This window comes from Photinus pyralis, unplaced genomic scaffold (genome assembly GCF_008802855.1).
Source record: "Photinus pyralis isolate 1611_PpyrPB1 unplaced genomic scaffold, Ppyr1.3 Ppyr1.4_LG4, whole genome shotgun sequence".
Lineage (NCBI taxonomy): Eukaryota > Metazoa > Arthropoda > Insecta > Coleoptera > Lampyridae > Photinus > Photinus pyralis.
In genome coordinates, this window is record NW_022170511.1 from 19,490,752 (window position 1) to 19,562,840 (window position 72,089).

The window sequence follows — 72,089 nt, forward strand, 5'->3', positions numbered from 1 at the left end:
GTTCTTTGTTCTTAATGACTTTAGGAATTGAAATAACGCCTGGATGTCTCGAGTTGGTGCCAGATTTAATGATTTTTATTAGAGTAATCAAGTTAAGACGCAAGCAACGATGAATGATGTCATTTAGTCCCTTATTATCTTATATCTTACGTGTGCAGTTTGTAATTTGCGTGGGAAAACCAAAAAACTGTTCGAGATTGGTAGTAAAGAAAACATTAACCAATACAAATTTTAGATATCGCCATTTTTAAAGTAATTCGATATTTGTGGGAGTGAAAAATTTACTCAGTAATTAAAGAGGGGATCTCTCAGCGCACCAGGAAAGGTCGAAAGTTACTTTAGTTAAAAGGGGAATTTACATTTTCGGTGTGAAAAATTTGAATTAGTTTCCGAACGATAGTTTCGAACAATAAGGACAGTTGGAGAAAAGCAAAATTGTCGTGTAGCGTTTTCCGTCGAATTATTAACCGGAGAAGTTGCGTTTTAATTACTATTATGCGATAAACCGAAGAAGAAGCTTAAAATACTGCAAATCTGCAAATTGGCAAAACTAATTACAAGAAAGGCTGCCTTCGAATATGAAAGTAAATGTGCTGACCGAATCGCGTTAAAGAAAAACTGCATCGGATTAGTAACGTCGCAAATAAATCGTGGAAAACTTTAATTAGACAGTACTTAAAAATCACTGTATAAAGGACGAGATATAAAAATAAAGGTTTTGGGTAAATGCGATGTAATTTTACACAAAGAACACTGCAATGCATCTATCTTAACCCCATAAGTATTATTAGCTATAACAGCTATAATTCAAAAACGGTTGAATATGGGAATATGCTCTCACGAACATTTTCATAATAAATTTAGTCTTATAATATTAGTTTAAGTAATGAGTAATGACAATAACGACTCAAATCGTTTATGTCAAATTTTAACAATTCTATTGTCTGATAGCGTTCCGGCATTCGTCCCGAACAGGAATCAGGAGTTAAGATTTTCTGAAGTTTAGGAGGTCTTTCTCATCGACCTCTTCCAACTTCTGGAGTCTCGCTCAAAAGAAGTTAGTGCGGAGGCATGGTGTTACCTCTGGTTTTTTTGGATTAGCGATTTCGTAAGACACTGGAGGCACGAGTCTTATGATGGTATAGGGACAATCACCCTTCGTTGCTTCACGGCGCCGCTCGACAAATGACTTTGCACTAACACTAATAATCACCTCTATAGTCCATTTGGCATTACTATTCCGATGTGTAATTAACCCCCCTAATTGCAGCGTTAACTTTTTTTTTACCTCGCGCCGTCGATTAAACATAAACAATTCTCTAAAACAAAATGCAACGCGTTCTTGTTGACGTGCTGAATAAGAATGAACAGAATAAAGTACCGCAACGGTTAAGCGATTCTAGGTCGTATCGCTTACGTCAAAGAATGTTAATTGAGGTGAATTTCGCTCGCATCCAGTTTTTGTTTACAGTAATGTTGTTTACGCCTACTTGATGATGCCAATTAAACTGCAGTTCTAAAAACTGGATGCAAGCGAAATTCACCTCAATTACTGTTAATGTGCATTATTGGTCGCGACCGCGCATTGTCTAATAACCATTTGACGCATTTACTTCACAGAAGTCCACGGAAGAAGGCTATTTGACACGTATGACAGTTTGATCCGACATATCCTGGGTTACCGCAACCATAACAAATTAAGAGGTTTACTAGCGTCAAGTGAGAAATAGTAAGGAGGCACAACTATAATGTAAAATTGCTATACATATTTCCCATCTCACTCGCCGAAACTTTCCGCACCCCACCGTTCAGAGTAGGAGGGGTGTGACACTACAACTGTGGAATTTGAAAATCAATTACTTTATACGAAATCGCCGAAGTAGGTACTGAAACATCTCGGTGCCTTTAACAAATGGCTTATCTATATGTCGGTGCCTCTTTATATTCCTTACTCAACGGTACCGAGTAGTGATATATGGTTAATGAGCAGAGATAGATGCCAACTGCTTACTTATACATATTCGCTAGGTTTATTTTGTTTTGAGGCAAGTTCGCGACACTCTTCTTTCAAATACCCGATATTCTAACAGAACGTGCACCTGATGTTGGTTTGAGGCTCTTTGGGGCGCGGAAGGAATTGCATTACCAGCAGCAACTAACCTGATATTTTGTAGCAATTGTTAAAACTGTCCATCTGTTAGTGTAAGTGAGTGGGTCATTGTTATTTTACTACGAAGTCAATTACTGCTATTCTAGTTCGCCGTAATTGCAAGTACTGTTCACTGTTCGAATGCGATAAGAATATAATAAGCAGAGTCATACTTATACAGGTTGAAATAGTGATATTATATCCCGGAAATAGTATGCACAGAAATCCAACCGTAGTAAAGCTCTATTCCGTGTATTGCGACCTAATATAGCAATGGCGATGACGTCACGTTGATTATATTTTCCGAGATTCGTTATGCAATTAGCTATTATTACACTTACCTACACTTGACAAAAACGGTCACGAACTTGATCGCCAATATAAAATTAGTTTCTTTATTCACAGTTAAAATATACCTACCTAACTAATGACAATAACGGGTCAAATCGCTTAATAAAATTAACAACACTATCGTCTCTATGACGACCGCGTTACAGTCTTTTACAATTTATTTTGTAAATAATTTGATGCATCTCTTTTCGGTTTGCCTTGAGTTTTAAAACAAAATACGCGCGATCGTGATTTTCGACAAACAACTTCATAAGACTCCACTAGCGGAAGGGTGATACACAGCCGAGACTTTTCGCTTTTTCCTTATATGGCGGTATTGCCTCATAATTTAAGGAGCAGTTCACACATCCCTATCTATTTTACACAGTAGACAGCGCTAATTTGTTGTGCAAGACAAAACAAGAAATCGTCGAACGAGACAAGAATTTTTTTGCATAAAATAACTAAGTAAGTCATCCACGCAACGTATTTTGGTATATTTTCTACGAAACTGCCCAAATATCAAAGATATCAAAGCGCCATCAAGTCGGCCACCGGCGATAAGGAATGATAGCAGATGCGACGCATTGTTTCCATAAAATATCTATGATACGCTGATTCGAGAATTATCTAGAAGGTGTTTGTTTGCTATAAAAGATAATTGTATTGTACTTAACTTCCGTTCCAACATAGATGCCGAAGTGATGAATAGTGTAAATCATAATATTAAAAGACGGCCGTTATAGATTCATAGGTACGTTTCCAAAATAAAGTAGTGTCCAAAACACGTTGATCTTTGAACAAAGCTGGGAAGCATTTAAGGTGTTTAATAAACGCACTCGTACGTCAGGTATTGATAAATCACCTTGTAGGTAAATGTAAATGAACGAGTAGGTACGTATTAATACATTGTACCTAAAGGAAACAAAACGCTGCAAATGAAACATTTACTATTCACAAAGACAATGCTATTTGTTTGGAATAAAGTGAACAAATATATACAGTGAAATAAATCCTCCTATATCTAGGTACTTCATGTATAGGTGTAAATTAGTGACGTGCAAAATAAAAATCAACCAACTTAATTTTGCATCCGGGGCAATTCTAAGCAATAAACCTAAATTTAATGAAAATCTTTCAGCGTAAATACGCTATAAATTCGAAGACGTAGGACCAACACGACTCCTAAGACGAGAAAATGAGTGTTAGTAAAGGCCCGGACTTTCCAGATAACTCCCGTTAGCAAGGGGGCGATGCTGATAATGAGCTTCTGACGAGCTTTCCCACCCTCGCTACGCAGTTATAACTCCAAAATATGGGGATACGAAGAATTATTATATACCCCTTAGCGAGCGCGGGGAACTTTGGGGTTTTCAACTCTGTTTGTAACGAGGGTAGTATAATTGCTAATGGAACACGCAGAGATTTTTCTTGAGAAAATATTCCTTCCTGTAGTGTATGCATTGCGGTGTTTTTTTTTTATTAAAGCGTCCTTTTTCTACAATGTGAATAATTTGTGGATATTATGCTCGTTAAGCGATTCCAAGTACCGCACGCAAAGCTCGGATTGAAGGAATATTAACGCACGCTAGATACTCGCATTGGACGACTGTAAAGTAAGTAAACACGCAAACAAGCTCAACATTATTCACTCTTCTTTTGTTCACAGAACAACACCGCGCCATTTTGTAATATGGCGGAAGCTTTCAGTACCGTGCTAACTACTGCATACGTCATGTATTACCCAGCTTTTATTGTTTTGTTTCCTCCCAATTATCTATCCGCACAAGTTAGTATTCAGTGTAAATTCTTGCCATTCAGAATACACACTTCATAATCAAGAGGTTTATCTGACACTTACCTTAATTACCTACCTATTATCAAGAAAAGTAGCTATAGGCATGAGGATGGTCGGATACATCTTACTTGCTCTCTAAATGTATCCTTACGTAGGTATCTCATCCGCATTTGTGTATTTGTGTAAAATGCACGTGCAGTAAACATTTCCCTTGAATTAAATTTTAATATGTCAATAATTTCCCGCTCGAAGAGCTTTGTAGGTATAACAATAGTTATTTACCTAACAAGTTCGGTAAGTTAATTTTCCCGCATGAGCACTTTGTTTGCAGCACGACCGTAGGGAGTGCTGCATTTAGTGCGAATGCGGGAAAATTCTTTCCGAAAGAGTTAGGTACAATATTTTTTGTAACGAATTGCGTAAAAAAAGGTCAAAATTAATAAAGTTTTGTAAATTAGCTTTTTTTTAATCATGAGTTGGTAACACAATCATATGTTTGGTTGGTAACATAATTTTGTAACTACCCACTTTTAATAATGCACTGGTCACATTTAAAACTTCCACATCTTTGGTTAATACATATTTTGCCTTTGCAATGAGTGCTACTACTGGTCACGGCATTGCATCGTTTGCACTGAATATCTTGAGTTGCGTAAATACACTCGTTACATTTAAAATCCTTGGAAGCTTTGTGTGTGTTAATATGTGCTTTCTTAAACTGCATATGCGAATAGTTGCAGAATATCACATTTTAAGACGTTTTAACTATAAATTTTACTTTTTCTTGAGTTCTGAAAAATAATTTGATTGCGTTATAAGTTCTTGTTTATATATTTACGTAAAACTTACTGTACGTCTGTTTCCGATTAATCGCACTAAATACCCTCAACCAACGGTTTAATTGATTTTACAGCAGATGACAGTTAACCATGACATGACGTTCGTTGACTTCAATAAGTACTACCAACCGAAGAACGCGCATAACCCCTTCTCTCCAGCGGAAACTAAAAAACACCGCGATGCGGGAAAGTCGTTTTCCCGTGCATCGAGGATGCTTGGAAACATTATCTTTCCATTCAATGAGTACAAAAATGATTATACGTTGCTGAAAAATTGTTGTCTTTAAAAACACTGACGACTGTTACCTGTACATTACTTACTTCGATTCTTTTTTATATTTTTTATAAGTGAAACCCATACGGAACGATTGATTAGGTCGATAAAAGGTCGTAGCGAGTTACGCAATTAACCCGACGGCAAATGATATGCGCATTCCGAATTTATTTTTTAAGTTGGATGGCTAAAAGAGATAATATTCGTCCGTTTGTTAGTATTGCTGAGGGTACATTGCGAGTCAGAACTCAGAACGCATCTCGGAAAATTAAGAAAGGCTGGGTGGGTGTTCCCATTTTACATTACAACATTAGCCCCTGTGTGTGAAAATAGAACAAAAGGGCCAAACATTACCTATTTACGTAGATACCTTGTTTAGTGCCGTGTGCCTCACCGCTGAAAGTTTGTTCACGAACAAAACCGGTAGCAGAAATTGTAGTTTAGCATTAGTTCCTCGTCTGTGTCTTTACAGAAAACAATTCGTCTAAACCTTGCTGAATCTTTATAGATATCTATTCTGCTAAATTCACGCACTTTTGTAGAGATAAATCTGCGAATTCATTTAATGCTGCGTTAAGTGTAATAAAAAGACTATTTGATAACGAGATACCTACCGGCTAAGTACAAGTAGTAGATGTTCTACCATAATTAGAATGAATCAATAAAGTCTCAAGTCTTATTAATACGATTGGGGAATCTGTTAACACCTTTAGTTTGTACTTTGGTTTGTAATAAAGGGACACCTGAGCTCGGTGAGACAGTCTCCAAAATGTTTTTCGGGTCCGTTAGCTTGACCCCCCCCCCCTCCTCCACTTAGAGATTTGATTGTCATATTCTTATAAATTAATGCGCTCGTTATATGCGCCACACGCGCCACCGATTATATAACTTTTGTGCCATTATCATTTCTTAAAAATCCGAAAATACATTTGCGAGGGGCCAAGTATCCGCCCCCCCCCCCTCACTACTTATTATGCCGCTGGTATCTATGCCACCTCACCTGATACATCTGGTTGTGCGCTCAATTACGCCACTTAAATTAAAGCTTGCGCCATCACGGTTAAGCCATGCCAATTTTAAAAAAGTGGGGGGGAGGGGGCAATTTAACGTTTTTAAAAGTTACTTTTCATGTTTCTATACTAAATTGGACTCCTAGGTATGCGTTAAAATGCGCCGATATAAGATATCTTTACGCCATTCTTGTTTTTTGGTTATTCTTAAATATATTTGGGAGGGGCCAAGTGAACGTAGCCCCCCATAAAGCATTTTGCAATCGATATCTGGGCCACTCGATACATCTAGTTATGCGCTCAATTGTGCCACTTAAGTTTTTCGCTAATATATATAAATAATAAATAAATATATAGGTAAATATATATAAATAATAAATACTCTATTATACTTGTTATGGCTGGCTGGCCGGCTGTCCGGTTGAGATCTCAGCAACTACAATAGCTAGACACTTCAAATTTTCCTAAAAGCTTTCTGCTATAGTGTAGATGTGCAGGCTCTAGTCTATTTTGAGTTAAATTACTTGTGAGATCGATAATTGAAGAAAATAAATTTCGATATGGTTTTCGGAGGTGCTATAATTTTACCGTTAGATAGCGCTACCAGTATAAAAACTTAATTATTTACTTTGTGGTTTGTTTTACAAAATATTCAATTGAAATTAAATAAAATTAATTATTTAACTCAGCCAAAATTACTCGTGGGATCGATCATTTTAAACTTCGCTAATAAAATACTGAGCAATATTACCAAAAATGCGGTTTAATCATGCATAATGCTGATTTACAACTTGTTTATTTGTATCTGTTCAAATAACATCAGAAAAAAATGAAAACAAAATCGCAAAATCTCGGTATATCTTCGGAAGTAATCGGAATTGTTCTGGTTTTCTTTAAGGCATGATAATAACTCTTTGATTGAACCTCTATTCTCTAATTTGACCATCGTTGTATCTTCTATGGTTTCGGAGATCCCCGTGATCATCCTTATCTTGGACCCAGTGTACTTATACTGGACTGGACCTACACTGTAAAGGGATCCTAAAAGACCATAATGGCGCAAACGTTTCTGTTTACGGTGCATTTTAGCGGATGATGAAAGGTATAAGAGTAAGGTAGTGTAAAAAAACGTGTTAAAAAACGTAACTATTGAGAACGTCAAGTTAGCCCCTCCCCCACTTTGATGGCTTAACCGGGACTATGCGCCAGCTTTAATTCAAGTGATGCCATTAAGCGCATAACCAGAAAAAAATACTTGGGGGGGGGGGCTATGTATATAGAAAAAAGTAACTTTTAAAAACGTTTAGTTGGTTCCCCCACTTTTTGAAAATTTGTCATGGCTTAATCGTGATGGCGCTAGCTTTAATTCGCAAATGAGCGCATAACCAGATGTAGGTATCAGGTGATATAGATTATAGATACCAGCGACAATATACGTAATGGGGGAGGGGGGACTGCGTATACTTGTCCCCTCCCAAACATATTTTCGGGTTGCTAAATAACTATAATGGCGAGTTATTATTGGTGGCGCATGTGAGAGCACAACGAGCGCATTACTTTATAATACTACGAAAAATACGATAATAAAATTTTCTATTTACACAGGTTAAGGCTAGTTTACACGCTACGATAAATCGTAACGATGTGATTGTCAAATTTATTGTTCATATAAATTGAAAAAGTGAGTACTGTTTACACGTAGCAATTCTTTGTTCCAATTTTCATTGTCGACATAGGCATATGAGAATAAGATTGCGATATGTACAGTATGGAGGAAGTCCTGTTCACAAATTAAACAGGAAAAAAGATAATTCGTTGGGAGTTATCACGCCGGTGGAGAGTTGTCGCAGGTCGCAGTAGCAAGACGTCGCGTTGGCGAGTCAGTCAGTGGCGAATTGTCGCATACCGCACTATTGTTTAATGAAGGTGAGACAATTACACCCCACAACAACGTTACCAGGGTTGTTAAAGTTGAGGCGCCCAACCGGGATTGTTTACTGGGGGGTCTCTTATCAAATTTGGAAGGGAAACCGGTGGAAACACCTCTAATAACTTCAGGTTTTATGACGTCACAAGTTCGCAATTATGTAGGTAGTATCGCTGATTCGCAAAAACACTTCTATCTTCTTGTCTGATTTTAAATATTTTTGGCTCATTGAGAAGCTATGAAAGTTCCCCTTAACTATTCAAAAAAATTGCCGATTCGATCGAGCGACATATCGGACGTTGCAATTTATCACAAAGCACACGTTACAGAAGGTTTTGTCGAATTTCGACTAGCCTTATTACTTTGCAAAAACCCTGGCAAAAACCGAAGAGAAAATTTGTCAAAAGTCGTCGCTTTTAATAACCATCTCTTTATGAAAAATGCATGCTTTTTGCTGTACGAGCATTTCTTTGTTTTTCAAATTAATAATTTACCTAGGTAAAAGTACCTCCTCGAACGGTTGACATGGCGATCGAAAGAGGAAGCATAGGGATATCGTATGTTATAAAAAATTCAAAAACGTCAACACAAAACGACACCAAAATGGAAAACTAGTTGTCAGGTAAACTCCTGACTTGACTTTCCGACTACTTTTAATAGGGTCATTGCAATTATCTTTGGTCATGGTATACCTAACATTTAGAAAATGCCCTCTAGCGCCTTTATTTTGAACCCAACTCAAAAAGTGTTGATTTTATAGATCTCATCAAGACACATCTTTTTTGTAATTAACATTTTTCACTCTGATGCTTACTTTTAGAGAAAAATGCAAATTTAGAAAAATAAAACAAATAGTTTAACTTTTCAATTCAAAACTTCTCAAAAACAAAGGAACTCTAAAAAAATTGTAATGAACTTTTTTGTAGAGTTTTTAAGCCATTTTGACCAGTGTATGCGAAAACAATTTTAAAAAATTTTTTCAAGCCGTGATGACTATTTTAAATTTTTGACACCCTCAACAACCATAAAGATGGTTACGGATCAAAACCAAAATAGGACGTTTTCGATTCCCCCTACCACCCTATATGCACCCCAAATTACGTCCAAACTGGGCGTGAAATAGGCACTTGCCAGTGAAATGCTTCGACCTTTTTGTTACTAACCGATTACTTTAAAGACCACCTATATATATACAGGGTGTCCATTATGTATGGAATATAGTATATATCTCGGTAGATATTGTTGAGCATTTTAGTTCCCATAATAAGGCAGCATTCCATTGTTTTTTAGAAAACAAATGAATATCGAAAAACAATTGAATTCATTAAGGCTCATTTGATAGATTGTTTTCTCTTTTCAATAACGTACCACGTTAGCACTCGTGTAGAAAAAATTAATTTTTATTTCAAGCTTTTTAGGTTATGCCACATTTTGAACATTCATTGCGATGAAAGCCATTTTACTGCTAATTTCGTTTTGTCTTCAAGGTCTAATAAGAAATGTTTGTTTTTCGTTACTCATTTGTTTTCTGAAACAAAAACAACTTAATGCTGCCTTATTATAAAATGTTAAACAACTTTCATATAGAAAAGTACATTCGATATTTACCGAGGTATATACTATATTTCATACATAATGGACACCCTGTATGCTTATGATCCCGACACTAGTCATAAGCGCGTTAAATCAAAATCGATATAAAAAAGCCTTTTTTCTTCAAACGTCATATAATATTGACATTACGTAGCCCAGCACTCTGAGTTAAAGTTTGACTTTTTAGAACAATCGAACAAGCGGCAGTCAGCGCCGTTTTTAAGTTTTTCGGGGCCCTGGGCCATTCGTTCGTGGAGGCCCTCCTTACCCCTCAATAAAAATATTTTTAAACAAAAACAGATATTTTACAGATTTATTTATTTTACAAGTTATGCAGGTTAGACAGGTTTTTTTTCGGACCTTTAGTAACGCAAAATTTTCGATGACATTGTTAAAATCAATTTCTCTGGAGAAATCATTTTCAATACTCATCAGGGATAAATGTTTTAATCTCATCTGACTCATACTGTTCCTCAGTTGATTTTTAATTTTTTAATTAGCTGGACAAGAAAATCCTGAACGCGATCTCTATATTAGTAAACGTCTCATCAAGATTGTTATTTTTCAAAAGTTTGTACATATCGTAGACAGGTATGTGATCACCAACCACTTTTTCCTGCACTAGATAATGCTTAAAATGCTCACATTCCACTATCAGTTCTGTTTCGTTGATATCATTTGCAATGGGCAAAACCTCAGTGTAATACCCACTTTAAGCTTTTTATCACTTATTAGGACTTTTTAACTTTCTAAATGGTAACCTTATACAGGGTGGTGACTTGCGTAACGCATCATAGGGATTTCAATGTAAAATTCATAACATGCAATTATTGACTCCCCAAATTATTTTAGAGCAAAAATGTATTATATTAGGTTTTTTCGAGGGTTTTTTGTAGAAAAAATTTTTTTACGTCAATCAACCGTATTAGTTTTCAATTTTTTACCTAATAAGTAAAGACGGAAAATTGGAGAAATAAAACCTCCATCTTTTTCAATAATCTGTGCTGCCATAGAATTTTATAATACAAAAACTACGCCAATATCCGTCATTCCATGGAATGTCTGCTATAAAACAAATCAAATTCTATCAAAAAGTACTATATTTAGAACACCGAATTCAACATAAAAAAAGACCAAATTACTAAAAACGGTTTCCTAATATAACAATTTACAATAAATGTTCGAATAATTCACCATTAACTGCAAGACAGTAACCAAGTCGTTATACAATCCATTTCGAACTGCTGCTAATTAATAATGGATATCTTTTTGTTTTAGAAAATTCCATGGCATCGCAGATTATTGAAAAAGATGCGGGTTTTATTTTTCCAATTTCCCGTCTTTATGTGAAAAATTTTGAAAACTAATACGGTTGATGGGTGTAAAAAAATTTTGTCTACAAACAACTTTAATACATTTTTGCTCTAAAATAATTTGGGGAGCCAATAATCGCATGTTATGAATTTTACATTGAAATCCCTGTGATGCGTTACGCAAGTCACCACCCTGTATACACGATCTGCAGGATTTTAGAATTTCCGGTATCCCTTACTCTATATGCATTAATTTTGTTTAAATCTGCATTTACTTTAAGGCCGCAGATTTTGCACTAAATTTGTTTCATTCACACAAACTTTTGGGGGCCCCTCGGGACTTCGGGGCCCTGGGCCCGGGCCCAGGTGGCCCATGCCTAAAAACGGCACTGGCGGCAGTGAAGTACATATTTTAGTGCGTAGGCATTAAACCGCTTCAGTGCCAGTGTCACATTGTTTTGCTTTGACAATTTGATGTTATTTACATTAGGTTCTTCGTTCACCTAGCAAGTGCGATGATCTTTCCTTCTGATTTTAACAGAAATAAAAATATAGTCGATCAAAGAAGCTATATATTTATTTAAATAATAGTTAATGTTGAAAGTGCAGTTAGTCATATTACCATTATTGAAATTAAACCCTGAGCTCGTTCCTGCAGCATCCAAGTTCTGAACAGTCAAGTTTTGTTTGGCTCGTCTTATTTCTAATGAATGAATGAAGTATTTTCAAAAACTGGATTGGTTTCTGCTTCAAATGAAGGAGTAGTTGAAGTCATTCCATCTGATAAACCTGGATTTTCTAAAGTTGTCGAAAGTATTTTTTGTGCAATTTCATTTTTATTTGAAATCGAAAAACTCGTCCACAATTAAAACGTCAAAACTAATAATGGCCAACTACTATAGCAATTGTTATAGTCACCACGGCCGACGCGCTCACGGCTACCTATAACGATCGGGTTAATATTTCTTCCGATTTGAAAACCATTATTTGGGCGTTATCCTCACGTTTGAAGAAAAAATAGCATATATTATGCGGAGCTAAAGTAACTTCTTATGGCTCGTCAGTATTTTGCTGGCCTCGCTTCGCTCGGCCATCAAACACTGGCTCGCCATTAAAAGTATCACTTTAGCTCCTCATAATATAACATACTATTTCTTCAACAATGTTTATAAAATATTTACTAATTTCGTTTTTTTGCTAAAATCGACGTTAAACTACGGGATTAAGTAAATTCAAAAGTTTAGCGTAGATTGGAAGTCTCTAAGTGACCTTTTAGGTGTATCAAACAGAAACATTGACTATAAAAATGGCATTGATTTTGAACAGATCATTGGTGGCAGTTTGACGCAAATAATCAATCGTGTCGTGCTTACATAGGTGATGTTCCCAAAAAAAAACTATATCCTTTAAAAATTCAAAACAACTTTCGCTCCGAAGACAAAATTGTCAAAATTTACAAAATTTGACCTTAAGACCTTAAGGGGTGGGTGTTTGCAAATTGCATAGTTTCGCCACTGAACATAATGGCAACGTATTTTCCATACGTTGATCAGCACTTCCTAAAAGGCCATAGCTTTGTGCCTGTGTTTTTGTTTATTAAAAGCATATATGGTTAAAATTTGAAAGGAATATCTCCATAAATAAGAAAGTTGATATTTCGCAACCTGCGCATGCGCGCATGAATCGTCAAAATTACGCTTGGTTCAGATAGCAGAGCTATAACCTACCGAATTCAAAAAGTTAACGTCTCGGATAGACGCACGGACAGAGAAAGTGGATGCAATAGTTTCCAAATGCGCTAATAATCTAGATAATATACCTATAAACTAGTAAAGAGAATGATTTATACCTCTAGCCTATGTCAATGCATGCACTCACTCCCACCTTGTGTTATTTAAACACTGATCTTTTGCAACATTTTTCGTTACTGAATATTAACAACTTTAAAAAGTCATTATGCAAACACAAATAACGAGAGCGTATTTTCCTCCTAATAATATTAATGCTAGGACCGGGAAAAAATGCCGGTAGGCACGAGATCCCTCTTTCAAATGAGCCGCCTATCGCCGAAGTCTATACAAATTAATGAAAAATAGTGGAGCGTGGGGAGCGTATTTTGAAAGCTTCGTTTAATTTTTTTTAATTCATTTCTTTTTAATTTTTTTTTTGCAGCCTTATATCTTAAAAAGTAATTATCTGATTCCAAAAGTGCAATAGGGTTTTCTAGTCGGTTTTGTTTCAGAATGACCCCCCCCCCCCCATTGTCCGTGGGCGCGAATTTCGTATCATCCTGTATTGTGAAATTTTGTCAAACCTTTAATAATAATAGTCAAACATATGATATCATTAAAAATACATTGAGATCATTTTAATACAAAAATTTGTTCTAAGTAAGTTAAATATATCTTGACTTTTAGTTTGACGCCATTTTTAGGTACCTAAGTATGCACCCTTTTGAAACTTTTATATTAAACCTTTTCTACAGCTTTAGAGATATTATTTTTACAAATTGATGATTTTCAGTTTTTTTAAACGACTGGTCGGGCCTTAATTTTAAAATTTGTTAAAAAAATCAGGTCGAATCTCTATCTTTAATACCTAATAGGTACCATTGAATTTATAAATTCAATGGTAATACTGACGTTACCCATATCTACTAACTCTAATACCTATAATTGGACGGCTTAGTGTTTACTAAGTATTGGTTTACTAATGCGATGACTGCTATGAATATTTAATACTTATTAGTGTCAATGTGATAACCTCGCATTATATTACTTACAATAAGTATACATATATACTCAAAGAGTAGGGCATTTCAAGACAATGACCAATTAAATTGAAATATATAATTGCATATACCAATTTTGGAACGTTTGATTGATCGTTACGTTTGGCGCAATTAGGTCGGCTCGATACGTCGTGAATTCTCCGAAAATCAAAGTTTCCCAACGCTAATACATTAGAGATAATTGAATATAAATATTATTAACGGTGGAGTGGACAATAACTACATATTTTTATTACGAAATTATGCGGGCATAAGTGAGTGTCAATGTGATATAATGGTAATACCAATATAAATAATTGTCAATTGTAGCGAACACGCGCGCTTATACCATTTAATGGCGCATGAAATATATGTTGGTAGTGCAGCGGCGGCGGCGGCAGAGTGAACCCTTGATAAATGACTAGATGCTCTCTAATTAGATTAAGCTAATGTATGTTTTGAGCATACAGCGCGTTTAAAATACAAATTGAAATTATCATATTTAACAGATCTTTTTTAGTGTGAAGTACAAATTCCCTTTCGATTTGGAGGCTAATATTAGATTTCAACCAGAACGTGTTTTGCTTACACCATCAGAGCTTTTGTATAAGGTCTGACCCAGTAATGTATTGTTTTGTAATTTTTTTATATTCGGACCTCTAATGAATGGAATTTAAGTACCGGGTACAGATAGCATTTAGAAAGGCCCGTTTACAATGAGAACGATGTTGAAGAATGTGTTGCACTGATGGACGTATGAATGGACCTACCTACACATTCATTAGGTCTTTACACCCTGAAAAATGCAAGTCGTTGAGGAGAGTGCCAAGACGGGTATCGTATATGTATGTACACACCATACAGAGAGGTAGGTACGGACACATCCACTTAAGGGGGAAACATGCAATATACAAAATTTGCTTACCAGATATACATGATCCTGGACCGCCAGAGCCAAACGAGGCCTTCAGCTGTGAAAAACCTAAAAACAAAATTAATTTCAGTAGGCATTCAAGCAACGGCAAAGAGTTAGTTTGTGTACCAAAAATAAATAGAACCGCTAACATAAGTTTCTTATTTTACATAATTTTTTTTTACAATTCCCATGTTTCGACTAACAAAAAATCGTAGGTATCACTTGAAACATAAAATTTTTCTCGTATTCAGAAATTGATTTATTATCTTGTGAAGAGGTATTTATTATATAGGGTGTCCCACGACGAATGCCCGCTATCTATCTCAAAACGGTAAAATTCGTAAATAAGAGGAATTCATCTAAAATAGTTTCAACGTAACTCTTTCGGTTATCCCAAAAGTTACGTGGAATGCCCTTTATACAGGGTGGCACAACGAAGACGAAACATACTGAATAACGCGCAAGAAAATAGTTTTTGCAAAAATCGCAAAAAGTCGATTTTGGTTGGAAGGGGACATCTATTACATACTTTAACATTGGGTCGAGTGACACATCATTCAAAAGGGTTCTTAATTTCCTACACGCCTATGGTTTAGTTTCCAAATTCGAGAGACTCTTTTGGAAGATGCAGTTGACTGTAGAGCTTAAGTAAATACAACAAAGTATGTAACATACGTACGTTTGGTTCACTGAAATATAATCGTACCAGTATTTTGCCATGAGCACCAAAAAACTGAGCTAAAAACCTAATTAGCATCTGACCTATAAGATAATTCATCAGTTGCCCATAATAGGGATAGCTTTATTTTATTTTATTTTACCTTTATTTTTGAGTGGGGAGTGGGCGGGGTTTCAGCCAAGGCTGCTCTACCAACCCAACCCGCTATTCATTTACAGATATCCATGCCCGAACCCGGATTCGAACCAGGGACCCTTAGTACCGCAGTCCAGCTTTAATTGAACTGCGCCACATGAGCCGGCGCAGGTTTTATGAGTCTAAATTTTTGAGGGTTATTTTATTATGTTGATCTCTCCTAGTTTATGTTCTTCGGGCTTGAATTTGAATAATTTGTCCTTTGATACTCTGTATTCTTCAAATGACCCGCTCAAATTTGAAAAATAAATAATAGGTCTGTAGGAAATTAAGAGCCCTTTCCAATGGTATGCCACTCAACCCATCGTTCAATTTAAAATTATTGAAAGGGTGGCAACCCTAGCTTAGGGGGTTGACGCCAGGAGTGTAAATATTTAAGTAAAAGATGTCCCTCTTCTAAGAAAAATCGATTTATTTTCTGCGAATTATTCCTGGAATTATTCAATCTGTTTCGTTGTCGTCGTGCCACCCTGTATATCATTTTTAGATTTTACATAAAATTCTATACGTACAGGGTGGAAATTTTGTTTGGAACACCTCAAAACAAAATTATTTTAATCTAGGGGCATATTATTAAAGAATGCACTTTTTTGGATATAGCAGCATAAAAGGTTAAGGTGTGCACTTTAAAAATATGTAATACAAAATAGATGGTTGCTATCTAAACAAATTGTAACAATTTATTTCTACCATCTTTGAGCTAGCTCGCTGTTTATGCGGCGGAGTTTTAGAAAAACTGCAGTTTCACTCGCAAGTCACATAAAAGTTGTTTTGGTTGAAAAAAGTGCCGAACAAACGTACACAAATCCAAAAGCCTCCGCCCCCGGCCCATATGTACATCTCGTTCTCCTCCGACAGAAGGGAAAGTAGGGAAAGTTTTTCGACGCTCGAAAATTAAACGCACGCATAAAAAATTTGAAGTCCAGAAAACACACGCCTGTATAAAAATCATCCCGCCCCCAAAACAAGAAAACACCCCTTTATAAACCTAACCTCCGGTAATAGTTATTTACATAAAAGTCAGGAAAATGACACGTTACTGGCGAGGAAATATTGACGTACAAGGCTCCTTAGGGGCCGAGTGCTTTAATTTCCGAGTCAAGTATAATGTCATTTTACCTACTGACGAGTTTTGTATTAAATTTTACCCGAAATCTTATTTTAACATAAAATTTCAATTTTCATACAGAACTTTTGATTAATGCCAATCTGTCATTGATGACAGGAGTCATTATAAACATTTAGCAATATGACAGGTGCGGCTGGTAAAGTGACAGGCGGCAGAAAAAGTAGACTGGTCTGCCTCCGTCATGGAAACTAACACTTTCCTGACATAACGTAGGCATGAAAATGAAGGTTTCATGACGATTTTGAGTAAAAAAAACCTTGCCAAAACATATTACCACCGATCAAAACTTAGCCTAGAAAAAAAACTAAAATAAGATTCCTATCCAAACAAAAACCTATACAAAACCAACCTCTTAATGCAAAAGATAATCAGGTAAATTAGCACATGGCGGTCAAATTATCCTCTCAAAACTGGAGGCAAGTGTCTTGCCTTAGCTCGCTTCCAACAATTGCGAAACTGAGCACCACACCAAGCTCATTTACTAAAAACACTGTTTCATAATTTGTGCAGTGAGACACACAGGATTATTAAAACACTTGGCCCAACGTGCTTGTCGAAAAAGAGAGAAAGCCAAAAGAACTGTCCCATTGTTTCGTTGAATATACCCTTAGTTCATACTGAATGCGCTTTAGTATGTTAGGAGTGTGTTTGTATAACTGGAAAATATGACTTTTGCTTTTGTCGTTGAAATGACATGTTCGTATTTTGCGAAAAATGTTGATATTTGAAGTGGAAAATTCCAGTCATCAAGCTAAAATTATCTAAATTATTTATCTAAGCGTATTTACGTGAATGGAACATTGTATCTTTTCGAGGTAAAGTTATTTTGATAGGATTCCTTATTTGGTTAGCAGGTTCCTTGTTAGGTTGTCATATGTTTTAATTTAATTACCTATCTTCCTTTTACCTATATCGCAATCCGAAACTCATTTATTAATAGGATACGTAAGTTTGAATTCATTTGATTTTGATCTGATCTTGGTTTTGTAGTTTTTTGGATGTATTTTGTTGTACGTTACAAGTATTAGGGTGATCGTATTAAAGAAGCACCGTATTCTGTATGAAATGCGAACACTCAGTTTCGAATTGGTACCTGTCTGTTAGTTGTAACTGATTTAACACATTGATTAAACACACACAGATTAAAGAATTACTATGCAAATGTTTGCCTGAAATACCAGGAATTTTAGTGCGTTCACTAATAGACAACAATCGCATTCATTTTGAGTGTAACTCACTTGCCTGAAATAGTTTTGTAAAAATGGAATCTTAGCGTTGCAGTAGTTTTTACCGCGTGTTTAGTCCTTCGCGTCACGCGTGGTTAGCAATTTTTGCGGAGTGGTTTTTTAAATAACACTTTTAAACTAGTTTGTTTTGAATGTCAAGGTTAAATTTTATTTAAGCTATGGGCAGCAGTGTAGTCGCATTTTGCCATTTACTACTATTTGTACAAAGGGGTCTCGAGATTGTGTATATTCATTGGATTTGTCATTACTCTCGAGCATTTTTTAATTCTTTATTGGGGATTTTTTAATAATTCTGCAATACTCCTTTACTATCCTTGAGTCTCATTTTAATCACTTAACTTCACTTCTGAACATTTTTAAATTTTGTGAACCTTTTATATTGCTTTTTGATGTTTTTGTGTTGAATTTTTCTTGAATTTGTCGCTCTTTCGAATCCCCTGCTATAGGGACAGCTCGAATCCTTTTTAAAAGACACTCTTGAATCTGTATATGAGTTTATGGGTGCTATAACGTAAATCGTTATTTATTATTTTTTAATCTTTCCCTAATCCTCCTCGAATCGTTTTCTAATAGATTCTTTTAAATGGTTTCGAAAACCGCTTCCTTAAAACTGAAAACAAATTGACGACTGAAAGAAAAAAACTGTTTGTCAACATTCCTGCATCAGGAGCACCAGCAACCACTCATACTAGATGACAGGGCCAATGTTCAACAGTCAACAAAATACCAAGGAACGGAAAGCCTTAGTTAGTTGTGTCATTATTCAAAACTTAAGGGTTCTTTCTAAACACTGGGGCACTGAAGGATTTTGCTTGGTGGGATAGCATTGGTTCGGCTATTTGTACGTAGATGGCGTAACCAGTTACTGCTGTGGCTTTATACTAACAGTGTGGCCATGAGCGTGACGGCCGCCAAGATTCCTCCAGATTTTAATGTAATTAATAACACACATCTAGTAGGATATTCTCAAATGGAAAACGAATTTAAAACTTGTGTGCGCATAACGTCACCGGTTGACAACTTTAAATTTAAAAATACAAACTTAACTTTTATTGGTTACATTCAAATCTGGAGTAAACGCTATAGAAAACTTGACTACTGTACGGCCACACTGTTTATATAAAGCCATTGTAATGGACAGTATGAATGACGCCAGAGCATATCCTAACCATTTCACAAGAAATGGATGGGTTAGCTTTATTAAGATACCTATATGAATTCGCTAATGACTAACTAGCTATAAATCGACGTACATACAAAAGTACCGTAGATAGATGTCAGTAAAATACGCTATTTCATGTTGTTAGTAAACCAAATAATTGATCGTGCAAGAATGTTTAATTCAATGCGAAAGTTAATTATTATAATATTAGGTGCGGAAATCTGTGAAATAGTCGTTTATGTGTTTGAAGTGTTAACTTAACCCATTTTTTAATTTTTATTCACACAAGAATTTAAATTATAATTATACGTATACCTACTTACATAACTGAACAGGAACACCCATTCATCAAAAACTTGAAAACATAAATTATATTAATGGTGTACTTGCTCTTTCTATTTGTGTTTAGTAGTGCACCCGTGTCTAAATCTTTAATTTTTTATTCATATAATATAATCTAGTGCTTATAGCGCTGTTTGCCAATTTGTTTTCAGTCTCTGTTGCATCCGTCGTCATTATTTATTTTTAGTCTTCATTTTAAGAAAGTGGTATCCGGGTCCAACACGCAAAAGAGAAGATAGACAGTACAGCAAAAAAAGACTTCATGGGGGATTAAAAAAAAGGTTAGGGAAAAAGTCAAAAGGAGTTTAGGAATAATTTAATAAAGATTCATAGAATATTTAAAAAATTGCTGTGGTTAGCAGATACCACCCGCACACTGCGCGTGCGCGATTCTGCCCTTTTATGCCTGTGTGAATGGGTACCAAATTTAGTTCCAATCGGTTCAGTCGTAAGCCGGTAATGAGAGTACAGGCTGACCGGAAAAACCGACATCATCGAGGTTTTGTTTAATTCGGATTCCTGGTGCTTCAAAACGTGCATTTCCGTAAAAAAACGTGGGGGTCATTTTTTACCTCAATGCAAACCCCCCTTACTAACGTGCGGGTGGTAAAAAGTATAAAAATTATATAAGAAGAAAGACGGTTTCCAGGAAGATCCAAAGAGCACTGAAAAGAAAAGACGCAAAGGGGATTTAAAGCATGAATCAACTAAATAGGTATCGATAGATAATAATATGTAGGTTACAATAAAATTCCAGTTTTGGTCGAAAAAGCGGGTAACTTGCGTCTTGCCTACACAGAAGTAGTTCTTGATGTGTTTGTCACTCATTAGGTATTTATCACATTTTTATATTACTTTTGCTTTATAACCTTACACTTAACACTTCATTATTCTCACACTGAACTTAATTGTTGTTACTACGTATCATGAATACTGTAACCAAAATATTTACGACATTTGAGACTTTGATTGGCCTTGAATCTCAAATTTACGCTTTATTATTATTGTCGGTGTTTCTTGTGAGAACTCAGGTCTAGCCTGGTTAACTAATCGCACGGATTAAAATCAAGTAACGATTAGTGTCTGTGTCTGTGTCTGGTGAAGTTATGTAGGGTTCTAAAGAAAAATAAAAAATAAAATAAATATTCACACACTCACATTGGAAATCTAGAGATAGTATGTAATTCATACTTACCAACATAGCTATTAATGGCCCCAATAGTCAACGCTATCAGGAAAGAAGAAAACAAAACAAAAATATCATTATAATAATTCCTGTAATTTTATTAAATAGAGTTTATTGTGTAAGTGTTTCTTTGGCTTTGCGTTTGGGTTGAATACGAGTGGGTTGTGATAACGTGGTGTGTTTATGTGAAGAAGGAGTTTTGTGTTTTTTAATTGTATTTATGGTGTTTCTTTGTTCCTGAGGTCGTATTTGTGAGGTTGTTTGGGTTTTTGGTGGAGATATTGCAGTATTTTGTGAGCCTGTGGTGCTGTTAAGGTTTTTGCGCTTCGGTTGTATACGAGTGGGTTGTGACAATGTGGTGTGTTTCTGTGAAGAAGGAGTTATGTGTTTTTTAAGTGTGCTAGGGCGTGTAACTTTATTGGGTGGACCTGTCTTTGTAGTGCATGTTGCGTTACTTGTATTTATGGTGTTTATTTGTTCTTGACGTTGTATTTGTGTGGTTGCTTGGGTTTTTGGTGGAGATATTACAGTATGTTGTGAGCATGTAGTTCTGTTAAGGTTTTCGCGTTTCGGTTGAATCCGAGTTGGTTGTGATAACGTGGTGTGTTTCTGTGAAGAAGGAGTTTTGTGTTTTTTAACTGTGCTAGGACGTGTAACTTTATTGGGTGGACCTGTCTTTGTAGTGCAAGTTGCGTTACTTGTATTTGTGGTGTTTCTTTGTTCTTGAGGTTGTATTTGTGTGGTTGCTTGGGTTTTTGGTGGAGATATTGCAGTATTTTGTGAGCTAGTAGTGCTGTCAAGGTTTTTGCGTTTGGGTTGTATACGAGTGGGTTGTTTCTGAGAAGAAGGAGTATTGCGTTTTTTAACTGTGCTAGGACGTGTAACTTTATTGGGTGGACCTGTCTTTGTAGTGCAAGTTGCGTTACTTGTATTTATGGTGTTTCTTTGTTCTAGAGGTTGTGTTTGTGTTGTTGCTCGCATTAATTATTATTATTATTATTATTATTATTATCCCTCTCTTGTTTTGGGCCCTCAACAGGCATGCGCCCAATTACAGAGTGACCCGCATAATGCTATTTAGAGGTGCCTCTGCAGAAGGTCTTAAGTTGGTCTATACTACTCCGGTATTTACCTTACGAATTAGGAAAACTGCAGGAAAACCTAATTCGGAGTAGCCGGTAGAATGCTCGGAACTGGTCTAAGGTAATTTCCATCTCCGCCACAGATGAAAAATTCACCTCAACCCAGGTTCGAACACCCGACCTTCGGATTCATAACCCAATGCTCTACCACTGAGCCATGAATCCGGAACGCTTGCATTCGAAACTTTTTCAAACGCCGTTCATTTTAAAATCGTGTTTGCTAATCACAACGATTTCTCTTGACAAAAAAATGAGTACCAATAATTTTTATAATGTGCTTAGAGTTCATTTTCAAGGTTTTTGAAAAAAACGCGGAAAACCCAATTGTTGTTACCTGCTCTGCTTCCCTGGACCATTGTTCCCTAAACTTGCTTTTAACCTTGACTGCTATCAGGATTGTGTATATACATTTACTAATAATTGAGTTTTGATTTACTAATCAAATGTCAGTTGCTCTTTTTTCGAGAATACGGGACTTTTTTGAGTTTGCTTACTATGCTTCTAAACCTTAACGTAAATCGACTAAATTTTCGGATCTTCACAATAATAACGATAGATGACTAATAAACAAGCTTTTGGCAATTTAGTGTTTTTTTAGTGTGTACTTTAAGTCATAGTGTTGATTACCTCTGCCGCAAGGGGAGCCTAAGACGTTCGATCAAGTGCTACTTTTTTTTTCAAATTTAAGTGGGATCTGGTTACTTTTTAGAGGGAATAGCGTACACTAGTGTAGTACCTACATGATACTAAAAAAATATTAAAAAGGCAATAAGATAGTTTCAAAACGGATTAAAGGAGTAGCCAAAGAGCGAACGAAGATTCACGCAAGATTTACGAAGAATTCAAGAGGGATTTAAAAACGATTAAAGATGAGTTCAGACAGAATTAAGGGGAGAAGATCTATCTCCTTATGTGTGGAAACTTCTACTGTGAAAGCAAATACAAGGATTCTTGAAAGGATCAACAGAGACCATCTAAGAAAGTTTCAAGATAAAGTCCAGGATTAAAGCATTATTCAAGGAAGACTTAATCAAATCACAAAATAAACACAAATAAGACCCCAGAGCGATTTAAAAATTCAGAAAAAGTACAATTTATTATGATACGAGAATAATCAAAAAGAGACCCAACACTGTTCAAGCAGGATTTCAAAGGAGTTTTAAGGGTCTTCAAAACAGATCCAAAAGAAATGCAAAAAGCGTTCAAAAGGGTTCAAGAGAAATTTAAAAAGGATTCAAGTAATATTTGAATCGAAATAAATAAATATTCCAGAACGATTTAAGAAATAGTCGTCTTCAAAACAGCTTCAATCCGAATTCAAAAAAAGGTCAAGGTGTATACAAAGAAACAATTAATTTTATAGTTAACTTAACAAACGAGTTTAAATGAATTTTAGAAACGGTTTAAAATGTCTGTCGGTTAACGTTATTCAAAACCGAATCGATTTATCCACTGATTTAGCTTCAAACTTGCATAATTCGCCACAGTAAGTTTATATGGAACCGAGGGGTATAATCTTAGCCCTTTCAGTGCGGGCTGCCTATTCGTTCGGGTGCTGCTAAGCGGCTTTTACGTTTATGACTAGGCTATCTACCCTGTCGCCATGCACAGAACAGGCAAATTATGGTTAACTGCTAGGGATAAAATGGGGGTGATTAGATCAACGACTAAGAGGGCGGAAAGAAGTCAGAAACTAGATTTTGTATGGGTATCGGAGGTGGGAGGGAAGTCAGGGGTTAATAACTCCCGAACTTAATTAGCATAACTTGTCCGTTTGGCGCATGACGAGAGGCTAGATAATGCAGTCATATCAACAGTAAATACCGTAGGAGTAGATAACTCCCACTGAAATGGCTCATTTTATGTTAATGGCCAATTATGCAAGTTTAGAACTAATATACATCTGAATGGGTAGACAACCCCTACTCATATGGGCTTACCTGTTCTCCAGTGGTCGACGCCAAATATTCTAAACGTGTTTTTCTGAAACTACTTTAGAAACAATTACTTTCGTGTCTAAAAAAGGGTAAAAAAGAAAATGTGATTTTCCTCTATAGTGAGGATAGTAAACTCGTAACTCGTAAACTTTGCAGTTGAAAACTCCACTTTCTTCTCTAGTTGTACAAATAACTATTTCACAACCATGGAGCATGGACCATTTGTGAATGCAACCCCCCCCCCCCCCTAACGGGGTTCCAGGGGTAACTGGGCTTGAACCCACGTCAGAAATTTGAAGAGGAGAACTCAAAGAGCATATGTGCACATTTACATAGCTTTACTCAAAAGTGCGAACTTTTTTTTCCTAAATTATATGTTAGGATAGTAATGATAAATTTGTTAGTAAAAAATTCTTTGGAATTGGGTTTACCACATAATACAACTTTAGTATTAATCGAGATTTTAGAAGTAGCAGATTAATGGATGTGAAAAGCGAATTAGTGTTTAATTAAGTACCCGTTTTCATCAAAACTACAAGTGTTCATTTCTATTTAAAGTACTCAAATATAAACAAGAAAAAAGGTTTTCGCCCTAAGGCGAGTAACTGCAGCGCAACTTCCATGAATTGATCAGTGCTTCCTAAAAGGTCATAGCTCTGTGCACTAAGTTTTTCTTTACTAGAGGCATATATGGTTAAAATTTCAAAGAAATATCTTCATAAATAAAAAAGTTTGCTTTGCGCATGCGCACATCTGATTTTTAGTAATGCGATATGTTTGCCTTTACTAGAAGTATCTGTGGTTAAAATTTCAACAAAATATCTTAACAAATAAGAAAGTTGACATTGCGCATGACAGAGTTATACGTTACCGATGCAAAAAGGATGAACTAAATATTTCGAAAACTGTAGGAATGATTAAGGCCTCGGGCAGACGGACAGGAAGAGAAAGTGGGTGTAGGTAATACCGCATCCAACTTCGTTGGAAAAAGCGCTGAAAAGTAGGTACCTACTTTGAAAATTGAAAAAGAAATAAATTGGTAGCGATGAGCAAAAAATTAGAAATATGTGCGGTGATTGCAGAACAATTAATCAAAAAATGTTTACGTTAGTAGCTCTAACTTTGGCTACAAGGGTCCTGGGTTTGAATCCCAGGTAAGGCATGGCTGTATGTGATTGTAGGTATAGTAGGTTGAGTGGGAAGAGTAGCTAATTAGCTAACTCCGCCCACTATAAAATAAAGACAATAAAGAATATATATCATCAAGCAATGAATACGTACCGTAATCCTTGAATTAAAAGAAATTAACAACACAGTTGATTATTTATAGAAATTACAACAAAATTCTATTATGGGACGTAGAAAATGATTCAATTTGTAATACACTCGAATTTGAGAGGATTTTATGGGGTGGTTTTGTTTTTATTAAATCATAGGTTGGTCATAGGTAGCGCGAAAAACCACAAATAATCTGGTTGCTAAAAACATACGTCTTAGGCCTAAGCAATGCAGGCTTTTTTTATTCACATCCATTATAATCGGCATAATGGCTATTTATTATTAAGCTCGAGCGTACAGACTTACGTCGACATCGCCACTCGCACGAGTGCTACAGCTTTCTATTTTTATGCCGGTTAATTACTTTGGGTGCACAAAAATATTGAGAAACTAAAGAAACTGTTAATAAATTTCAACTAAAACTCCTTGTATACGCAGATTCGACAAATAACTATACCGCTCATAAATCGCATAATAGCGTAAAATATAGGATTACATTTATACCAACATAAAAGGACTGCACATGGCTCTATTATTCGAAAATCACTACTCCAGTTTTCACAAAAGGAGCATTTCTTGTGGTCAAAACACTTTTAAATCGATACTGGGCGAATGTAAAACGACTTTGACTCCTGTAAGAGATATACGGAAGGATCGTAATTGCCTGCCACGGTTTCTGATGGATCATTATGTTTGAATAGTGGCTTGTAAAGGTTGTAAGAAGGCTTACGAGTATCAGATTATCATCTTTAGTATTGTCATATGACGGCCACTTAACATGGGATCGCATAATACGGAAGCGTTTATGCACGAATTTGTTCCGGGAGAGATATTTGATATTTCTTTCTCAATTTTTATTTTATTCCGTTACGGAACGTTAAGACAAAATATTCCCGCAAGAATTTCGAAAGTGAAGACGGTGAAAGGGTGGCCGATATCGTTCAATTGAAGCACAATAAGCAGGCACTTTAGGCTGCTCTTCTCGTCCTATTGAGTCGGTGACACACGACACCTGACCTGTTGGACCCATTCGATTTTTACGGGCTTTCAAAGAACCTTTCACAGAAAAGTGGTAAACCTTTAAACGAGGGTGTCGTGTCGATCACGATTATGGTTACAATGAGCACATGCCTACGTCCAATAATCGTCAAATAGTTGGCAAGTAGAATTTAATCTGCGAGAAGAAAGAGTTAATTTCGTTGATAAAATAGAGAGTTAAGTTATTCGAGTACAATGCAGCATAATTATACAAGAATAATATAATGGGAGAATGTGAGGCATTCCAGGGTGTATATATCTGAAAAGGCGACTCTTGCTCTCTTGTTTATTAAGCTCACTGGAGCTTACTGCTACAATAAGCTATCTCGTGGCTTAATTACACAAAGCGTCACTTAATTTTGGAATTTCATTTGGTCTCGCCAGGTCGCAAATCAGCATAAGGGTAATTTTATTATTATTCCACCCGGTCGCCCTCCAGCTTTACGTTTTTAAATTAATCGGAAGTGCGAGGTTCCAAAAATCGTCTGCCCGAAGAAAAACATTTGACCGTAAATTCCGTACCTTAAATTAGTTCATGAAAATTTAAGCACTTAAATAGGGACGTCGAGACGCGACTATGGAGTATAATAAAACAGAAGGTTTTAATTAAACTTATTCATCTCAGTAAAGTAGGAGGAGATGGCTGAAAAGTGCATTTAATTAAGAAGTGCAAATTCTTCACATTTTTGATATAATTAAGTTTACATCACCCTTTAGCTAAATGACTTAATTTCGTGATGACTTCTTTACTTTTCACAACGGAATCTTATACTTATGTTGCAGAAGGATGAAGTGCTGATGTGGTTCAGCTTCAAATGAAATTATACACAATGTAAGACTTCAACTAATTCATAGAAGCATGTACTTGCATAATGACTAAATCTAAATTAGCACATATACCTAAGGGTTGTCGTTGTTACAATTTCTTAACGGCTAGCGGCGGTTTTACAAGGGCTGTAATTTAGAATAGGTGGGCACTTCTAAATAATTTTATGCAACGTTTACTACTTACGAGTAGGTTAAAGCACGGAAAATGCCACGTTTCGGCGTAACTAATCGGCAGCACTTAATAGGGAAAATTTCAATTTATTTCGACAGTTAAAACAATGTTATGCGGCGCAGTGCAGACTCTATATATGTAGAAAATTGAATTATACGAAAACAAAAGGAGGGGAATGGGTGGCAGGTCGACACAGGGTTGCCAACAACACAGAAGGGAAAGGGGTTCGTTACGTTAGTAATTAACTGCGACTCGATAATTAATTAGTTCCAACGAGTAGCGTTCGGCGCCGCCACACCAAATATATTTAAGGTCAGATTCGCTCATATTTGTATTTCCTCTTTACCATTTATAGCCTTTACGCGCGTTACCAACATAACGGGGTGAAATATTTGACTGCGAGGGTTGTTTTTGTTTGAAGCTCCGTTTACATTAAAACGTTTTGGCTTTGAAATATTTTAACTTCATAACAGAACATAATAGTATGTACCATGTAACGTACTACTCTTTTTATTACTATTTGCACATGGCGTTAATTGAAAAATCAAGTGGATTAGGTGCGAATGTGTAATCATTTTCATTTTGCGAACCCACCACTTTGCCTTCGCTCGCGATTCGGCTTATGAATTCCAATTTATGTACTTGCCAATTCGTAAACACAAAGGGCACTTATCGGAAAATTCCAACTTATAAGCCACTAAAAATAAGAAAAGTCGATAAATGTACACGTACAGTTAAGTAAAACAAAAACTGTTATGAGCGAACATCAAAGCTAGATACATTTTTAATTTACGTGTGGTCTTTATCAATGCTTTATTGAAATAAATTAAAAACAGCACAGAAAATATGTAATTTTTGGGCCAGAATCGTGATCACTTTGGTTATCTTTTATAGGATTTTATTATAACCATGTGCTGTTTTATAAGTAACTAATACTTACCATTGAATAAAAATAGTGTTTTCACTCAATGCTAATACATACAGTTAAATTAATACCAAAAATGGGCATTCCTATCATCAGATATGTTATCTCTACTTTTTTGTGTTGTTAGAGTAAATATGGATGTGAAACACCCAAATTGTCGAACACTCGAAAATACGTCATTTTTTCTACTATTTTTCGGTTTTTGTCAGATTTTGCAATTGATTATCGTATATAGACAAAATTTGTGACAATTCAATACAGGCTTTGTAAGTCTTTTTTCGTATTAAAAACATCCAGAGATTGGAAAGGCCATAGATTACATTTACTCTTTTCTTAGTAAAAATACTGAAAAATGTCAGTTCTCAATGGCTCAATTAATGATTCAGATTGGAGAAGGGTTTGCTCCTGATGTAAGAACAGTGAAGGTATACACCCAGTCCAGCATTATTGGGATGATGTTATAATATCCGAGGCTGGAAACAGCAGAACGTTGCTCCAACAGTGTAGGACAATGGACATCTTATTATTTTAAAACACAAACGTGGCTTAGATCAAAATTGTAAGAAGAAATGTGTTGCTGTAGCACATTCGATAATATCTGCGGTCAGACAAAGATCTTTTATATTCTCTCTTTGGACTCGACATTACCATATAACCTGCTGGGGCGTTTAAGTTTTATCTGTTCACATTTACCGAATGTGTACTTTAACTGTAACATACCATACCATACCAACACTTCGTCTAAGTGACGAAGAAGATGATAATTTTTTCACATGGAAGAAACTGAGGATCCGGAGGATGCCAACACAGAGCCGTAGCCAGGAGTACGCCATTCTATGCGCATCATTCTGCCTAGTGCCAATTTCCTTATTTATGAAGATATTTCTTCAAAATTTGCTTCTAGTAAAAAAACATCACATGTAATAAGAATCGAAAACTACAAATGTCATTAGCCAAGGCAAATATATCGCACATAGTAAAAAAGCAAATGTGCGCATGCGTAGACTGCAAAATTCCACCTTTTTACTTACGAAAATCTCTGAAAAATATTAACCATAGAAGTTAAGAACAAACATATCGCATAGCATAACTTATGGTGCGAGTTTGTAGAGTGTGTAGGCCAAAGAAGCATACATTTCTTTTGAGGCTGCCTAAAGTGTGCACATATTTGTTTTTTCTAAGTGAATATTTTGTTCTTTAGCACTGGAAACTGCTAATAGAAGTTTGTTGTTTTCTATGTAAATTTCCATTTCTTCCAAGATGACACAGTGTCATAAAAATGTGTCCAGACAATTATACAAGCAAGTGGCACCGCACTTTAGGTACAATCATTGGCCCAATGGCATCTGTTAGATGAAACAAGTAAAAAGGTTTTCGCCTTCAGGCGGGTAACTTCAGCGCATTAATCAGTACTTCCCAAAAGGCTATAGCTATGTGCATTTCGCGCATGCGCACATTTAATTTATGCCACGATTTGGTTTTTTTGACCTTTGTTAAGATAGCGGTGCTAGTTTGTAGGGTGTTCTAAGAACGACCCACTTGGGTTAAGATTCGAAGGGAACGTAAGTAATTTCGATGTAAATCGTATTGCTCACTTGTTTGTCAATTTTTTAAAGTGGAGGGGCCCACCATATTGATGTATTCGTTCAATTTTATATTCTGGATGTGTTCAGTAGAACAGTTTTGGGTCGACTGAAGAAGGACTGCGATTGCTTCCGAAATATTTGGTCTACCAAATAAAATTGAGCTGAACCAATTTACCTTGCTTTGGCATACACACCCTACAATATTCACTTAAAAACAAATATTTGCACAGTTTAAGCATCCTCAGAAAAAAATATGGTAGTCAACAGATTTATGACAAATCCAAAACAACAAAATAAAACCCCCACTAGCTATATTCGATACAATTTTTCACAGGGATCTGGACCTAATGAAAATAACGGTTTCGGTTCTGGTTCATATTTATAACGACTAGTTCTTAACATTGTGTTTTTTAGTTTTAGTTCATAATTGTTTTTCAGGTTTCAGTGAAAAATGGTTATGGTTACGGTTATGGTTAGCTGCTTACTTGATTCAAAATTATAATGTGTTTGACTAAGAGATGAACCTATATCAAAGAGCGACTGACACAGACAGAACACATTTTATTTCTTCTATTTTTACTTATACAGGATGTCCATTATGGACAGTATGGAATTTAGTATATACGAGTATCTCTGTAAATATCGAATGTACCTATACAATTTTCTACTCGTATATGAAAGTTGTTTAACATTTTATTTCCCATAATAAGGCAGTGTTCACTTGTTTTTATTTCAGAAAACAAATAGGTAAGGAAAAACAATTGAATTTTTTTAAATGGCAGTATACCTTTTCATTAGGTTGATTTGATACAGATTTTTCTCTTTTTGATGATATAAATGTTAGTCCCCTTATTCAAGAAAATTTTTCAAAAAAATTTATTTTAATTAGATCAATAGCATTAATCCAGATCCTACAAGTAGTGAAGAGGCAGCACTCCCCACCACTTTGACGTCACATTACGTCACGCCGCCGTCACATCACGCGGGAATTTGAATTTTTGAATTTCCGGATGCCGGCCATTTTGTCGCGGAAAATTTAAATTTCCGGATGTCGGCCATTTTGTCGCGGGAAATTTGAATTTTCGGATGTCGGCCATTTTGTCGCGGTAAATTTAAATTTTTGAACTTCCGGATGTTGGTCATTTTGTCGCGGTAAATTTGAATTTGTGCACGTGGTTTGTACTAAATTTGAATTTGTGCGGGAAATTTGAATTTTTGAATTTCCGGCAACGAGTAAATCGCACGACAAAACAAATAAATAATCCAAATAAACCCATAACTTATAGGACTTATTAGAAAGGTCATTAAAACTTAAAAACACGTTGTAAAGGAAAAATTCCAAAAAAATAGTTAGGCAGGCGAACAAAATGACCAGCGGTCACCTTTAAAACTGTTTCTTCGATCGTTCGTGTAAAAATATACGTATCTCAAGTTCAAACTTACCGCTACAAAATAGTCAACATCCGTATATTGAAAAATTCAAATCTCCCACACAAATTCAAACTTACGCGACAAACAAAATTCCCGCACAGATTCAAATATCCTGCAACAAAATGTTCTACATCTGGGAATAAAAAATGGCCGAACATACGGAAATTCAAAAATTCAAATTTCCCGCATAAATTCAAATTTACCGCGACAAAATAGCGACTCACGCGAAAAATGACAGGAACTCTCGTAGATGTCATTACAACTGTCGCTGACGCCGACTACAACAAGCACGTGATGTGACGTCTGAAATTCAAATTTCCCCGCGCAAGATAATGTCCGACATCTGGGAATAAAAATGGCCAAACATCCGGAAATTCAAATTTCCCGCACAAATTCAAATTTAGTACAAACCACGTGCACAAATTCAAATTTACCGCGACAAAATGACCGACATCCGGAAATTCAAAAATTTAAATTTACCGCGACAAAATGGCTGACATCCGTAAATTCAAATTACCCACGACAAAATGGCCGACATCCGGAAATTTAAATTTCCCGCGACAAAATGGCCGCCATCCGGAAATTCAAAAATTCAAATTTCCCGCGTGATATGGCGGCGGCGTGACGTAATGTGACGTCAGAGTGGTGGGGAGTGCTGCCTCCTCACTACTCCTACATCAAAATGTAACAAATGAACGTGTACGTTTCTTATCCAAGTTTGAAGACAAAACGAAATTAGCAGTAAAATCACGGTATAATAATAAAAAAGTAAAATGGTTTTCATCGCAATGAATGTACAAAATGTTTAACGGCAAGGCAGTGGCATAAACTATCACAAAAAGCTTGAAATAAAAATTCATTCTTCTACGAGGGTGGTAACGTGTTACGTCATTGAAACGAGAACAAAAATCTCTATCAAATGAGCCTAATGAAAGTGTTTTTCGTTATTCATTTGTTTTCCGACATAAAAACAAAGGAATGCTGCCTTCTTATAGGAGATAAAATGTTAAACAAAACAAAAATGTTATATACAGTCGATACTTACTGAGATATATACTATATTCCATATACATAATGGGCACTCTTTTTACTTATGGATGGATGTAACTACAAAAAGTCAAAACCAAATATTCAACAAATCTATTTTAAGAACGATAGTCGCTAAATTATCGTCTACCGTTTTCTGAAAATAGCCAGAAAGCTGAGTTTAACTTCGCTAGCAGTGTAAAACTCAGAACCGAAAAAAAACTGTAGGCATCGTAAAAAAATTATAGGTTCCGGTTCTCAGTAATATTTTTTAAGAGAAGGAACTACGATTTCGGTGCTGATTTTGGTTCCGATAACACAAACGTAAAGGATTACGATTGCTTACCGAACAAGTATCTAAATGTAAGTGGCATTTTATTTCTATTATCGTAGGTATTATCGTCTATGTTGTTTGATCAGCACTAAATTCGTTCCAGGGTACATTTAATGTAGTAGTAGGTCATTTTGAGAAATTTTGAGACTGATTTTAGGTAATTATTGTAATTGTTTTTAAAAAATTGCCACGTGTGTTCGCGAACCCAGTAAATTTTGATTTTTTGTTAATTTAGAAGAAGCCGAGTGGTTATTTGGAAAAAAATTTTAAGCTTATGAAAATAAAGCTAGTAAATATTCTAGCTATTGTGGCCTGTAAGTCATTTTCAGGGACAAATAACGGGATGATAGTCTCTTTATTAATATTAACCGGCTTTATGGTTCAGTGGTAGAGAGATGAAGACAGGAAGTTAAGGAGATAATGAAATTCACTGGAAATACGAGACAGTATTGATCAGTATCAAACCTGATGCACCCCCAATTTTTCTGTTTTGAGAGTCCACGCCGGCTTGATTTATATCTGCCAAACTCATTTCTAAACTTTTTTGAAAGAACTCCACTTAAAAATAAAGAACAAAAATAAAATAAAATAAATGTTACACGCAGGTATAGCCAAAGTTAAGCCAAGGGCAATTACGTTTTTCAGTACCGGAAAATTAAATTAGGAACTGCACAGCATTGGTGTTAAGGTGCATAAGATAAAATTCAATTTTTCCGGAGAATATACTCGTATATTATGTCAGCAGCCTGTGGATTATCAGGGTGTTTTGTTGATCGTTCAGGGATTATCGTGAATATTTAGTGCCAGGTGCGTAAAAAACGCACTCAATTTGAAACTGATAAATTTTATCTTCATACATTTGGAGTTTTTGTGACGTTTCAAAATTAAAGTCATGCGGACGTTTTATTTAGTGATGTGTAATTTTGTTTAAATATTCGCCTTCTAATTTGTTTATTTTATTATTCATATAGATTTGGGCGAACGTTTTGTTACAGTTATCTCTTGTAAATCCGGCGTTGTGATAAGAAGGTTCGTTATCGCTTCGTAATCTAATTAAGTAAAGATGTGTTTAGCCGACGCAGACGCAGTTAGAAGTGAAACTGAAAAAGAAATTGTTTTAAATAGAAGAAACCGCCGTTAATTGTGGATTTTTTGGTGGTGGAGGTTTTTGATGTATTGCAGTCAGCGGTAGTTGAGCGCAATTTGTTGCAAGGTGTTCAGTCTTGGTGATAATAAAGGTGTTATAAGTGTTACAGGGGTTGTAGAAAAGAGTCAGTTGTGCTCTAAGGGATTTTATTTAACGTTTCGATAAAGGTGACTGTTTAAGTCGAGTTAATAGGAAGCGTATAGTACGCTTACGAAAAAGATATTCGGAGTGTTGTGATTCGAGCCTTTCCCAGTACCCGTTAAAGGGAATTTTTCCATTATCAAAGACTTAATCAGTAATGCTAAGAAACCCATCAGGGCCATCTAAATTGGAATTTTTGCATTAGTTAAATACAAGTACAATTAAGGGATATTTTTGTTTAATTGAGCTAGCTGGTCATTGCACATATTACCTATAGCAATATATTACGATAGATAAAGTAATCACACTTTCTTCAAATAAATACCGTTTTTCTTTAAGGGCGTTAAATTAATCTTTGTAGTTCAATAATTAAAAAAAATCCCTTTACGGAAATCGGACATTGTAAATTAATCGAGTGCTGCGAATGGCGACAGAGGATAGGTATGAGGTTGTGGCCGGGATACCTCCGGCGGAAATAATGGTTAGACGTTAGAGTCAGAGCTGGAAAGCGGGCAAGCAAGTTGACATACCTAGTATAAAAAAGAATCATATAAAACCTTCATCCCGGATGTAAAAGAATGTATAGTCCGGGGACATGGGGAGAAACTATACACTCGCGCAAATCTTGACGGGCCATGGGGGAAAAGGGGCGTTCCTCCATAAGATTGGGAAGCGTGAAAATGAAGACTGTATGGACTGCGGGCTACGTGACGACAAGGCCCATGCATTTTATCAATGGCAGAGGTGGTAGGGGGAGCGAGAGGAACTCAACAAGGCCGTTGGGGAGGAGTTAACACTGCAAAATACTGGGAGATTGAGGTGCAAAGATGAGAGGACAACCGGAAGGATGCCATGGGCTTGGGTTTTAATGGGTGCAAGCCCCACGCTCCTGTTACCCCAGAGTTTAAAGGCAAAGGAGTGCGAAAGGCATTTCCCAATTCCCATATAATAAAAAAAGGGATGTTAGAAAAAAAAAGGTGACCTCTAGGTAGGGATTTCAGTACCGAAAATTAACGTAAAAAGGAAAAATCTAAGCGAAAGCGTTTTGTCTTTATCGTTAAGTGGGCAGGGTTTCAACCATGGGCTGCTCCCAACCCCAGGCCCAACCGACTATACATTTACAAATACCTATCAATGCCCGAACCCGGATTCGAACCAGGAATCCTTAGTGGCGCAGTCGGCCTTCCACAACACTGTGCCACACAAGCCGGCAATCGTTTTGAGTGATCGTAAAGTGACGTTGCGCGAGTTGGCTGAGGTCGTTGGCATCTCAAGGATAACAGGAATACATTTTGCACGATGTTTTGGATATGAAAAAGTCATCCGCGCGATGGGTGCCGTGTTATGGTGACCGTCGGACAAGAGCAGAAACGTGTTGATGATTCAACAGCTGGTTTGGCGTTGTTGCAGTGTAATCGAACGGACTTTTTTCGAATTTTGAGATGATGGACGAAACGTGTATCCATTACCATATCCATAGGCAGTCTGCAGGGTAGCTGTAAAGCCACGAAATCCGACAGAAGCAGCCAAAAGATTATCACTCGCCGGGAAGATTTGAGCTTCCTGATGGGCATGGCGTGATCTTCACCAACCGATAAACACCTTTAAACGTAAACTGAAGAGCTATCTATACGCTGAATAGAATCCTTTTGGTTTTGGTCATAAAATACTTTCATGGTCGTACATTGTTTGGAGCACTAAATGCAATGCCACGCCTGCACGCATTTGTCAAGATTCTTCTTGTGTTTGGTTGCCTTCAATATTATTTAGTTTAAATAAATATATCTACTTTTGGGGTTTAGATGGAAGAGCAGGAGGGAGGTAATGCACCTTTCAACTGAATCTCGCCCCAGTTTTATGTAATCCATTATATTGCTTATTTCTTTGTTATTAAAGGCATTTATTATTATTATTATTAATTATCTGCGGAAGGGAAGAACCGTTACCGGAGAGTATCACGCAGAACGCGAAGCAGAAAAACGTTCTGTACCATCACAATAACACACCGTTCCTGCAAGCGTTGGTCAAACCGGACCAATCAAAGATTGTCTGGCTGACCCACCGTATTCTTCAGACTTGGCCCCAGCGACTATTATCTGTTCCGAAATCTCAAGCGATGGTTTTTGACGGAAAGAAATTCACATCTACTGAGGAAGTCATGGCGGAAACCGTGGCGTAGAGGTTTAGTACTGCAGGAAGGGTATCGAAATGTTTGGAAATCGCTATATCCCCTTGGAAGTAGCTACCTATGTTTAGGCATAAATACAACTTTGCCCAAGTTCTCATTAAACATTACGGGACTTTTCAGCTCATGTGTAAATTTCGTAGGTATTTCCGTTAATATTGTTGGATAAAATGATGGACTAGACGCATTAAACAACACGAAACGAACACAATTTACCATGAAAAATTGAAGTTGATTATAGGCCTTTGCAGAAGAGTTATTCACGATTTTATTTTTGCGACAACTCAAATTCGCGACTTATTGCCAAATGTCAAATTTTGAAACGTTTTCCCGTCTGAGCAAGATCATGCGTGGAATATGAAACACATTTTATAAAGAAAGAGTGCACAAAGATTGTATGTAAACTATTAATATTCATTAATAACATAATTAATAGATACTCGTATTATACTTCTAATATAAGTGCGAGCCCAAAGCTCATTGGGTATATTTTCTGACGGGGATAATTCGATAGGTTCAACCCACAAAGCATCTAACCGAAAATCGATACTCATCCTCTTTATGCAAATTAACGCTAATAGGCAGCTAAGAAAAGAATTAATTACATCATTGATACCTAACTATAACTGTACTCCATTCTAATCCTATTTCATTTCAAATTGAGTAATATTATTGTACCACTTAATTTGGATTAATTATAGGTCTATAACATCAGGTGATGGGACAATAAAAAACGTAGGTACCTATAGTTAGAAGAACGTGTGAAATGCTTAGCACATGTCAAGAGCGGGGGGTAGGAGGGTATTTCCTGGCATTCAATGCCACCGTTTAATTCCTACAGACAACTCAATGGAAGTGTTCAAGCTTGTATACTCTCAACACCAAACCGCTTACCTGTCCTCTACGGGGTGGTCAAATAAAGTTGCTCATCATACTTTTTAATTACTTGATAGACACTTGTATAAGATTTCACAAATAGATTTTACAAGTTAAGAGGATAAACATAAACTGGATGCCAATTAGTCTTGACGGTGCGTTTCTTTATATACGAATTGAGGCTTGCAATTAAAGGAAGTTGCTGCGTTTAAGAAAAAGGAAATTATAACTGCTAAGTGCTAACAGGATAATTATCATCGCTTCGCACTTCACATTCTGATTGACGTTAAATAGAAATTACTTACTTAATTAATATTACCATCCGAAAAAAAACAGCGGCTAATACGAATTCCTGTTATTCATGAAAATTAATTGAGCGTAGACAGGTATACGCTTCTTTATAACGATATAATGTTGGAAACGAAACAAAGGAGTTATTACAATTATCAAACAAACGCCAGAGACAGATTTAATTTTCGAAGATATTGAAGTAATTTGATCGGCGGTAGCTCAGACTGAATTTTAGGCAGGGGAGCAACAAAGCATCACACCACAAAATTACGAAGCTGCGAATGTAGGCGACGTAAAATCTGCAGTTCGACGCTGTATCCCTGTCATTTCGATTTAACGTAAAAAATAAGCGTCCAAAATATTTCATTAGAAATTAAGTGTCGGTCTCTCACCCCATTATCGAAATTTGTACGCGTCGTCCTGCCACTATCGATTTTATTTCATTCCTTCCTAACACGGTGGCTATAGTAAGAACAAACGCTATGTTTTTATTCTACGAAAATGGTGCGAGTTTGGTCACCTTTAAAGCATTATTATAGGTGACTGGTGAGATTAATTGATTTAACTTTGAAATTATATTCATTTTCCGCCTTTTCAACAGATATAGATAAATCGCGAAAATGTAATTAGCCCGATATTCGTGCGGTTAGGTACTTCCTGTGCAATTGCAAACTATGCATGCCCCCCAGACCCATATAGACGACGTGCATGATCCGCTGCTGACAGCCCTACAAAGCTCAGGACCCAGCAGGGGTTGACGATCGTAACGCGTACTGCATATGCATACAATCCGGTGAATTGTCACAAGTCGTGTTCGTATAAGGATTTTCTGTGTTAAACGCACTTTAAAGATTAACCGTAAATCGTTCCAATTAAATGATCCTTTATATAATATTGATATTTCCATTCTCCGTTTAGTAGACTTCCGATGGCCGAGTTCCGTTTATTACGTATAATAGTCTAAATACAATTTCGAGAAATGTCCATGATAAGTAAAATGGAACTTATTAATTGGACAAATTAAAAATTAATTAAGGTATAGCTAAAATCGTCCCAAGAGCAGGGTAAAATTGCAATGGAAATATCATTGCAAATGATATAAATACGTGCCACAAAAGACTTGCATCCGTTTACTTTCTCCGTATCTCAAGTGATTGTATCTTCAAATTATAAACAATACCAATAGCATCTATGTATACCTTTTCCAGACGTAGTTCAGAACGTCAATTTTATTTTCGAATATTTATTTCAAAAGTATTGGAGATTTTGAATTTCAGATGAGGTCAAGTATTTCAGAAAAGTCAATTTAATTTTATAATAGTTCAAATGTTTTTCCAAAAAATATACAATAATTACAGTAAAGGGAGGAGGAGGATAACAAAACGGTGAAAGCGTACTACAAGAGAATTTGGAGAAGTTGAACATTTTCTTTACTTAATATGTAGTGATGTGCAACTGGGCTCAAATACGGCCAGTGATGTTTGTGTATTTCCCCAAAATCGTCCTGAAACCTGCAATTTCATGCCTACTTTCTGTCAAGAAATTTTAGTTTCCATGACAGAAGCAGAGCAGACTACGTTACCTACCGCTTGTCACTTTACTGGTCGCATTTGTGACATTTCCAAATGTCTATAATGACTCATGTCATCACTGACAGATTGACATTAATCAAAAGTTCTATATAAAATTTTATATTAAAATACGATTTCGGGTAAAATTTAATACAAAACTTGTCAGTAAAATGACACTACCTGACTCGGAAACTCAAGTACTCGGCCCCAAAGAGGCCTCGTACTTCAATATTTCCTCGCCAGTAATGTGTCATTTTCCTGACTTTTATGTAAATACTATTACACTATGTAAAACATTTACCTGCGGTTGCTAACAAAAACAATTTTGATTAGAGTTTGATATTTTTAATAGGTATATCTGATATCATCTAGGGGTATGTAAAATATTCGAAAGTAATTAAATGTCATGGTATTGGGCGCTTTACATGTAGGTATACTATTGTAGCTGTTTAGTAGACCCGATTGCATTGGCAATTTGGACTGTTTGCGAGCACATTATTTATTCAATAGTTGTAAAGCAGACATTTTATTTATTATTTTTATCGACTTAAATCGTTATTTTTGGTTATTTACGACATTTTCAATTAACTACATGCAAAATCGGAAAGGACATACCTGAAAACCTATTCATAGACATGCCAGTGGCTGCCACCAGTCTCTCCGACTCTTGTGGTTGCTGAGAAAAAAATTAAAGAACAAATGCAATTTTCATCACTTTTTGGTTATGGTTACCAAACGAAACACATTTGGACCCTCGGTTTATTTGCAAAAAAGTGCTTGTTTTGATCCCCTCGACCACCCAAATTTTTTACGTACTTATATGTAACACACTATATGGCGTAATTCAAGTAATTTCATAAGACCTGTGGGAATTTTTTTGTCTCAAATGGACACAGAATGGGAAAAATTGGTTGACTGGTCACTTTTTAGCGCATTTCCACAAAAATAAAAAAAAATGCGCTATTGTGGCCACTTTGTCCGTCCGTCCGTCCGCTCGTTTTGCGACGCTACTAGTTCTTTATCTTAAGAGCTATTGTTCTACTTTTTTCGCTATTTGGTTCGTTATGGTGTCGAGTCTTGTACCAAGGAAGGAATTTTTTCTGTACCGCTTACAAAAAAAGTTATTGTAAAAAAAACAAAAAACCGTTTTTTACATGTTCCATAATTTTACACTTTTGCCGTTTATTAACGATCCTAAGAGATCGTTTATAATTTTGCATTGCTATCTGTCGCCTGCCGGTTGGTCTGTCCGTCTGTTCCTTTGTCTGTCTGTCCATCTATCTGTCCGTGTGAACGATAACTTTGTTTAGAAATGTTCGATCGCTTTTACATCTCCGTTAGTTATGAACTGAATTGCATGAAATTCAATATGGGCATAGCTTTAACCATATAATACGCAATGCCAAAAGTTGAATCGAATCGATTCAAAATTCACAGTGCCCTTTTCGCATCTCGACCATTTATAAACCGAATTGCAAACTTTTTTACTTATAAAAGTATTTGAATGAAATTTGATACATAGGCACTTGGAATAAAGGAAAGTCTAGCGCCAGTTTCAAAATTTAGGTTTGCGCATGCGCAGTTCCAACTTTCTTATTTAGAAAAGCATTGAAATGAAATTCTTCTCATAAACTGAAATTGAAGTAGCACGTCAAAAATGGATTGCCCATGTGCAACGCTATCTTTCATATTTGTGGCCGGATTTTTACGATTTTAACAGAAGTTGCATCTTACAAATGGGAAATGAATGCAAGTGGAAATGCGCTTTATGTAAATCGTTTACGATTACTTTTTAACTTGTTATGTTAGTTTCTTATTGTAAATGTAGTCTGTAATTGTTTAATTCATTTTAGTTCTTGTATTTATAGGTTATATGCCGAGGGGTAAACCACTGAGCAAAAATGTGTACACCAGAATTCCAAAAGTGCAAAATAATTCCAGAATTCCAAAAAAATTCAATTATAGTAAAGAGCATGTCTTTGTTATATGATCGGGATCATATATTATATTATTAGCATAAAACTTACTACACGCAATCAAGTGCGAGTATATGAAACCAAAATCTGTTGCGTTGACAGAAATTCCGACCCTCCTTTCCTCTCCCGATAGTTAGGAGTGTCAAATACAGCCAGCAGACTTTACGCATGTAAGCGAGCATATAAGACGACACGAGTTTACCTTCTTGCATATCCGAAACCGACAACATTTAAGTGGCCATACTATGGGAGGATAAACATCTTACTATAAATGATTTGTCAGCTGACGACAAAATGAATTTTATGTCTGCCTAAAAGATGTTATGTTAGTTATTTGTACAACTAGGTTTGAAAGCGATACCTTTTTCATGAATTTGCAGTTTAATCAAGCAAATAAAGACCCTTTCAAAATGCACGAATAGCGCAATTTCTAACGAAGTTGGGTCCGCTATTGCAGCCATTTTCTCTGTCCGCCCGTCTGTCGGAGGCCTTAACTACTCCTACACTTTTCAAGATATTTAGTTCGTTCTTTTTGCATTCGGTAGCGTATAGCTCTGGCACCTGAGCCAAGGAAAATCTTGACAGTGAAATTTTCTTATTTTTATATTTCTTTGAAATTTTAACCAAAGATGCTTTTAGGAAAAGCAAACGTATCGCATACTGTAAACATCAGATTAATGTACGCATGCGCAGGATGCGCAATATCAACTGTCTTATTTAACGAGATATTTTCGAGGATATCTTTTTGAAATTTTAATCACACATGCTTTTGTCGTTAAAGGCAAACATGTCTGATATTGCAAGCATTAGATGTGAGCATGCGCAGTCAGTTAGAAGTTGGCTAAAATCTTCCAAAACGCTATTTTGTTCGTGTAAATGAGATGTAAATTGCGGCAAGGTAAATACAAAATGCAATGACACGTTTGACGTTAAGGATGTCAAATCAGACACGGCAATTACAATTGGCAGCAATACTTGTGCGTGTTACAGGCTTTGGCAATTCGGCCAATTAAAAATGTTCATTAAAATTTGCCGACATTTTTTTGGGAGGAGCTTAACTGCATCTGTTGGGTGAACAAATAATAGTAAAAGAAAAACAAGCGCACATAGGTATAGCCTTTTGGTAAGTACTGATCAATTCATGAAAAATGTCCTGAAGTTACTCGCCTTAGGGCGAAAACCTTTAACTTTTGTATAGTGATCCTTAATAACCGATAATTAAATAATATCATTGACATTTTGTTTTATTCAAGAGAAATATTAAGTTGTTAATATAGAGCATTTTACATATAATAATTTAGCGAGGAGAAAAGTTTACATTTATGACTATGAAGGTCAGTGGTGCAATATTTTAGTTCATTTTGAGTCCTACTGTTTGAACGTGACGTGAGAACTGAGTATTTCTTTATCATAAGTAGAAATAAATGAACACTTACCCTTCTGATTCTAAGACAGCTACAAACCAAAAATGTATGAATTGCAGGTAATTATAAAAACACCAATAAAAAGTAAGCCACAACCTAAACCATAGCTTGTGAAAAGATTTAGAAATCCCTGAGAATTCCAAATGAATTCAATAAAAATTACAAGTTAATTCCCAAAGATTTCCATGAATTCCAAAAGAGTTCCATGAATTCCATAAGAATTCCATGAATTCCAAGAGGTTGTACACCAGAATTCCACAGTGGTTTGCCCCTCGTTATACGATAAATTTAATACCACATAAATAGGGGAATAATAAATCGTAATCTTAAAAGTTTTAGCTGGGCGGGTGTTAGTAAAAAATTATTATCGGACAAAAATTAATTGGTTTTGCGATAAACAATGCCACGTGCGAGATAAACAACCCATGTATCGACCAATTCGGACGACGGGGAGGAATTTCGAGGATCGCCAGTGAACAACGATGTTGAATTATTAGTGGAAGTGGTTTCTCTATTAAATAGCAAGAATTAATGATAGTGATATTTTAAAAGAGAGCGTAAATATATGTGGCGCTAATTTAGACCCGTAGCCTAGCTGGATAATTATGTGATTTTAAAAGAAGAAAAACGTAGTCGTCTCATGTTAACAAAGTAATGCGGAAACAAGTTTCTTTTTGTGAAGAAGTTTTTACTCGTGGAATTTCGAGTTTGTGTTTATCAAGAATGAAGAATAATTGGTATTATTCGAGAGGGGTCTTATAATCCCAGCAGTTATAAATTTAAGTGTTTGTTTTTCTTCAAGCCAATTTTGGCGTATTAAATGTGAGTTTTGTTTTTTTAGAAGAATCTCAACCTGTCCGATTCGTATTTAAAGTGGATGTTTTGCCGATCAACGCATATTTTTCTCCTGGCCATTTAATTTGGATTATTATTAACAGAACTGTTAATACTTTTTGATATCTCTTAAATTGTTTTTCGATCTACCGTTTTGCAAACGGGGCGTTTTGTATTCGAAAGGCACTTAAATTTTTCTTGATGAATTCTTTGTATTCGATTTTGTTTATGTATTCTTGTAATTTTTTTATCACTTAATTATTGCGGTTGATCTTTCTAGAAAGGGCTTAAATGAAAGTTCAAAAAATTCCTCACATTTTTTGTAATAAATTTTTTCTAAAACATTCCGAGTTGTAACGGCGGAACCATGAACATTTTTGTAAAACGTGTGATCAAATTGCACTTATGTTTTATGTTTTTTCCACTTCACAATAAAGCCCGTCTAATTTCGACGCTGACAAAAGAAATGAAACAGGCTGCTGTTACTGTTGAATAAGCGTAAGAAGATGTGCTTAACATTTGATGTTGTTTTCGTAGTTGACGAAGACGTTGATCTGCTTGTTTTGCTGTCAGCATTAGCACCATCTCAAAGTAATATCAACCTTCACAAACCCAGAATTGCTGAAACATTATATTGCGCCAATAGTTTGACACATGAAGAAGTGGCTGAGAATATTCTGTTTTTTTGCGGTAGTCGCTGCGGCACGAGATCGTCGATCTTCGACAAAGAAAAATTCGCTTCTACAAAAATCAGCAGGACTCGGTATCATGATTAGAATCTTCGAACATCAAGACGCAACACCACAACCCACAACACATCACAGACGCTGGAGCACGCTTTTTCGTTGCTTTCTATGATGGAAACATGGAAGAGGACATCTTAAAAGAAGTCCGCTGCCAACGTTTCGGCCAATCTTCGACTAAAAGTAAATTTATTGTTGCTGTTCTATCTTTGACGATTCACCTTTGTGACTTTGAAATTTCGAATTGCACTCAATATTGAGAATTTGAATGGGAATCTTTACACGTGGCAAGTGAAGCTATTTTGCCAATCCCTTCGTTATCTTGGTGCATTTTCTTTCCAGACATCCGACATCTGACTGTTGAGCCGACCTAAAGCATCGTATTCGTATTGATTGGTTTCTGCGCCCTCTCATTAACTTAGAGGTATGTGTGTCTGGGATTTTAAGACGGGCGTTTTATTTAGTATTTGTAGAAGGCCCTTCCTCTGGGTATTTCCTGCTGAACAATACCAGCCCAGCTCGAGGGGTGGTGAAACTACCAGGGTATTAAGATATCAATTTAATTGGGGGCCATACCTGTGTCGATCTTATCAGGGAGAGAAAGGTCACCTTGACAATTGGGCAATGAGATAAGCATCCGAACAACGGAAATTACCCAAAACATTTTACCAGCCAGGGGAGACCACCTTTACTTCTGCATATTATAAAGCGTATTAGTATACATTAAAAATAATTGTTCCTGTATTGTATCTTTGATCTTTGACGTTTAAAAAAATCGGTAACGTTGATAGCTGTTTGTTTTAATCCGAAAATTAATAATGCAACTGATGCGACGTCATTTCTTCCGTAATATCGTTACATGCGCGGGTCAGATAAAGTTCATTGTGAAATTATCTTACCCTTATCTGCATGTAAATCAGGCTAACATCAAATTACCAATTAGTATTGACGATGAGATCGCAGATTAATGAGCCATCGATCCTGAAGAGCGTAGTTGCTATAATTATATATACGATAGAATGCTGAAACCAGAATGAAATTTCACGGTGAATTAGTTTTGTAATGGAATAACGAAGTAATTAGTAATGAGATATAAATGTCATCCGAAAGCCTCCATTTCATTAATATTGGTTTCTAATATTATTCTGATACTATTTTAGGTAAAATAACGCGGAAACTTCAATTAACCCATATCGAATCACGAATGTTGTTGGGTACCTACCTTTTTCCTGAAAAAAAAAACGAAACCATTAACAAAATTAAACACCAAAATCCTTGGAATAGCGTATAATACTAATTAACAGTTGTGAATTACGTTTACTTATGAGTAAATGTAAACTGGTATACCTAGGTAGGTATAATTTTTCATTTTTCATATTAAGTAGGTATATAGCTATTTGATTAAAGGTATGTTCTACATCAGGAAGACTTCTGTGAAATTTTTGAGACAATCTTCCGAGGAGATTCGTATAGGTCTACAGGGCGTCCAAGGTCAAAGTCATTCTAGTTCTATTTGAAGGACCTCGGAGATTCTGGAAAAATCGACGATTTTTTGGGAGGAGTACTCGATTATCTGTACTGACTAATCCCCTCTCTTGCGATTTATGATAGTTCTAAATTTGTAAACTTGCCACTTAAAGTGACTAAAAACAGAAATTCCCCATTTATGTCTACTTTTCAGAAGTTTTTTTCTTATATAATTGTACTCCAGCCGTTTATTCTTTCATTTATATCTTCTTTATTTTTCCCGAGCTTTAATGTTAGAAAAACCATCAGGTGTTTCAGATTTTCATTGTAAATTTTTACTTTTTATTTAAATTTTGTATATTATTATACTTCTTTGGACGGACCTCTTTTTGCTATTTCTCTCTCTTTTTTTTAATTCCTATTTGCTTGCTTCATTTTAAAAATGTGCTTTTATAATTGTATTTCGTATATTCGTGCAAAATGAATTATCTGCACGAAACATATCTAGCATAGTCATAGGATACAAGCAGAGGCGTAACTAGGGTATGGCAGGCACTCCCTACCAATAGACGGTTGGAGGGGGGGCGCAAGATCGGTGATTGCCATAGGCGCCATTTACCTCTATCTTTGTTAATTGTTGCACAAGAAGCAGACCTGCGGTTGCTGTGTCGCACAGAAGTATACCTACATACTTGATCCATCTGGTTCATTGCTTTACTAAAAAATTCCTGTTGATGAAATCTTTTAGTAACATAGGTACCTACGATCACCCACTAAAGTAATGATAATCGGAAGCTTACTGTCACTTAGGCAACAAACCGTACACTTTCTAAAATGTCAACATTGACTGTAAGTTTTCCGGCGGGGATTCGTGTGGGATGGACCGCACGGTGTCGCGCATTGTCGTCTTTGTTTCGGCGTTTCTTGGTCCTGCTACAGCAGGTAAATTATAAGAATTTACAAAACCAGATTTTATGTATTCTATTCTGAACAAATTTAATTTTGGGTATTGGCTTTCCCTTTATATCAAGATGAGTAACAAGCTGCTAAAAAGGAAACAAAGACGACAATGCGCGACACCGTGCGGTCCATCCCACCCGAATCCACGACGGAAAACTTACACTTCAACGTTGCCATTTTAGATAGCGTATATGGTTGGTTGCCTAAATGACAGTAAGCTTCCGATTATCATTACTTTAGTCGGTGGTCGTACATGGTGGTGCTTGTCAAACGAAACTATTTTCTGATGATAATTCTAAAAATAATTTTCGTAAAACACTCGCGGATGCTTCAATCTTACGAATCTGAGCTCTCCTTCATCCCTTATATCAATATGAAACCAATAGTTTTAATAGCATAATAAGGCAGATGATTATTCGTAGAAGGGTAGGTACTTTAAAAATTAAACAAAAATTAAACAAGTGTTTCTTTGGTATTATGACGTTAAAGAACTTCTTAACCCAAAAATTATTGTTGTGTGTTCGTCACGCTACTGTACATTCACTGCTGTCCTATAATGTTATAGTTTGGGGTCAGTCCTCGGAATTTAATCGTGTTTTTAGTGTGCAAAAACGTATTCTCAGACTCATATTCAACTTACGTGGTACCAAATCATGCAGAGATACGTTCAAGAAGTATGGCGTCCTAACAGCAACGTCAATCGTCATCTGAAGCAGCCAAACCAAAGCTAACACACATTTTTAGTGTCTCAATAGAAGTTCAGTAACATTCAAAATTTTTGGAGAGGCAACCCATAAATGACATAAAGCAGTTATTTCGAAATTTTTATCCTCACCCCTTCCCTCTATGTAACAGTTTTGCCAACCTCCCTCTTAAAACTCCTTTAAAAATCAACCCCTCTTTTTTATGTACGAAAATTTTGTATTTTGATTTCATTCAAAATTTTTATTTTAGCTTCGAACAGCAAGTTCATTTATGACTGCGCTGTGGTGAACTCTGTTCCATTGTCACATTGGAGGATGTAAGGAGCGCCTTATACAAAAAATGTCTATAAAAGATTGTAAGGTACCTCAGTAACTCTTTTAGATTTCAAAGGTTTTAAAAACACTAATTTTGTTAGATCTTGAAAAATAAATTTATAGTCTCCCTCTGGTTCTGTTTGCATATCTATAAGATCCACCTGCCCTCTTGAGTTCATGCTCTACGTTTCTGCGATTTCTACGTCCCTCAATGGTTAAAATGTCATACCTACCTCACACTGACACTGGAACCTAAATTATTAAACTTTGGTCGTTTCATATTTGCACGATCCTAGGTTTGACTGTTTGGAGACGACCGAAGCCCGAAATTGAAAGGAAATTCGGACTTTGGCCGTTTTAAATAGCCCAAACCTAAGATTGAGCAAAAAACGGCCATTGGCCGTTTTCGGGCTTTGCGCCCAACATAAATAAACCTTCGCAACACAGGGATTTATCCATGGACATATATAACACAAGAGGAAAAGAAAGGCTCTACCCGTCCAAACCCAATAGCGCGCTGTACAAACGGTCTCCTCAAGGGTCTCCTGTATATGCTATATGTATATCCTGTATATTTAAAGGTAAGTATTTAAATTTAAAGTGGGATAAGTTATAACCCAGCCAAGCGTATGGCAAGATTTTTCTAATTTTTCTGTATATTCTTTTCTAATTTAACACAATACATGTTTATGGTAATAAGAAAGGGAAAAAAATAAGCTCTCTATATAATGACGCATCAATTTAAGGTATTGTCGACACAGTATGCAACACACAATGCACCGCGGGGCAAAAATCGCTGAGATGATACGCGATACAATGAAATAAGCTGTTATTTTAGATGTTCCGTTCATTAATCATTCTCGTGATTAGCTCGAATTAGTGAACAGATAAATTTCTAAACCAATAAACTTAGGTTAGCTTGTGCCTATCAACATGTACTCTGTCGATAAATTTTTAAATAATATGCTGATTTTCAACGGATAAAAGTTTAAAGGGCCAATGGATCAGAGCCATTCGAAGAGAAAAATTTACTCCCACCATAGTGCATTTGCGGGGAATGAAGCCGATTTTAGAAAGGTACCTACGAAGGTGTTAAACAATAATGCAATACCGAGCGTTTTCGACTTTCCCATTCACTTAAAATAACGTAGAACTATTATTCGACATCCTTTACCAGCAAGACAACGGCAATACCTATTTGCCTATTAGGTATAGACGTAACTAAGTACTTACTGGTACTAAGTATATTTCAGGTTTTGTTACAAGAAAAATAGCTAAGTCTGTTAAATGTTCCATATGTGCAGATGCGATATTCGCATCAGAGAGTCATTCAAAGCTTTTAACTAGAAAAAATCGTGGAGGATTGTTGCACGTATCAAGCGATGCATTAAAAATTTGCCAAATTGCTGAAAATGTGTTCAGGTTTTTCATTCAATCCACACCACACCGCGTTGTAAACAAAATGGTTATCAGCAGTCTAAGAAAAATAAATAACAGTTACAGCCCATTTGGGTTTTTGGATAGGCATATATTGAATCAAAATCCGCTAAATAATCATATCTTACTACTTACATCTTTAGTTTTAAGAGTATATTTTCCCATACGTGTTCACCATCAAAATACCCATATAAATCAAATTAGGACTAGAGTAAGGCAGTTATATACCAATTTAGAGTCAAATAAAATACCCATAAATTCGATTAAAACAGTTAACAGCTATATGTTATCTTTTTTTGCTACTAAAATTTAGAATTAACATGGCTAAAGCAAGCTGCAGAACGTACGTCTGCCCCGCGATGAACAGTTGGTTGCCTATCCTATCTGGACAACAGGCGTTTATAGTAAAATCTACGTTACGCGCGGTCTAGTTATAACAAGTCTCTGACCTTACCTATGTTGCCATTTTAAAAAACTCAAGATGGCGGTTACACTATAAAAAAACCATGTCTCAAGAAATTGTTTTTAATCTCAAAATATGTGAAATAATTTCAAATGGACGCGTTCTAATTTTCTATATCTCGAACAGTTTGAGCGTGAGAGCTTTGTTCCATCTTTAATACCTATAGCGAATTAGCGACCCTGTATAATTAAGTTATTTACTATATAATTATTTACTCAGAATGCGCAAGCGTTTTTCACCTGTTCCTTTTTTAAAAAAAGATTCTGCAATTCTTGTTTCCCTTAGAACAGTAATTTTCTCGACAACGGCCATACCACGTTGAAAACGCCAGTTCTCCGCATCCGAAGTTAAGCATAAACACGTTGACGTTGGACTCGGTCAGTACTTGGATATGGGTGACCGCTTGGTAACACCCCTCTTTTTTTAATTTTTTGCTCATGTTTGTCTATTGCTTTTATTTATTTTATTGATTTTAGGTTGCTTTTTGAAAAAAAAGGCCGATGCCGTTGTGGCGCTCCAAAATTTTTTTTCAAAAATCCGACCCGTTATTTTCCGTTTCTGTGTGCCTAATATACCTACCTACATAAAAATTTAAACCGAAATCCCGAAATCAATGGTAAACATTCCATACTCGTACTTGCAGGTTGTGAGATTGGGTTTTGTTTGGTATATAGTTCTAGTAATATACTTTTTGATTCTCTTAGTAACATTTTGAGATATATCATGAACAAAATGTCGATATAGTTCACCTGAAAAGGAAATACCTAGTGTTCGGTTGGGCTTTTCAAAAATGAAACATTCTTAAAGATTCCATAGGTAGGTACACCAAACAGAACTTAATTAATATACCTATTTAAGTATGTTTAGTCCATACAAACATGTACCTACCTAAATGTAACCATCTGAATCGTGTTTCAGATAATCTAACGGTTACGTGACGATATTAACCCTCCCAGCTACCATAATGAAATTGATAAAAACGCCTAAATAGTAGAGGCCACCTTAATTAAGCATTTTTAACAGTTAAATTTTAAAAATTAAATTTGCGGGAGAAGCCCTAAATTTTCCACAATTTTAAAATACAAAGTTCACATAATTTCGTCGAAATGTGAAGTTATCTTACCCCACATTTCATGATTACCTTTAAGGACAGGTGGTAAAAGTGTACGTAGCATTCCAACTTCAATTTCTTAAGAGGTTATGTTATTTTCCCACGATGCAGAATTATTTCCCAAATTCTGTTTTTGCCGCCCCTAAAAATTTGCCGCTATGGGCCCGGGCCCACATTGCCCCATGCTAAATCCAGCCCTGAGGTGAGGGTAGGTACCTAACTTTAGCTATTGCTTTGTTTTTCGTAAACAAATTGTAATCACCAGTTTGACAATTATGGGCATTATAGGTACAGGTATACCTATACAATCGCTATGCAGCAACACGGAAAACCATAGTGTGATATGTGTAGATAGTGCAGTAGGTATCTGTTAGTTTAATTACACAGAATCTCTATTATAGGTACCTGCTCACTTTCCTAAACCGTCCATTTTGACGGAATTTCATTAAAAAACTGGAAAGTACCTATACATCAAAACTGGGTTTTTAATTCAATTTTTACAAAAGTAAAAGAGTTTGCTCGAAATTTTTTTCATTTGGAATGTTGGCGATGCAGTTAAGGCGATTTGAAAGACTTATGGCCAATATGCACCGTCAAAATCATAATTAGGTATCGCTTAAAGTTAAGCATAACTTAAATGCTATAGCAACGATTGTCTTAATAATCGTTGCCATGGCTTGTACCTAAGTTCGATTTAACTTTAAACAAGGCTTAAATTTGTTGGTGCAACTGGGTATATTGACGACCTATAGGTATACGCCTACGTTTTTTTTTATTTTCAAAAGACAGAACTAAGAAAAATCTTGCCTTCAATGCAGGGCGCGATTTTATTATTGTACATTCACACTCTTGAAGACTTGTTGGAAATTAATGTTACATCAACTAGACTTCAGCAATTTGAATACATAAGTATAGGTATAGACTATTCTAAATTTGAAATATTGCATAATACCTATAAGTTGTAGGTATGTTTTTTACCATTAGGGCGAAGTTTGCGAGCGTGTAATAATTCAAAATTGTGACAATTTTTATCAGTCGTAGTACCCTATATTAAAAATTATGATGTTATACGTTCGTATAAAAAAAAACGCTTTTGATACTTGCGCGAGTGCAGCGACTACATTGCCTGCACTTCATTTTTCGGGTTCCAGAATCGCAAATCATCCTCTTTATAATATAAGATAAGCACTGTATAATACCTAGGTACAGATAATACGACTACATACCTAGGTGGCATTATCAAAATGCCAATTTAGAGGTTTTATATTATTGAATAGTGCAGGAATGAGTGTATCTATGCCGTTCGTGATATGAAATTAAATTTAGAAGGTAACATAGTAGATTAGGGATGAGTGTTACCTCTAGACTAGGCTTCTTAGGTTAGGAACAATATTTTCTCATTTTGTTCCTTGGCACAAGAGAAACGTCCATACATAAGTACCTAAGTACCTAGGTATAGGTGTAGTTCAATTAATTATTGAAAAAGTTTGATCAAGATTACCTAACATAAACGAAAATAACTGTACCTACCTAGGTACCTAACCCTTGGAACAATACAACTAATGCGATTTTTATCTAATCAAGGTTATAATCTTGAAAAACAAACACTAAATCGTAGAGGATTCTCCCAACTGGGGGAAGAGGTGGAAATTTTAAAATAAATGTCTCCTGATGTGATGGTTTAAAAATGATGTCCTTCTTTATTAAAAGTAAAATTTTGGTGTCTGTACCTACCTATTGAACACTAAAGTTGCTATTTAAATAGCTCGTTACTTCCAAAATTGCACCAAAACTCTAAAAATTAGTAGAAAATCGCCATCAAATGATCCAGAACGTTAATACGATTTAGGTACAGTATTCAAAAAACTAAATTTGCCCCCTGGTTCCTAGGGCACAACATTATCACCGATCTACGTATTGAAATTTGTAGATTCCGTTTGACTTAAATTTGATCATTAAATTGCATATACGCATAATTTCAATAGGCGAGTATCAACTAATAGGTACCATAAAAACAATATTTGCTGTTTATATACGTACCTACCTATGTAGGCTGGTTTTCGAAATTAATTCCGCTCAAAATTATTTATTGTTTACATATAGTTCTGCCTGTTCTGCATATTGCTCAATGAATTTATAAAACACATAATTTGGTAAAATAGCAAACAATTAAATTCTTAGTAATGTGGAGAGTGTAGATTTAATCATGCTACCTATAAGTAGTAAAACCTACCGATACCACTGCGGGTATAGGTACCTATATCTTTGTTTCAAAAGACTCTGGTTAAGTAGGAAGATTAGCGAGTCATTGTAGATAACTATCGTTGTAAAGATTAAATTAGCATACCTAGATAGGTAGGTAGGTACTCAACAGGTTATAGTGACTTTGTTTGTGATAAATGTAATAGGTATCTACAATACCTACATGTAGGTAGCATCATCAGGGTTAAGGTATACTTAACTATTTGCAAAAAAAATTCCACATGTGAATTCCTCAAGATACTGTAATCCCAATCTTATTTCATTTTAAAAATAATAAATAACGGGTTTATAACTATAATTTAAAGATTAACAATTTGAATTTCTTTATTATAGAAATTATCATATAGGTGCAGGTTTTTTGAAATTTATGCACGTTTACCTATTTTGAAAAGGCAAAAATCACTTGGTTTAGGTACTTTTAGGTATATCTTACATCTTAATAAGAATCAAAAGCTGACATGTAAAGATCTGACAATCGTAATCCCTATACCTATAGGTATAGCCGTATAGGTACCTACCTATACCAAAGATCACATACCTATATCTATTGTGTACCTATCTATATGGTAATGCAATTAGGCCTAATTTAAACCGGCGATAATTGCGCACAAAAAGGGATTAGTGTAAGCATAATGTCTCATCTCACTTGAAGCTTAGTACGAACACTTACCGGAAGCAGCTGTAACCTGTGGTCCTGCAAGTCCAAGGACGCTAACCGGAGATGCTGTACCGTTGTTAGCGGCGCTCATGCTAGCGGCGGCGGCAATGTTATGAGGTAAAAAAGCGGCGGCGACGGCGGCTTGAGCATTAAAATAGGCCATCCGACTTGCGGCCATCGTCATATGGTGGTGATTAAAGCTCGGATCAGAAGGAAAACATGTTTGCGGTTGTATGTGCCTTTGAGGATAGACGTTCGGCGTGATCGCTGAAACGGCGGCCGTGGGTGATCGATGTTGTGAATCTCCAAGTCCTAGGAGTTCTTGTATTGCGAAAGGAGACCGTTGAGGCATGGTTTGTGGCGGTTTATTTAATATACTGGGTGCGGTAACGTGAATTGTGTTGTCTAACGCTTCATTGTTCATTGTTTTAGTATTTGGATTTGGCGCGAACTCACTTTGGGGTTAGCGACGGTAAGGATTTCACCGCATCGCCGATACGCATTTTACTACTAGGGTGAGCTAATGGTAAAAAATTGCATTGTTGTACCTTAACGTAATTAGGGCATAGGCCGCATCTCGTTAAAATCCTTTCAGTCAGTATTAGCACCGCGTCGCACATTGAACATAACCATGTCTACCTACTGAGAGCGAGAGGAGTCCAGTATCTATTTTTAAAGCGAGCAAAATTATTAATTAACCCCGCACGCACATCTTTAGTAATAAATCTCAATTAGGTATCTACTTTTTATCGCTTTCTTAGTGGGTGTAAGAACCGGTCGTAAGCAGCTATAGGGATAAACTGACTACTTCAATTTGAAAAACGAGTACTGCTAGCCCCTAACAAAGATACCCCCTAATATTCTACTAAAAGGTTCCCTTAAATAGGGAGGAGCTTTCAGCGCACCAATAAAATCGCCTTTACGCGAGTTCTCATTGGTATCTCGATTCCATGGAATACTTGTTCCAGTGGCATCTTTACTTGTGGATTTTATTTCACTACAGCAGTGTACATGGTGGGCGTGTAGTAAACCTAGTGTCTCATTCTAAAAGGTAAAGTCTTATGATTCTAATATCTAAAGGTTGGAATCGCTCGTCAAATTAGACAATTACTGTCAAATAGTTTACAGGGTTAATTGGAAACGATGTAATCAATTATGATAATTGGTTCTAATTAATTGGCTGTTACTAATTAGAGTCCTGTAACCCCGCCGATAGATTTAATTATCACGTTTTTATTTGAAGGTTATTGCCGAATTTAATTCATGCATCTACTAAATTACTTCACATTAAAACTGTTTTATTGAAAATTGGTGGACTGCCTTTACCTATTGAAAAAATTCATCTGAAAAAAATTTTTACACTTAGCTACAAATTTAGGTACCTGTCCATGTCTATCTTTAATTCTATAATCAAATCAAAATGGATTGCATATAGGTAGGTATGCTTCCTCTGTTTGGTGAGAGCATTTCTTAAATTTGTAGTCGTCGATGTGTTTACATTTTATCTTAGGTAGGTACCTATACCTATGGGCCTAAAATAATTCTGGAAGATAACTGCTAAATCGTATAATATTTTCATTGTAAAAGCATATAGTTTACATTATGCAATTATCGTGCAATGCCCTATAAGTATATACCTATGCGGTTTGTAAACTCGTCATTTATCGAAAATTGGCGAAGTTTGAGGTTTACCTATGTATTTTGTTTTATTATCCCTGATGTAGGTAATACTTACCAACACAACCTTGGGGTGCCGCGAAATTTTTAAATATTTGGATACTTAATAAGCTTAAAATTACATAAATTAAAAAAGGAATTAAAATAATTATAAAAAATGAATATTCGTTTTTTATTAAAATTCTGTTCTTTTATAGTTTCTATTTTATTTATTTCTATATGGTTCATTATTCATTAATCGATCATATATGCTGGTATTGCATTACCTATACCTAAGTCAGCGACTTTCTGAATCTTATATAACTTAGGTATATTTGGTGTGCATACAGGGTGGTATGGGGAATCAAAAACGTCATATTTTGGTTTTGATCCGTAACCATCGTCAAGGTCACAACGGCTTAAAAAATTCGCATACACTGGCCAAAATGGCTTAAAAAACTCTACAAAAAAGTTCATTACAATTTTTTTGTTTTTTTTAGAAGTTTTGAATTGAAAAGTTAAATTATTTATTTTATTTTTCTAAATTTCATTTTTCTATAAAAGTAAGCATCTACGAAGCTCTGGATAGGACACATAGGAAATTATTTTGTAAATTACAGTTGGTACTGGGAACTATACTAATTTACAGTTGTAACTGGGAATTAGTTTATAATTTACAGTTGTAATTGGGAATTACACTAATTGACAGTTGTAACTGGGAATTATAATTTACAGTTGTAACTGGGAATTAGTTTATAATTTACAGTTGTAATTGGGAATTACACTAATTTACCGTTGTAACGTTGTACAACGTTTCGTTTCTCAGGAAGCATCGGCAAGTTTATTTTGTATACCTATAGCCCGTAAAAAAACTGTATTGTGTAGGATTTTTTGTAACGAATAGGTAGGTAATTATACAACGATATGTACCTACGGCAAAAAAAAAAGTTGGAAAATGCTATAGTGGTGGATGGTGCACTAGGTTTTTCTGGCATATCTTATTACTCTTTAATTGCGCAACTTTTCCCTAATTTTATTATCTTCGTTTCTTCTGTTTACCAACAATAAACCTATCTACCTACGACAAATTATAGGTAGGTAACTATTGTCACGTATAGCTATAGGTACATTTAATTATGCGGTTTCATTTATTTATAACAGTCTTGAAATGGATTCATTTATAACGGTATAATTATTATTTATCACTCGCACAATTTATAACATATTAAAATACGAGCGGGAGCTACTTCATCACACATCGATATTAGAACTGATAATATTTCAGATTCTAAGTATTATTAAATTATTTAAAAAATCAAAATTAAATTAGCTTGTAAACCCTGTTGTAAACCCCAAGCAAAATTTAAAGATACCTACCTCTCGGCAACCACAAAGACAAAATTTCTCAATTTGAACATTCAGATATTTCCAAACTAACTAGCAATACTTGTAAAAGTTTAGATATACCTAGGTATGACTAACCGAAGTATAATCATTAGGGCTAATCGCTATTTATGAACATTTTAAATAAATAATAAATAGGTAATAAAATTTATAACAGGCGAAATCAAATTTATTGTAAACGTCCACCTTTTTGTCATTTCATTTATAAAGTACCTAAGTATTGTATTTTGGGAAAGGCATGGCAAGATAATTTTGAATAGCATAAACTTTCTTATTTGTCGACTTAGCACGGCGGTCAAAATTGTGTAGGTATTTTTTCTACTAAAACCAAATCTGTAGTTTAAAAAAACGAAACTGCAACATGCGGCATTTTTCAGATAACAAAAAGCGACAAATCAAATACTGATTTAATCAAAGTGGTCCACAGTTTACCGTATTATTGACCGAAATGGCACTTTACTTTAACATAAAATTTTTCTCAATTGTCACGGTCATCTTGGATTTTAAAAAGTAACAATGTGCCTGAAATTCTTTTCATATCAAACGGACCGGGATCCCAAAACATCAAAACGAGATTCAGTCAATCCGGGAACACACTGTAGGTACAGTGTGGTTCAAATTGGACACTTTCTCGTGGAAACGCCCTTATTTTAAGAGATAGGAGAAAATGGACCTAGGTGTCTGGAGCCCAATTTTAAAGAGAAAATTACTGGCGCAAGCAGAATTCAGCTAGGTATCACTAATCGTTTGGGCGTTTCTCGAATTTAGTCGATTTCCATAATGCCCCATAAATTTCTTATTATTAAAGATAATTGATTTTGGCAAAATAATTCTTAGAACACTTTTTAATGTAGAATCCATTGCGCAACACAGTGTTTATACAGGATGTTTGATTTTTTTTACACGACCCTAAACTGTATTTTTCATATAGGCCACCCTATATATTTTGGAGTTTTTGATAAGAGCGTATAATTTTCTAAATGTTGATATATCACTTATATGACCTATATTAAATATTATTTTATACATTAAAATATTTTTATTGTAGGCGTCTAGGTTTCCATGGCGAAAAAAAGATGGAAGGGTTGTTTAAAACGGCAATAGTCTTGGTTACCCATCAGGGTGGTCCATATGAAAAATATAGTTTAGGATCGTATAAGAAAAACCAAACACCCTGTATAAAAACGGTGGATCGCAATGGATTCTACATAAAAAAGTGCTCTAAAAAAGATTTTGCCAAAACCAATTATCTTTAATAATAAGAAAGTTATAGGAGATTAAGGACATCGACTAAATTCGAGAAACGCACCATAGCGGCCACACGATTAGAGGCAACTGAATTCTGTTTGCGCCAGTGATTTTGTCTTTAAATTTGGACTCTAGACGCCTAGGCGCATTTTTTCTATCTCTTAAAATAAAAGGCGGTTTCATAAGAAAGTGTCAATTTAGACCACCCTGTACATATATCTACTTGTAAAACGGACATTATTAAGTTCGATCCCTAAGAATGTTTATGTGACATATTAAATTATAGATTTCCGAGTAGCACATAACGTAATTCTGGGTACGAAATCGATAAATTTAACATGAAAACTCTTTACTCTTTACAAATGAAACAAAATCAATAAAATAAGCTGAAAGAAAAATAGGCGCTCAGGGTCAAAAACACAAATACCACGTAACAAGCGATCGATAGAACAAATCAATTACAAGAAGTCTTAAATTGTTAATAATACAAATCTCCCGTCGCACTGCGATTTTCAAACAGTCGCGCTAACATAAAACACCAGGTGAAAATGCCTCGAGACTTTACTCTTTGAGTATAATTACAGCACTCCAATTTCGATTTAGATAACACTGGGTTCGTTGTAATTACTGATGTACAATTTGTCTCCTTGATGATGGAAAATTCCCTTTAACAAGTACTGAGAAACAACTACTTCTTCGTCAACTTCACTTATTTAATGCGACTATTTACGTTTATTATGACGAATGAAGTCTCTAAACACTTTGAAGTCTTCCACGGTCATTAAGATGAGTTTCGCCCTCTTTCAAAAATGAAGAAACCGCTACGTTTAGAGCGTCTACCACAAACCAAACAACCAACGATTAATCTTCGTCTCCTCTATTTAAAACAATTTCCCTCTCCGTCCCACTTCGAACTGCATCTTCGAATAAATTAAACATCTGTATTTGCTTTTCCGCGAAAGTCCAGCTGATGCGATAACACGTGCTTATCTCGAAACTAACTAGCCCACTTCTTCATTTCTTGAACTTTTGATTTTGACCCAGGGAGGTTTTTTTAACGCCAAATATCGTAGGTTGCTTCTCTTGGTATTATTTCTTTCCAGATCATTCGTGATTTGTTTTTTTTTTGCATTTGTGCACAACATCTTTCTTTATGCAGTTTATGGAAAAGGAACAAGCAAAATTAATTTTATGGAGTTGCCCCTCGTGAAAGCAGAAACCATTTACCTAAAGCAGTCGAGAGTTTTTTGTGTTAGCTGAATCTGTCTCGTACAATGACAGTTTTTGAATTTATTGCATCAGGAGGAACACCCTTAGTTTTGGGGAATCGTGGGTAGGTATTTCCTTTTTGTGATTATAGGCTTCAATATAGGCACGTTGGTATAATTAAGGGACTGAATGGACTGTTGAATCTGGTGATGGTTTACACTGTGAACAAAATTCGCGTACAGTGTATGAGGACAAGGGCCATTATAGCTATTTATATATCAAGTACATAAACTGGGTCTTTATGGACGAGTCGAGCCCAAATGAACATGGTGAGTCCACATAAAGCCTATTTATGGACGTGATATATACAAAGCTTTAGGTATGTGCGGCTGCAACAACCCTTAAAAAAGAAAATTTCATGGAATTCAATAAACGATAATAGTTATTTATGTATTAAGGGCATAATAGTGATGTTTATATTCTCGCCGATAGGCCCGAGAGCTTTTTAGTCGCCCGAGAGTATAAACATCAGTTTATGCCCGTGGTACATACAAAATTTAATGTCTTACAAATAGTTTTCTTCGTCAAAGTAAATATTCGTTTACAAAATAATTGGTCCATTATGTTTGATCAAGTATGCGTAGTTAGAATTTGTGAATGTGATTGAAACCATCCAATGTCAAACGTAATTTTAAATAATTCATTTTATCGTGAATGAGGAAGAAGTTCCAGAAACTATTCCAAATAAAGCCAATCTTGTGATTTAGTAGGTATTGACAATTAATAATTGACGTTTCTAATTTTCAATGATCTGCAAATATTTGTTTGTCTTGTCATTAAGCTTAAATGAGTTACTATGGTGATACTTAATATGCCCTAGGGCATAAAGTGGCCCGCGTATCACAGATATAAAATGTGCTATGATACGTTAGTAAGACATAAAATCCATATATCATTGACAACAGATGTCAAGCATTTGATTTCTAACAATGCAGGACGGTTGCCCAATAATAGCCAATAGAATTAGAAGGAACAAATACAGTATGGAAAAAATTCAAAAAAACTCAATATTCGTATATTTTTAAAAAAATAAAGACCCACCGATATTTACCTTTAAATTTACAAAACTACCACAATATATTTAAAAACTTTGCATTCAAAACTGTGATAGAGAGCGTGCCCGAGCGTCAAGACCAAAAGATGCCTTTCATTTCTTCCAACACTCCTATAAAGAAACGTAAATGGACCACTTCTATTTTATTTGTAAAGATGCAAGTTTTCGTCATACTTGTCTTATCACGTGAACACAATTATTTTCTTATCCAAAGCATTTGCTTTAAATACAGATGTCCCTTTTATCACGCAAATAAAACCTAACAAATAATTTTTAAAGATAAGAAAGTTGTATACAAAAAAAAAAATACCTGAACCATTATCATTTTGCAATGTCTTATCAATTTAAATATGTAATTGTAATTATTTTGAATTTTTATATAAGAAATTGTGCATGTGCCTCGTTGTATTGGATAATATATCAGAAACAATGCTACAGTAACAATCGGAGGTACGATGAACGAGCTTTTAATATTAAGATCAGTTGGGGAGCATTTTCCATGTATATGTTACCGGCAAACTGCGAAATCCGGCATTTAGTAAAATGCCTAGGCATTTCGCGAAATGACGAATGCAACAGGCAAAGTCAGAAACGGAGCTGCAGTTCGCACTTTGACTGCCTCTCTTTAGGGATTTCGCGAAATGCCTAAACATGCAGACAAATAGTGTGAAGGCTTCGTCATTTCCCACAGATTGCGCATACAGCGTTGCCATTGGATGGTAAACGACGCGACGATTGTGATTTAATTTAAGTACTCTCTAAATATTGCGCTCACGTTTAGACTGCATTTCTTCTATGGGGTTTCTGTTGAGTCACGATTTGGATTTACTGTGGAGAATATATCAAATGGGGGATGGTACTAACGCGACGGTTTTACGTTTGGCACAGCTGTACGCGCAATCTGTGGAAAATAACCGAGAATTCTCACTTTGCCTGAATGTTTAGGCATTTCGCGAAATCCCTAAAGAGAGGCAGCGAAGTGCGAAGTCGAGTTCCATTTCTCACTTTGCCTGCTGCATTGGTCATTTCGCAAAATGCCGGTTTTCGCAGTTTGCCGGTAACATATACATATATATATATATATATATATATATATATATTTATACTTATGGTTGTATATCATAATTCAAATTCGATGTTTCATAGATCTTATCACACAACACCAAAGCTCGTTGACGTCTCATTTAATAGACATAGGTTCCCCAGTGGTGCAAGAGGAAATGTTTTTTTCTCTGGCGCTGGCGCTGTTTTGGCTCAAACCCACCGCATAAACGGCCAGCTAGTTCAAGGTTGGCAAAATAAAAAGCGTGAAAAATTACGCAGCGGTTGATTCCTTCCGGTCAAATAATCTTCGGTACTTCGTTGTAGTTTACCATAGTTTGAGCGCCACTCAGGTTCTAACTTAACTCTTACTGTATAAAACTGAGAAGATACGAGGGAAGTAATCATAAAATTGTCTAAGAAAATGATGATTTATTTTTCCTTAACAACCATCAAACTTGCTTAAATAACACCAAAATTAATGTTTCCCCAATTAGTACAAAAATAACACCATATCTCAATACCACTACCTACACGTTGAAATCTCAATGTAAACCCCTAAATAAATCCCCTGACTCAACAATGATCGACTAAAACCTTACAACACTTCCTAAATAAGTAAAATGACCTCGAGCACAAACTTGCATCGATTTTGGAAGTACCTACAAGTAACAATATAAACTAATAAAATCTTGCCTTTAATGTCGCAAGAAAACAACTCTCTTCGAACGAAACCAGACTGTAACAGAAAATTGATAAACCCGAGTCAAATGCCTCAGCAATGAATGAATGCCTGAAAGGCCTTGATCTACCTGTAACCCGCTTCACCTTTTCGGAAGGAAAGACCACCAAATATTAACGCGTTCAAAATCGATCGGAATAACGGTAAATTATTGACGAAATTTTCAAATCTCCAATTAGTAATTCCTTGATGAGGATGATATCTAATTTATTTTTAATTAAAGGTAATATTTGGTTCATATGCGTGGCCCAATTCCTTATCTAATCCCAAAGGATGGTTGCAAGTGAGTTGATGTCGACCCGGTTTCGTATTTCGCACCACGAAATGACCGCTATCTGTTATCTCGATTTGATAAAGGAGTACCTAGTTGCAATTAACTGGTGACAGGTAGGTTCGACACTAGATCTGGATCGTAACGTGAACTTGAAAATTAAAACTTGTACTCAAAATACGGGTGTATATACTTGAACCATCTAAAGTAATTACACATAACTACCCCGCTCCTGGAAATAACCGTACATGCCTCAAATCCATGAGAGGATGCTTAAAAAAGAATAAATAATATGATGGACAAATAATTTACATCGATTCGAACTTCAAATTGAAAAAATCTGAAAGCATTTAAGAGATAACGCTAGGTGACACCAAATGGCAGACGGAGAAAAGTTATCCCGACCCATAACTTATTTAACTACGTTGTCGAAATCGCCCACAGTTGGTGAGCAGTCAAAGATAAAAATTCTACAAAACATTTCCATGGAAATTTTCTTGTACACAGGTAACTGCTTTTAAGAGCGCCAAACCACAAAGTGAACCCGGAAGAGGACATAAAACAAAGAATGCACCGATAAGCCTGCGTGGAAAAATTCACCGGCAAGTAGTGCCAGTTAGCGTAGTGACAAAGTTTTTATTTGTTACTCAGTTGTAAACGTTATGATTAACAAGACAACACGCAAACGGGTAAACGTCATGTTTAAACGCTAATGACTTGTAAAACAGACAGCTGACCTGTAAAAATTTTACAAGTTAGTAATCTAGTAATTTCATTGGCCAGAATTAATGCGAAGTCTCTGTTACATGGATAACATGATATTTTAGACATTTCTTCGTGATCAATTTAAGAACTCATTATTCACGGTTACTATTGTTTATAAATGAGTAACAAATAAAATATTGTACATTATACGCCAGGTAATAGTTTTTACTGGCTCTAGGAGATGACAGGCTCGCCTAACGGCTCGCCAGTCAACTTCTCCTATCGCCAGTAAAAACTCACTTACCTGGCTAATAATGTAAAATACTATAATATGGCAATCAGGGAAATACCAACGCTACGAACTTGGTTCAAAACTCAAAACCATGGCCTCGTCTAACTTTGGGTACAAGGGTCCTGGGTTCGAATCCGAGGTAGGGCAGGGCTGTTTGTGATTGTATATTGCAGGGTTGACTCCGCCAATTATAAAATAAAGACAATAAAATAAAAATGAATTTAGGCCAAAGATCAAGGCCATAACTTTGTAATGTCAGAAAAAAATTGTGTGGATGCTGTCCCACTTCTACTATCGTCGGAGATGCTTAGACTCTTAACGTGACTTGCATACTAAGTGCCAAGGTGTCACCTAGTGTGTCTCTTGACTCCGTTGCAGAACTTTGGTTTTGCAAATACTCATCTTAACCATGCCTACAGAAAATAGGAACGTTACATATTCTACGACAGGTTATGTCTATAGAACTTGGTTCAATGTGTTAAATTTCCCATTTGTTTAAGAAATTTTGGACGCTTGAAGAATTTTTGTTGGGAAATTGTTTGGTCCATCTGAAACATAACCTGCGACTGCTTGTATAAATACTATTTCCATACCATTGGGCAATTTATTAACCAACACTTAGGTACCTACACTGAAAACCGTTGAACGAGTTGATGGCTTCTTACAATACTTCTATAAATAAATCAAATAAGACTTTTTACAAAAGCTTCAAACTTGCAGCTCCAGAAATACATTAATCTTATTTTATTTATTTATTTATTTTCTAGTTCATTCTTTTTATTTTCAGAGTAAGTGTGCACCCAAGAGTGCAGGACGATGGTTTCATGAAAAAGTCTGATAAGGCCTTCTTAGAAATGTTGAAATGGTGACCTGCAGTGGAAAAACGAAATTTCTTCATCAATTCCAAATGATATTGCGTGAAAAAGCTGATTTCGTCACTGCAGCATTCCATAGTAGGTATAGGTATATTTAATAATTATTGTAATCAAATTGAATACCTAAATTAAACGACTGTTGAAATTATGTAGGTATATTCACATTATGACGAAAATGATTTTCTAAATGTATACGGTTAAGTCCTGGGTTAAGTATATAATCGCATAAGTAAATGACATCATTCAAATTCTTACTCTAGAAACAACAGTTAAAACAACAGCATAATTATTTGTATTAACTCTTCCATTCTTGTAGTACATAGACAATTCCCCTGCAACACAAAACAAGTTCAATATTTATTTAGGCTAACCGCCTTCTTTTTCGTCTTTAAGATTCTATAGGAACCGTTTGTTGGTCCTTATAATCTCGTAATTACTTGAAGTGCTTGTTCTTGACGTTAGTATTAAATTAAGACATCATTGTGTGGAACAGTGTCGCACTCATAAATTTGGAGTTTCACAGATAGACAGCAGAAATGCATACGCCATTTATTTAAAATCAGGTGGTAGATAAGTGAAATGGATATCTACCTACTTATAATATAAGTATAATTTACATTTAATCTTTTGCACGACTAATTGTTTAAAATGACTACCGTCATGTTATCGATTACACGATCTAACGTCACCGGCGTGATACTCATTAGTCTTTGATCGTCAGTTTTTCAAGAGTCTGTAAAGAGTAAGAGATACCCAGATACCTACCAATATTCGACGGGTACAAGCTTGTATCTTCAAAATTATGGGGGTTTTCTGCCATACAATAACCGCGTAATACTAACAAATGATGTTATCGTTCGTATTAAGTTCACATTCCGCTTGTTTGGGAATTTGGGAACTGAAGACAGGATATTCGTTCTAAAAGTAGGGTTGCATGATTCTTATAAAATATTTTGCCTTATGTACATACAAGGAACTCAAAAGAATAAATTTACTGGTTTGTTTTAAAATACAAGAATCGCGCGGTACAGAGACAAGAAAATAAAAATACCCGTAAGAAAGTCGCCGCCATGGATTGAGGGTTACTATTAGGGAAAACAATGATCTCCAATTCGTTAAGTAAAGAAAAACACTGAAATTTTGGGCATCATCTCACAGTACGTATATATGTATTTATCATAATGCGAAACGCGCTAACACTTATATAGGCATTCTCTCGCTTTTCAAGTGCTGGTTCAGCGAAAACCAGGAAAATAAATCGCATATTTTATTTTCTTCTTCCCACCTTCAAGATAATTTCACAACCTCTCCGAGTCCAACCCAACTAATTGGGCAGTGGTCAGCCTCACACTTCCCTGAGTACTTGTGTCGATAAAATTTCCTCTATCACCTATAACAAGTCATGGTCAAGTTCGATCAGTCCTATATCAGCAAACGGTAATCGATCTTTTACCAGAAAGGCTACTTATGTCAATATAGTTTCCTATATTACGTTAAATGAGCGATCGTTGAGAATCCTTTCGGATTTCTCTACTCCATGAAGCATTTGAATGATACGGCATTCTTTAAACCAATTGGGGAGGAATTGGGGAGCACACACCAAACTTTTCGATGGGTAAAAACCATGGAGGCTAATAATTACTCGCCTAGGATGCTTGGTTTCGCCACGAAATTCTGACGACTAAGCCCCACCACCACGACAAGGTGCATCCCATGGTGGGAGGGAGAGAGGGGGGGAGGGGGTTGAAGGTACACTTTTTGTGGTATTTCGGCTACAACCAGGGCTGCAGTCGTAAAATTAACAGAGGGCATACTGCACCTGCATCGAAAAGATACTATGTGTACTCAGTGGTTTTCGATAAATCCGTGGTGGGGCGTGCTTCCATGAACACCCTGTATAATATTAATATATAATAATAAGGTATACGCTAATCAGTCGACAACAACAAGAGGGTATACCGTATACGCCGTATACTCGTACTGTCAACTTCAGCCCTGGCTACATCTCGAAAATGGTAGATCGTAGCTTCGTACCTCATAAAATTTTCTAAAACTTTGTTTCTATCAGTGGTGTTCCAATAGTGAATAGGGTATACTCCATATACGCCGTACACTCTCATGGATTTGTTAGCCATATAACGTATACTCTCAACCAAGGCGCCACTGGACAGGATAATTATTCATCAAGCGAAGTGTAAGGTCGTACTAGGTACGCCATTCGGTGCGGATTCCGAAGCTGCTATTAACGTGGCCATCTACGCCAATAAATACGAAGAGAACGAATGGCTACGTATCGACACAGTTTTTAGAATTTTGCGTGCAACGGGGTTATTTCTTAACAAGAACGACGCCTACCACAAAAATTGCTTAAATTATGAAGGATTGGAGGTATCTACAGCTACAAGATGAAACAGAAGGATAGAGAAGAGTATAAGGAATCGGTGATTAAAACCATGTGCAACGTGACTGCCAAGCAGCATCAGAGAATGTACCTACTCTGAAGAATTCGGTATAACGTTTGATCCACTTTCTGAAGTTAACTTTAACCAAAGTCGTGCCGCCATAGACTCCAAAAGGCGTGAATTGCAGTAGATACCTATATACCTATACCGAAAAACTGAAGTGTAGCTCATCGGCCCTGAGTGATGCCAAATACAAGGACATTTTTGCCACGCTTGACGAGGATACACCTGACGGTTTGCAACCAAACTACTTACTATACATATAGCTATGAACTGGCTTGGTGAGGAGGAAAAGCCGCAGTTGCAGAAGTGAATTTTTGCCACGACAAACTAAGCAATTCCGGCGACTGGCCCGGAAGAATAGAATACGACACAGTAGGTATTTAGTAAGACGGCACAATGTGGAAATTGGAAACTAGCAGACAGCATATGACTGGTATCTACTGGCACGGATAAATCGGAATTTTGTTCTGTAGGGTGTAAAAGGATACTTTGTAAATGGATCAAATCTGATGTGAAACAAATCGGCATTGAGAATATCAAAAACTATCAATCACATTTTACGATCTACAGCAGTAACCCATTTGGGAAGAAGACCAGTTGATAATGGTTACTGGACATGATGCGAGCACAGCTTCCATCAAGCCCTACCTCCAGCTGGATAAATGTCATCGGTGGAGAGGTTACTGTATTTTGTTCGTTTTTTTGTTTCGGTGCTAGACAAATAGGATGGAACCATAGTGTCTAATGGTGGTAGATCCCATCAATCCGTAAAAAAACGTAATATACTTAATTATTATACTTAGTAAAAAGTAAGCCAATTCTTTTAAATAGGTACCAACTATGCGATCAAAAATGAGTTGCTGTCGAGTCACATTTGGCATTTTTATTTACATAGGAAATCGTACTCACTCAACTTGAACTTCCAAAGGCTACTCGACTGCTACTGCATCGCCCGTTTCATACACAGTCACTTGCACTGACGATGTAAATTAACGCCGCCGAAACATATCTAACCAAATAATTAATTACAACTAAATCTAAAAGTGGTGACCAAGAGGTTCCTAATGTGAATCTCTATCTTTGTGCGTTAAGCTGAGAATTTGTGCGTTAAATATACTTTTAACCTGCGTATAGACGACAGAATTTACGATAAATGCAAAATTCTGTACGCATGCTGAAGATCAGAGACTTACAAGAATTTAGGATACTAAATGTACTTTTTTCAATACTAAAAAACAATACACCAGAGTATATCTAAACGATCAGTTCACCTTTTTTCAAAGTAGTACCCGTCAACAAAATAAAGTCCTAGTGCTCCCAACTCATAAAACAGAAGTGTATGCTCAGTCCTTCACGGTGAAAGCTATGAGCTGTACCTATAATAACTTACCGGAAATCATTAAAACCATAACTACAGCTGCAGTGTTTAAAAAAAGACTCAAAGACTACCTATTAAACAAGAATGATTACTAGTGACCTTAAGTGTATGTGTTGTTATTGTTATTCACACTTTACGCAAATCAAGTGACATGTATTATTTTGGTAGGGCAATCCAATTCTTTTTCTTAGTTAATTAGTACCTAGTTGATAATTGTTCTTTATCATTTTTGAATTACTGAACTGTACAGTTTATATAATGTAATTATTGTAATGTTAAACTCGTGAAGAGGTAAGAGAGGTCTTTTAAGACCTATTCTAAACGAGCTAGATAAATAAATTTAGTCAGTCAGTCACTCCCTATAAGATTTGAAACTAACAGTTGAACTCTACAATATTATAACCCTAAAAGAAAATCAAATTCATAAAACAACAAAAGTCATGGCTATTTCTACGGAGTGCCATGCGACGTATTTCGCCGGACTCCGTGCAACTGAAAAATAGCTACCACTTCCAGTGCATCGAGATCAACGCTCTTCCCAAACTAGACGCCATCTTTGAAAAGAACGGGTGGCCTCTCTTGGTACGCTTTCCACACAAAAAAACTTATATTGCCTTGCGTGGTGGCGCTTCCAAAAAGCGCGGTTTGTGTAACGGAAGCCCGCTACAAGTCGCGCAGACGCGCCACAGTGAACTGTGGAGGCGACTATATAAAGCAATGTTTCGCTACCAGCGGTGTCACTGTGTGCCGCGAAGAGGCTGTAATGATGTCACTATACCAATGAAGTTGCAGATTTCAACAATTATCACATTTCGCCTCCCCCTCTTCACTAATACTCGCGTAACACGTCACTGCACATACCCTAACCACACTATTTGTCACCTGTTCAATTTACATACATACCTAAATTTAATTTGCGTTGTGTCCGTCCGTCCGCCCGTCCGTCCGGACCCACTTCTACCGTTTTGAACTGCTTCTAGGGGAATGGTCCTAGAGTCCTGGAATTTTTTGCAGTAGGTAGCCCATACCTTGAAGGTGAGCCAGACGGCCATCAAATTTCGCTTTCTAAAAGGGGGATTCCCCCACGAATTATTCCCTCAGATGCTGTTTTTGAAAGTAAAATGTGCATAACTTTTACATACGACAACCAATTGGTCTCAGATTTTGCATACGCATGCCTTTAGTGGTGCCAAATTAAACTGTAGAAAATGTGTAGGGTGGGGGTGGGGGGGGGGGGTAAACACATGTTCTACTCTTAATGGTACTCTTATCGTGATCGGGTATATTCCCTTATACCTCAAGAACGGATTGTCGGAAGAGGGTACTCACAAAGGGCGATTGAGACGTGTGCAAGAAATATATCCATTGGTGATGTCAAAACAAAAGCTATTTCGCTTTAAAAAATTCGCTTTATCTGCACAAGAGTTGTGCGCACAATTTATACTTGTTTTATTTATATGTTTAGGTATAGGTATTTAGTACCTACTTATTCAATTTTACTAACTATTTCACGTTCCAACCGAGAAGTACGCATTGTTGAACTACACATTTTATTTCAACAATTTTACTTAAAATTACATTTTTCATCAAATTGATCAATTTATCTTGTATATTATTGATTAGATAAGTTATTCAGATCATTTATCAGACTCGTGTTGAACTCTCCTGATATGTTCTTCCATAAGGGATCAAACTCAGAAAACCAATTCTATCAGTTCTAGAAAATTTCCCTTATTGGGTTGAACTAATTTTTCAGTCGTTCCACGCTAAGCATTGTGGCAACCAATAGGTAGTCTAATTATTGACATGTTTACATTTTTGAAATCAGAAGAAAATTCTCTATCAAATGGCACAAAAAGTAAAAATATAAGAAAAAACAATGTTGATGATGGTTGACTGGAGTCGAAACACCAAACTTAAAATTTAAGAGCAGCATCTTGTAGAGGAAAAAATATGACCTAAACATCTGTCATTTATTTCGAAATATCTTCTTAAATATCTTCAGTAAAAAATAAAAACGATTTTGCAAAATTTCCGGTTTTTTCGGATATCTTCGAAAATAGTCGCAATTTTTTCAGTTTCAAAACTGCATTTTGTCAAGCATCAAAATACGCAACTTTGTCAAATTTAAACTACCTACCTATCTTACAGTTCCCGAGAACCCCATGGTGGCCCTCGAATTTGAATTAGCATGTATAGGCACATAGAATGTCAATAAAAGTGGCGCTAAATTCAAACCTACATTCAGTTCTGGTTTCAGAAATAACGGCCGATCAAAAAAACATTGACATCGAGTCGTCTTTGGACAGAGACGTGCCAAGTCTCTGCCTTTGGAAGTTCAAGTTAATATGATTTCCCTTGTAAACAAAAATTTCAAAGGTGAGTCGACAGCAACTCTTTTTTGATCGCATAGTTTTTGGCATTTTTTGATTCCTAAATTTGAAAAATTGCAGCAGTTCTGGAAACTTTTTCAAGACTTTCAGCGGTCACTCAAAAAATTCCTTAGACTTCGATAAGATTCGATTATAAAAAAGGGTACTCACTTATCTTAAACGGTTTAGGAGATATTAATTTTTGAATGGACCCTTGCATCTTCAAATTTTTATAGAGAGAACATGACATATGTTAAAAAGTAGGTATGACAAAGAGGTAGATAAGAAAATCTTTATTTATTTATGTATTTATTTATTATCCCTATCGTGTTCTGGGCCCTCAACAGGCTTGCGCCCATAATTACAGAGTGACCCGCATAATGCTTTTTAGAGATGCCTCTGCAGAAGGTCTTAAGTTGTTCTATATACTACTCCGATATTTACCTTACGAATTAGGAAAACTGCAGGAAAACCTAATTCGGAGTAGTCGGCAGAATGCTCGAAACTGATATACCTAAGGTAATTCCCATCTCTGCCACAGATGAAAAATTCACCTCAACCCAGGGTCGAAAACCCGACCTTCGGATTTATAGTCCAACGCTCTACCACTGAACCATAAAGCCGGATCTTAGATGCATTGAATTCAGATTGGAATCGCGCATTTAGAACAAAATAGAAAATGGTATGTTTCTTTAAAAAAAGCAAGATGGCGCTAACTTCCGGTGTTTACGGAAGCGACGCCATTTTGAAATTATTTTCTTACAATTCACAATGGTCTGTGAACCAAATTTTAAGCTTCTATTAGTTCTATTACAACGGGTAGGTACGTGAATCTCGATGTTAATCTCCCTTATGTCGCGTCCCTGGCTTTGCGAAGAGTCTTTCTAATCTCAAAAGTCAAAATCATGGTCAAAATAGTATACAATCAACACGTGCAGCGAGTGCTCTGGTGGTTAAAAAAATCACCGTCTTTGCCGCCCTCTACGGTGCGCCTAATGATGATGCGGCTGCTTCTCTGCATCATCCATATCATATATACCGTACGGCCCTGTATAAAACCACGAAATTAGTTAATCTATACCTACTGAAATTTTTAACACGTTTTTGAAAAAAGTAGCGCTTATACCTACAGGGTGTTCGATATTTTATCCACGTATAGGGCACAAAATCGCAACTCTACCTATACCTACCTCTGAAACACTTAATTTGCGGACCTATGTTTATTAAGAGTTTTTGACTTGTTTTCATGAGTAGGTGCTATACGTGGATAAAACAGACCTTTTTTTTCACTTTGGCTGTTCGCTCGGTGGGTCAGTCGGTCGGCTGCAAAGGTTTTTTAAGTACCTATACCCCTAACCCGGAAGAAGGAATCATCGTAGAATGCTCGGCTTTGAAGCATTAGCTTTGTGTCACAATTCTTTGCACGCAAATTATATTTCAGCACAAACAAATTCCTTCATAATTAAACTGTAAGTATAGCATAAAATGAATTTGCTATAATAAAACCTGGACCCGTCGCACAAAAACGCGCTTGTAACTAAGTAGCTCAACGCATCGAGTAGGTACCTCACCTACCTACTTTCCAACATGTTTATGTATCTATATTGGTATATGCTTAATGCAATATTATATCTGAACTTTTTTTGTATACGGGACACATGAAGAGCTGCCATTCCCCTCTAAGTATGATTGGTTCATACATATAACAATTGAATAAAATTCAGTTATTGTTTTTTCTAATTTTTAATTTACCTAGATACAAGAAAGCTATACCTAGTAGAGGATTTTAGTATTTTTCAATAAAAATTGTTGTGTAGGAACAATGATGTAGGTACCATCACTGCGTTTGATGAAGGTAGATGGATATCAATTTTGAAGCGGACATCGCAATAATAATAGGTATCTATAACTATAGACGGCTACAGTTGCTGATGTGAATCATTTTCAACCTTTACCTTTAAAAAATGAACAATATAGGTAGGTACATGAAAAGCTGAAAAAGTTTTAATACGAATATTATATACCTAGCTATAAGTAGGTACATAGGTACATATTACACCTATCACCATATCACGTCTTGCTGTGCGTTTTGAAGAAGGCATATGCATACCTAGTCCTCCTCAACCTACCTATACTTACTTATGTTTGCATTGAAAGCAATTATCAAATTATACAGAAATTAAACAATACCTACCC

At 36.0% G+C, this 72,089-nt stretch overlaps 1 protein-coding gene across 1 annotated transcript; it reads right to left on the bottom strand.

Annotated features, from left to right (window-relative positions):
* Positions 1–14,784: 14,784 nt before the first annotated feature.
* LOC116168145 lies at positions 14,785–53,904 on the bottom strand. The gene is made up of 3 exons (XM_031483814.1): positions 53,134–53,904; positions 14,861–14,985; positions 14,785–14,799 (listed from the first exon to the last, which is right to left on the bottom strand). The coding sequence occupies exons 1-3, from the start codon at positions 53,543–53,545 to the stop codon at positions 14,785–14,787; spliced, it is 552 nt and encodes a 183-aa protein (XP_031339674.1). The 5' UTR covers positions 53,546–53,904.
* Between the last annotated feature and the right edge of the window lie 18,185 nt (positions 53,905–72,089).

What these genes read in the sequence shown, in the direction of transcription:
- LOC116168145 (XM_031483814.1), bottom strand. Translation starts at nt 53,545, where the DNA reads ATGAACAATGAAGCGTTAGACAACACAATTCACGTTACCGCACCCAGT. An exon ending in ACAGGTTACAGCTGCTTCCG is followed by an intron (nt 14,986 to 53,133) that starts GTAAGTGTTCGT and finishes TTTTGTTTTTAG; the next exon opens with GTTTTTCACAGCTGAAGGCC.